Below are 70,726 nucleotides of genomic sequence, written 5' to 3'. Positions count from 1 at the left end.
ATTAACTTTGATAAGCTCTAGTGACCATGAATCAGAGACTTTAGGAACTGCTATGACAACAATTCACTTTGGCGATTATTCCATTGTACATGAATTTCATATAATAGAAGACGTAGAATCCATTTTTTCTGACGGACTGTTAGGAAAAGATTTTATAAAGCACAGATGTATTGTTGATTATGTTAATTGGATGATATACTTCTCATCTGATAACGGATTGATTTCACATCCAATAGAAGACAATGTAAATTAAAATTATATTTTACCAAAACGAAGTGAAGTAGTACGAAAAATAACCATACCAAACTTGACAGAAGATTCAATCATCTTATCACAGGAAATCCAACCAGGAGTATTTTGCGGAAACACAATAGTCTCCAAACGTAATCAGTATATCAAATTCATTAATACCACAGATAAAGATGTTTCTTTTGAGATAAAATCTTACAAACCAGAAATCGAACCTTTAGCAGATTATGAACAGCTACAGAGAAAATCAAACACATCTAGGGAACGAATACAGAAAATTCATAACAAAATTCATGTAGAAAATATTCCACAAATAGCAAGAGAAGAATTAGAAAATCTTATCACAAAATTCTCGGATATATTTTGTTTAGAAGATGAACCGGTCTCTACTAACAATTTTTATACCCAGGAAATCTCATTGAAAGATAACATTCCTTCTTATATACCAAATTACAAGCAAATACATTCACAAACTGAGGAAATGCAATCGCAGGTAGAAAAGATGTTAAAAAATAATATTATTGAACATTCTGTTTCGTCATATAATTCACCGATACTATTAGTACCGAAGAAATCAGTTGAAGACAAGAAGAAATGGCGTTTAGTAGTGGATTTTCGGCAGTTAAACAAGAAAATTTTACCAGACAAATTCCCTTTACCCCTCATAGACACGATACTTGATCAGTTAGGAAGAGCCAAATATTTCAGCACATTGGATTTGATGTCAGGGTTTCATCAAATCGAGCTTGATAAAAATTCCAGAAAATATACAGCTTTTTCCACGCCTACAGGCCACTATCAGTTTACAAGAATGCCATTTGGACTCAACATTAGCCCAGACAGCTTTCAAAGGATGATGGCTATCGCTATGGCTGGTTTAACACCAGAGCTAGCATTTGTATATATAGATGATATTATAGTTACTGGATGCAGTGCACGGCATCATATCAGTAATTTAGGTAAAGTTTTTGATAGGCTAAGAAAGTATAACCTTAAACTAAATGCAGAGAAATGTTGTTTCTTCAAAACAGAAGTAACGTACTTAGGTCATAAAATAACAGATAAAGGAATTTATCCGGACGACGCGAAGTTTGATACGATTAAAAACTTCCCGATTCCTACTAATGCTGATGAAGCAAGACGTTTTGTCGCATTTTGTAACTATTATCGTAAATTTGTACAAAATTTTGCAAAGACAGCTAAACCTATTAATAATTTGATTAAGAAAGACGTTAAGTTTGCATGGACATCAGAATGTCAAGCAGCTTTCGATACCTTGAAACAAAGCTTACTCTCACCCACAATTTTACAATATCCAGATTTTAAAAAGCAGTTTATAATTACGACAGACGCATCGGATATGGCATGTGGTGCAGTGTTATCACAAATATCAGATGGAAACGATTTACCAGTCGCGTTTGCGAGTAAAAGTTTTACACCAGGAGAGAAGAATAAGCCAATTATCGAGAAAGAGCTTACAGCTATACATTGGGCAATCAATTATTTTAAACCTTATGTATATGGTCAAAAATTTATAGTTAGAACAGATCATAGACCATTAGCATACTTATTTGGTATGAAAAATCCTACTTCTAAACTGACTAGAATGAGACTAGATTTAGAAGAATTTGACTTTGAAATAGAATATTTAGCAGGTAAAACTAATGTTGCGGCAGACGCACTATCAAGAATAATCCTTAACTCGGATGACCTGAAGGCATCAATACCAAAATCCAAAACGATTTTAATGGTTAATACGAGAGCCATGGTTAAGAAAAATAACGCACAAACTGATATAAACAAAGGTAAACCAATCGCAACAACAGGGACTGATCACCCCGCGATGTGGAAAACAGATAGACCTTCAGAAGTGAGAAAGGTATTGAAAATAGGTACGCAGAGAAATAAGAACAACGTTGAATTCATTATATACAACCATTCATATGGTAAAGCACTAGGAAAATTTCTTTTGAGAAAAGATGTAAATGGAAGTCAAGCATTAGAGTTTGCTCTTCTAGAAATGTGCAAAATCGCGAAGCAATATGGAAGAAATAAGCTAGCCTGGTCAGAAGAAGACCATTTATTCAAAGAATATTCCCAAAAAACTATTAAGGAAATCGCCAACAGAGCCATTACCAAGTTTGAAATAATCCTGTTTACTCCAACTAGATGCATAACAACAGAGAAAGATAGGCTGAGAATAATTTCAGATTATCATATGACCCCTTCGGGAGGACATATAGGCCAGTACAGACTGTACCAGAAAATAAGGGAAAAATACAAATGGAAAAATATGAAAGATGATATCAAGAAATACGTACGAAATTGTAAGGCATGCATAGTTAATAAGACGACTAGACATACTAAGGAAGACACAGTTGTAACTACAACACCGACAAAACCTTTTAACATAATTTCAATCGACACAGTAGGACCACTAACAAAAACTAACAAAAACAACAGGTATGCAATAACCATACAATGTGACTTAACAAAATATATCGTAGTAATACCTATCCATAACAAAGAAGCAAATACTATAGCAAGAGCATTGGTAGAAAACTTTATTCTTACATTTGGAACATTCATAGAATTAAAATCAGATCAAGGACTAGAATATAACAATGAAATATTACACAAAATCTCAGAAATCTTAAAAATTAAACAGACTTTTAGCACAGCTTACCACCCACAGACAATAGGGTCATTAGAAAGAAATCATAGATGTCTAAACGAATACCTAAGAAGTTATACAAACGAACATCATGACGACTGGGACGATTGGACAAAATTTTACGAATTTGTTTACAATACAACAGAACATACAGACACAAACTACACACCATACGAACTGGTATTTGGTAGAAAAGCGAATTTACCACAAGAAATATTCAAAACAAAAATAGAACCGGTTTATAATATTGACCAATATTATTTTGAAATGAAATATAAACTCCAAAAATCAAACGAAATAGCTAGAGCAAATTTGATAAAAGCAAAGAATAAAAGACAGCAAATCTTAAATAAAGATACAGTACCACTCATTATAAAGATAGGAGATCAGGTTTATTTGGAAAATGAAAACAGAAAAAAATTAGATCCAGTCTACATTGGACCTTTCATAGTAGTAAGTGACCAAGGGCCTAATTGCGTAATACAGAACAATACAACAAAGAAAACCTCTACAGTACACAAAAATAGACTCATTAAGTACACAGGAGAATAACTTCAATCATTGTAATTCATTACGTTATTCTATTAAAGGGGGGAGGTGTAGCATATCTGCTATACAGAACTTATTATAATACACACTATCAGCTATAGACACATTGTAACACACTTCGGAAAGCCAAATCACACCATTGCGACACGTTCATTATAACACATCAGCAAATCAATCCACACCTTAGCAACACACCCAGACCATACCGTTCATAGAAAAAACAATTGAGACACATTTATCGAAAACAACCGAAACGCGCAACATAAGCAATTCAAGCGTTACTGCGGCAAAGTGGACAAACAGAGAACGCATAGCAACTTATTGCTAAAAGCGCAGTGTAGGCAAAGATCGACGAACGCACTCGTTCTTTGGCTAGAACAGTTGAAACTTTCCAGAACCTTCGTAAAATCACTAAAAACGCAGCATAGGCACATAATGATAGACACCTCACTCCAATAAAATGTATTAATTGTACTTCATATCAATAACCTTTAATTAGGACAAAAACACATTCCAAAACCAAATGTACGAAACCCATTGAGTATAAATAAAACCAATTCCGGCCCTGGCAGGCCAGATTCGTTCGGACTGCCAAGATAGGACGTTACACTTCCTAATACTTCGCCTTCCAACTTATTTCAAGAGTTTAGTTATGTCCCCCTACCCAAGGTAAGGCTTCTAAACTCCAACGTTTCCAGTAAGGGAAACCTCCTAAAGGTTTCTATGATCGCCTGGACGATCAAGTGCTGAAAAGTCCGTTCGATCGATGTATTATTCCACCTCGGCTCATGTCAGTAAAAACTGACCTACCGCGACGCTGTTCGATGTACAGTATGTACCGTACAGGCCACTATCACATTTCACGTTCATTTTTCACGTTTCATTTTTCGTTCATCACGTTTTCATTTTTCTACAGCACGGTTGTCAAATTGTTCGGGATAAGCCCACCTGTATAATAAACCCACTTTGATGGATACCTTGTTTACAATTTCTTTGTCAAAATAGATGCCGGCCAGCTGTTGCTTGGCACGAGCAACATAAATAAGTTTACAGAAGACGAAATTACTGCTACAATTTTTCTTCATACTAACTCGTTATATTATTTATAGAATATGACTTTTATGTTGGATTGGTTAATGCTGAGTCAGTTTTGCTTACATGCCCTGGATATCGCCGGATTGTCTCGTCAGTTTCCCAGATCAGATGCTGCCCCTTGTATGAGAAGTGGCCAGATCCCATGTCGCTTCGCGCATAACAGCTCGTCCTTTATTCAGCGAATAATTCAGTGAAAGAGTATCGATGTGATGACACCCTTTTGACGATGTTGGTCAGAGAACCTGTGATGATGTGGTGCAAAAAATGTTACCGGCATCACTTTCGTTCCGCTATCGCACTTGACCCTAGCTAGGACCACGACTGCGCTGACGAACTTGCGGCAGCGGTGATGATGCGTATCCCTCCTTCGAAATTGCGGTGCTGAGATGATGATAAAGTAGAAGCTTGTGTGGCATGACCTCGTCCTTGCTAAAACACTGCTTAAGCTACACCCAAGGTGACATGAATTATTTGTTTATTTGTTTATTTGTAAATGTTAAGTGATTGTCCATAATTTGCCTTATCACTGATCTTATAAACTAAACTTATAATAACATAAAGCATCACGGTACAATGTAACATCAGCACAAAATAAATAACAAAGAGTATCACAACAAGAAAAACAGGTTAACCTAGGGAATTCCAGTCGAAAGAGCCATAGTGCGCATTTAATCGGATAGCCATCGCAGTCAAAGGTCAAATGTTTATTGTATGCGGACGATCTTAGACTTTTTTTCCTGTGAGGTTTTTTGGTTATTGTCTTGTCCTGCAAGGATCGATCGACTCTTTTTCCGACTGGTGTCTGAACAATGACCTACAAATTTCTGTTGATAAATGTTTGTCCATGTCGTTTCACCGTTCTAATTGTCCAATAGTGTTCAACTACTGCATCTCCGGTACACAATTACAACGACACAGTGCAGTAAAAGACTTAGGAGTTACTCTTGACCGTAAACTTGACTTTCATGTGCATCATCACGAAATTATTGATAGAGCGAACAGAATGCTAGGATTTATACGCAGGCAGTCGAGAGAATTCTCCGACCCACATTGTCTTGTCGCTCTCTACAAATCACTAGTCAGATCCATCTTAGAATACTTCTCAGTAGTTTGGTGCCCATCGTCGTAGTTATGGTCGAATAAGATTGAGTCAGTGCAGAAAAAATTCACCCGTTTGGTCTTACGGTTCACACCCTGGCGTAACGTAGCAGCGAGACCTAGTTATCATGCCCGGTGTTTAATTTTTGGACTTGAATCTCTCGCTTCTCGTCGCGAAACGGCGCAAATATTGTTCATGAAAAAAATCATCCTAGGAGAGATAGATTCACCTGACCTTTTAGCTAGAGTTAATTTCCACGTACCTGCTCGTATTTTAAGAAACTTTAGGCTACTAAGAGTTGACCAAACTAGACGTGCATATAGCGATAATGAAATTTGTAGGTCGTTGTTCAGACACCAATCGGAAAAAGAGTCGATCGATGCTTGCAGGACAAGACAATAACCAAAAAACCTCACAGGAAAAAAAAAGTCTAAGATCGTCCGCATACAATAAACATTCAGATTCCCTTACTACAGTAGTAACGTCATTGAAAAATAGAGAAAACAGCAAGGGTCCAAGGTTACTACCCTGTGGCACGCCTGAACAACTCACGAATTCCCTAGATGTCATACAATCAACTTTGACGCGATATCGACGATTGGTGAGGTAAGATTCGAACCACTCCACTAAAGGGGTAGAGAATCCAAGACGAGCAAGCTTCGCCAACAACAAGCGATGATTCACCCGATCAAAGGCAGCCTTAAGGTCGGTATAGATGACATCCATCTGGGCTCCCGAAGCGAATGCAGCATGGCAGTGAGATACAAACTCCACCAAATTGGTGGTCACACTGCGGCGAGGGAAGAACCCGTATTGGCGTGTTGATATCAGCGAGCGGCAACAGTTCAAGAGCGAGTTCTGGACGACGACTTCAAAAACCTTAGCACCTGCAGGCAAAGTAGTAATGCCACGGTAGTTTTCCACTAAGCTCTTATCCCCCTTTTTATGCACACAGAAACATGTAGGACGATTTTCATGCTGCTGGAAACATACGCTGATTGAGCGAGAGTGTGAAGATACGAGCCAGAGGTCCGGCCAAAACTTCGCTACATTTGGCAAGAACTGCGGTTGGAGTACCATCAGGTCCAGGGTTGTAGGATGGTTTGACCTGCTTGAGCGCCTTTAGCACAGAATCTCTGGAGATGTTTATGTCACGCACATTAACATCGACAGCGTCGGAGGGCACGTTGTTGAGAGCAGTATCCAATGAGAAGCCAGGAGCTTCAGTGGCAAACGAACTCATGAAACGATCGGCAAATAAATTGCAGGTTTCCTCTTTGGTACACGAAGTTGTTCCATTAAAGGAAACTATAGCTGTAAGGCAGGGAGCTGTTTTTCCGTTTTGTGTCGACATACCTCCAAATTTTTTTCGGTTTTCTTCTTAAGCTGAACTGTATACGGATCAAAAAACGAGAGTGAAGTTGTCTATTATAGCTTCGATATACATTGTGTGCAGCGATGAACCGCAATCTCGATTGTTGTGTTCCACTGTTTTGATAAAACCGATAGCAGGAAGATTTGTTTCGTTTTAAGCGGCATAATTGAGCATTACTCCACGGTGGACCTTGTCGTGGACGTTTTATAGGGCAACAGGCAGATAAATGTTCCGTAAATTTCCGATTGAACATATCGAGTGCATGGTTTACGTCCGGGTTTCCATCAAGGAATGACCAGTCAGAAGATTGCAGTAGATCATTTAGAATCGAAAAGTTAGTGCGACTGTAGTCGAGCATGCCTGATTCTTGATGTGATGTTTTATGATGTTCTGCTTTGGCTAAGCCGTTCGGCAGGCACAGCTCTATAGGCGGATGATAGCAATCAATAGCAACTATAGGGAAGGGTGTTATTGTCGGTGGAGAGCATTGTTGCAGGATAACGAACGTCGCATACAAAGATCAATTCGAGGTAGTTAATCGACGCATTATGAATTTTGTTAATCTGGTACAGTCCGTTGCTATTCATACAATCAAGAAGAAGGCGACAGTTGTCCGTGATCCTCGAGCTTTCGTAGTAAACTTGGAGCATAATTGGATTTGTTTCATCGGGTATCCAATTCAGGTTTGACACATTGAAGTCCCCGAATAACAAACACATTTCATTAGCTTTACATGCTACGTCGTCAATAGTTGAACAGATTGTATGAATAACCGACGTGTTATTTGCCATGTCAGGAGGAACATACATTACGCCGACAACATACGTTTTCTTAATGCTGTAAATCTTTAACTAAAGTTGCTCGACAGTGTCTGTTGTAGAACATAAGAGTACTATTATCGGAATAAGGCTGCAGCCAGAACGGAATGAACATTTGTTTTCTTTGAACTGGAACGGCAACAGTGGCAGCATAGTCGATCGTCTCGAACATGACGACTGCAACGAACCGACATGGAACCGCGGACAATAACTTAAATAACAATTTAAATAACAATAACTATGCATAAGCACAAATATTTACTTACTTACTTATCCGGCGCTACAACCGCTTTGCGGTCTTGGCCTGCCTCAGGAGTGTTCGAAACCGCTCACGGTCTCGCGCCTTCGTCTGCCAGTCCATTATCCCGGCCTTAATGGCGGACGCCTCCACGCCATCTTGCCACCTCAATTTGGGCCTACCACGCACCAAGCACAAATATACTTAGAGTTTATTTCCTAATTATAATTGTTACAACAGGACCGTTCAACATTTACTCCCCGGCTCAACCACTACTCTTCCTTCACAAGTGCTCTACTCGGTGACCCTCATATTCATCTCTTTCTCCTACTCTTTATCATATAATTTGTATGAAAAGTGAAATAATGTGGATAGGGTTGATCTGCCTCTATCAAAAATGAAAAATATTAGCATACGGAACACCTCGGATCGTAATGCGAGATTTTCCTCGTGAAAAAGGGTATTTGTAGATCATTTGAATCTGCTCGTTATACGAAAAACTCGTTGTAACTGGTTATACTGTAGTGGGCTGAGATGAAATATGACGTGGGCACTTGCATCCAGCCTGCTTGTCAGACCTGTTGGACCCTGGAGTCGCAGTTGCTGGTTATTTATGTTCTGTTATGTTCCTCAATCATCACGAATAGCAGTTGCTTTTAAGAAGGAACGGTAATTTGCTCCGAAGTCGGGGCCGGCTCCGATCGGCTCCAGACAATTTAGGAGCCGGCTCCGCACCCACGGTTCCAAAGCCGGCTCCGCACCAACGGCTCCGGAGCCGGCTCTGCACCAACGGCTCCAGAGCCGGCTCAGCTCCAACGGCTCCGGAGCCGGTTTTATACAAACTTTTTGAATAAAGTTCCAATCGAGGAAAACCGTAAAAAGCGGAGTAGGTCATGTTTAAAATAATTTACAAAAAAATCGATGAGTTTTGAATATAGTTAAGAAAGGCGAGACCAACGACATACATGTCAATACTGCAATCACATCGTGTGTTAGCTTCCACGAGAAGATATATTCGTTTTTTTTATTACGCTATCATACAATGCTGTCTCTATTGAACCGTTATTCCGGAGCCGTTGGTTCAGAGCCGTTGATTCGTCGATGGCTCTGGAACAATGGACCCGAAGCCGCCTCCATAGCAGTTGGAACGGAGCCGTGAGTGCAGAGCTGTTAGTCCGGAACCGGCTGTGGAGCCATTGGTGCGGAGCCGTTGGAGCGGAGCCGGCTCCGGAGCCGTCGGAGCGGAGCTGGCTCCGGACCCGTTAGTCCGGAGCCGTTAGTGCGCTCTGAAACGCCCATCACTAGATCACAGGACTGTTCTTGGACGGAAAGGAAACTCGACGAGGAATTAAAAAATAAAATTATTTCTTTTTCATTTTACTAACCCGAGTCACAGAGCTGAGCGACTTCTGAAGGAAATGAGGGAAAGAGATAGCACATGAGCCTGCTTCGAATGTCATTTTGGCAGACAACAGGCCGAGACGTATGAAACGCCTGGATGCGGGGTGCAAAGCTGGCCCTAGACGCTACATTCATGTATGCGGCTACAAATGAAAGCTACACATTTTCTTTTGTTCTATTTGTCAAATGTAGCTACACGATGTAGCTATCGTTTGGGACCTTTTCAATCCGTGTATGTTCAGCTGTCATATTGTGGTTATCAAACATAGTTGGTTGTGTTTATATTATGCGGAGATCACTCCGGTTGTGTTTTTGCCGTGATACACAAAGTTTCTTTTTATTACAGTGGAAAAATGGAAATAAATCAACTTCTTCCAACTTTAGCGGCTGAAGTGGCTACTCTCATGTTGATACTCATAGAAGAGGAAGACGAAGAACTGCAGCAAGAGGAAAATGCACGGCGCTGCTGGATGACCGATCTATTTCTGGAGAGGGAAAGCGTTTGGACCCGGCAGTTTAGGGCGATAGATGGCGAAGGACCAAACAACCGGCTAAAAAGTTTTCTACGTGTGAATCGCGAAGAATTTTACTATCTTTTAAATCGGATTGGTCCAAAAATTGAGCGTCAAGATACAACGATGCGACCTTCTATCTGCCCGAAGCAACGATTATGCTTCGGGCTTCGCTTTTTAGCTTCGGGAGACTCATATGAATCTCTTGCTTTTTTGTTTAGGGTAAGTTTTATGCAATATTTGAACGATATAAAATGATAATAATATTACCATTTGTTTTAGGTTTCTAGCAGTTCCGTATCCATTATTGTGCGTGATGTTTGTACACACATAATAAGTGAGTTGAAGGAATACGTTAAGGTATTATTTCACTAATTTAATATGGTAACAGTTCCATACTAATACTCTCTTCTTACTTATAAGGTGACCACTTTATCTAAGCTGTTTGTAAATATATATATATATATATATATATATATATATATATATATATATATATATATATATATATATATATATATATATATATATATATATATATATAAATATATATATATATATATATATATATATATATATATATATATATATATATATATATATATATATATATATATATATATATAGTAATTTTAAGTTTGGTTTCGTTTTCTGGTGCTCATGTTATTATAGTCTATTTTTCTAAGACCAATATATTGCCTAAAAACTGCTGTTATACTATTTAACAAAGAAACTTGTTGCAATATACAACTAATCAGGTCATGTGACTAACGCAACCACAGGTACAGAATATTTCTTTTGGTAATAATAATAATAATAACAATAATAATAATAATAATAAATGGGCCTTTTATTGCGTCAGTGCTTGCAAAATAAATAAATAACTAATTTTAAATAAGCCACACAAGAACACCCATTAATTTAATTAATTTTTTTAATATCTGATCAGTTTATCAAATACATCAAATAAGCATTAGCTAGGATAAATCATTCCACAATGGAATAAGAAGCAACACTGCGCAAAACGTAAACATGGAAAGTAGGGGACACAAGAAATCGCACATCACTCCCGCACATCTTTCCACAACGAAAGTTCTGGACAGACTGAGAATGCCTAACACCCGGATGAGTGCGATAGCAGAACAATCATGGTAGAACGAGAGAGATGGGTAGACTCGGTTCAACGCAATCCAACGGTAGATGCATGTGTGTGTGACCAACAAAAGACTTCAGACCCCGCTCCTCGCGTTTTTCATCCATCATTTTTCGTCACACGCACACACCTCTATACGCGCGGCGGTTCGCTGTCCAAAATGTAGAGAGAGAAGACAGGGCATCTCGCTTTGGCACACAGAAAAATCTCTGAAAAACTTCGGCTCTGCTACTTGGGCAGTTTCAACTAGTCATGGGAAAAATGATTCTTTTTAAAGATCAGGTGCGGTCCAGTTCGCTCAGTGGAATGAACTGAACGCGCGCGGTGATTCTTTCGCACGCCTGCGGTACGTTTTTAAATATCGATTATATGCTGCAAAAATATCCATTTTTTATTTTTATAAAGTTACATTTACAAACATAGAAAAAGGAAATCAAAGTTGTTTTAATGCTCATGTAAACTTTAAATTTGTTTTATTTCCTTATATCATTATTCATTTTGTGTTCTACTCGTTTAAAGTATTTTTTTATAAAAATGTAACTTTATCGCCATTCAAAACAACGGATTCATAACACTCATTCAATTAATCGTACAGTTTAATAAACTGTGGTTAACTATAGTTCATGAGGAGAATCTTCTTCATAAATTCAGAGCCGACATCGGGTGCTTCAAACATCTGGAAAATTACCTGCAGTTTCGGTCTGGTGAAAAAAAACTACTAGAGCGAGAGTGTATTGCTGTTTTGCGGAACGGGAAAGAAGACATGGATAACAGAAGCTTTCTCGTTCTAGTTAACACACAATCAGATCGAAAAAGCATGCTGATTTTCTGAGTAGGAGAATGAACTCCGCACCGCGTGCGGTGGTTTGTTGCACTCTTTCATGATCGGTATGGAGAGTTTCCGCACGGAGAACCAATACCGCACCGCTAGCGTGCGGAGATGTATCGCACACATTCATAGTCGGCGCGGAGAACGTCCGCACAAAGAATCAATACCGCACCGCTAGCGTGCGGAGATGTATCGCACACTTTCACAGTCGACAGGGAGAGCGTCCGCACGAAGAATCAATACCGCACCGCTAGCGTGCGGAGATGTATCGCACACTTTCATAGTCGATAGGGAGAGCGTCCGCACGGAGAATCAATACCGCACCGCTAGCGTGCGGAAGAATCATTTCCATTTATCTGGCGGTGCGGTACTCGTTCACTCAGTGTAAAGATTGGAATGAATCATTCAGTTCTGATTCATTTTGCCCATGTCTAGTTTCAACCCCCTCATGTCCACAAACTGCCTTCGCTTACTATTCCTATCCCGTTTCTACATTCCACAACGTTTGTTGCGTTCACTCATCACTCATCACTCATCAGGGTGTTAGTCAATTCTCTCTTGCCACACGAAGAGAATTCTCCTGCACACTTCGTGTGTTTGATTCTACCCATCCCTGTTGAACACACGTTTTCTTCCATCGCACTCAGCAGGGTGTTTGCTCTTTTCCATCCAAGCCAAAGAGCGACTTCAGTGTGCTCTGAACCGTGGACGTGAGAGTGTGTGTTTGTGTGCTGCGTGAACTATTTTTCCTGCGTGAAACACTTTCCATACTGCGCCATCCGCGGTGTTCTTTCTACTTTATCGGAGGACAAATTGTTATCATCTAATTGTTTCGGTAAGTGTCCTTTTCTAAGTGTCTAGTGTTATGTGACATTTATTCTAATTAAAACGTTGCACTTTACATGTTTCAGATGTGTGCTGCTACCGCTAGCTGTTCTCCAAACCTCTTCAAATTGCGACACTGTGTGCACTGTGTGGGTTCAATTGATCCTCGAGCACAAAGGTAAGTTTGTCACATCTTTAAATCAAGTGTAATTTTTTTTAACAAAGTGTGTCTATTAATTGTGTACTTTCATCAACAGCCTTCATACAACACCGCGGTTGAGGCGCGTCAAATCTGATGACATCTTTCCTGAACCAAGCAGGCTGAACACGCGCACCACCACGGGCTCCAGCGCGGTGTGAAGAGGAAGAAGAAAAGACAGAATTGGAAACAGCCGCGCCAGGCTTCCAACCACCGTGTGTGTGTATGTAAGTATGTGAGAACACATGTGTGAATCCTCTTGTGGGAACTGCAAAAAGAAGAGAATAAAGAGTGTGAAGCAGCTAGACTGCCGCAACCAAATCAAGAGAGTGAATTCTCATTTCAATCCGAAAAACTGGGAGAGAGTGATGACATGCGAGAGAGAATAAAACTAGAAACACGAGAGAGGGCCACACGAAGCGCTTTCGGGTTTTTTCGCCTTCGCGCACATTTTGCTTTATGCGCGCGACTAAGTGAGCCTTGATGAGCGCGATGGCTCCCATACAAAGGCCTTCGGCTTTGCTAGCTGGGTAAGCAAAGCTAGCTGGGTAATATATATATATATATATAGTAATTTTAAGTTTGGTTTCGTTTTCTGGTGCTCATGTTATTATAGTCTATTTTTCTAAGACCAATATATTGCCTAAAAACTGCTGTTATACTATTTAACAAAGAAACTTGTTGCAATATACAACTAATCAGGTCATGTGACTAACGCAACCACAGGTACAGAATATTTCTTTTGGTAATAATAATAATAATAATAATAATAATAATAATAATAAATGGGCCTTTTATTGCGTCAGTGCTTGCAAAATAAATAAATAACTAATTTTAAATAAGCCACACAAGAACACCCATTAATTTAATTAATTTTTTTAATATCTGATCAGTTTATCAAATACATCAAATAAATCTGATTGCTACGCTTGTTAAGGCCAACGAACAGGCGACTGTTCATTTTGAAACAAAGTGATATATCACAGTAATTTAGCGTTTACTTTAAGTTTGCCTCTTTCTACAGCATGTAAACTGGACGTCTACTTGGTATCAATATAATAAGCCTTCATAATTGCATTTTCTTATTTCAACATCCCAAATGTGCTTATATATGATTTGTCGCCTACTGAATTTATTATTTTAACTTATTTCTATCCATAATCATCATCAGTTTGTAATTCAAAACAATAGACAGTCAGTTTGTATCAGTTCAATCAGTTTGTAATTGAAAGAACAAAATAATTAAAGACACCAGCGAGAAAACTAGTTTTCAAAAAAAAACTGTATTCCTTACTCTTGGAGTCCTAAACTAGATCTGAACTAATTGCTGACAACTTGGCTAGTCGTCGGCTGGTTGGTTCGGTCGATTATTGCTGACAACTGTGACATTGCTGACTGTTACTGCAGTGTAGGTGCGCACGTGGCGGTGTTGTAAGTTTGGTGTGATTGAGTTCGGGGTGACGATTTTGAATGCCATGGCCAAGTAAAATCTAGATATATATTATAAGGCAGGCACATTATAAGCCGTTTTGGGAAATCATTCAACGCTAACTTTTAGTGTACTTAGGACTGTAGAGTTGCGTACAAGCAGTGTTGTATGCAAGAGAGAGAACAAACATAGAATGAGGGGAAGTGTGAGAACGTTGACTAAAAGAGAGGGAATTGTGGGAGAGAACATTGGTCACTGTTGGAAGTTATATAAAGAGAACGTTGGTGAGAATAGGGAGATGGTTAATAAACGGTGACGAGGAAACATCAACGATACCGTGTTTATCATTTAAAAGAGGAGGATTCTACAAGGACGAGCACGTACTGCATCCGTCTAGGTCGGTGAGTTAATGAAGAGGAACGAAGATAACAATACAGAGCCCTTCGTTTAAGGGCAGCTCTAAAGATAGCCAAAGGCGTACGTCAGGCCCTTGTCACTTATACGTTAAAAACTAGCTTAGCTTACATGTGTCGAAAAGAATGGGGTAAACAAGTGTTAATACTTTAATCTATATAGTCTGCGCGTGGGCTGTGTCAGATTTTTATAGAGCACTAAACTATTTGCCACAACCATGTTGCGTTTTACACAACAGCTTGTTGTTTGCGTTGCCGTAGTTACCAACAAACCCTGTATTATATATTTTTTAAATAATGAATAGTGCTTTTTCTATTGTTAAGTCTATGAATAGTTTGTCCATTAATCCACACAGCCCTGACCATGTTCGATGTAAAACAAATGGCTGCAACATTGAAACCTAGTGAACACGCAAAAAGCTTAATTATTTAATTGTTTTGGCGTAGGATTATGCTAGAAATGACTAAATTCATAGTATTAAAATTATATTGACGGAAATAAATTTATGTCAAAACTTTTTTGAATATTATAACTATTGCACATTGAGATTGTACCCTACTAAAAATAAAAAACTCAGTTAAACGTAAGGTTCACAGGACAATCTTTTTTTTTACTAACTAACCATAAAAATAGGAACGAACTTTGTCTTATAGCACAGTTAATTTTCCCAATGTTCGTTCCAACGTGCTGGGGAACTTTCATTTAAAATTTTATCAATCTGGATTGGATGTTTCTACTATTATTGCTAACATAACTGCATATCCCTTTATGGGCATTAATGTTGTAGGCTAACGTGGACGAGATGGTGATACTGGTAACTCACCATTGACGCGTAAGCGGTCATTGGTCAATGCAGTGGCGGATCTAACGGTAGGCTGACTAGGCGGTCGCCTGGGGCCCCACCGATTTAGGGGCCCCGTAGATCGCCATTCTATAGTATGCCGTATAGACAGAGTACTAGCGACAAGCCCCCCCGGAAGGATGGCCGTTGGGGCCCCAAGGATGGCGAATCATTTACACCCCCCCCCCCCCCCCGGTCAGCAAAATTTTTAGAGCCTGTGACACAGGGGGCCTCAACACTTTCCGCCTAGGGCCCCCGATACCCGTAATCCGCCACTGGGTCAATGTGTTTGTGCAATCCATCCGGGTCATCGTTTGCGCGGTCAACAGGGTTGACCGGCGAATACGCCGACATTTGACAATTGGCAAAAGCAGAAATCACACGTGAAGGGAACGGCGGGAATGTTTTGTTTTTGTATTTTAAAAGTTAGAATAACGTCTAAGTTTTATTGTATAAGTTCATGTGTCGTTTATATAAGAACACGTGTACCTCTCTGTGTGCGAAACAAATGAAAGAAAGGAACTTAACACTATTGTTTTAGGTTTTCATACAAACAGAGCGATTTAATCGTTTTAATACATAGTTTATAACAGTGATAATGGCTAGTATCATTGAATCTGTTCGTAGCGGGAATGTACGGTGCTCACAAGAAATTCTAGGGAAGGCAACACATTTCTCGTACCTGTTTTTCCAATGTCGCTGTATAGCAATAATTTAACGAAAATGAGTGTCGGGACGTAAGCCACCGCTACAAACGTATTCAATAATATCCGCGAATATGTATGTGTTATGTTCTGCACTTTTACTTTTATTAAAACACTTATAAACGAACAATAATAAATAAAAGATACAATGAACAAACACTTTAAAACCGCAAGTGCGGTGGCCGCGCACCAGCCGCACCGAGCGCCCCTGCCGAGAGCTCCAGCTCGATCGGCCTTCGTACACACTCTGATCGTGCGGCGCTCGGCACACACTACCCAAGTAGCAACCGAAGCTTTTTTCTCCCACCCAGTCCGCAAAAAGCCGAAGTTTTGTATGGGATCGTCTCGTACACATATGTACCCACTTACGTACCCACTTGCAGTAGAAGTGGAAATGTGGTTTCACGCACACATAGACACCTTCCACCCGAACGATCGCGTTCACACATACTATCACGCTCTGATTTTTTCTGCACCTCATGCATACCAATGTGTTTGCTCCACCCCCTTTTCGGATTGCTTATAGAAATGATGAGGCACACATGTTTACATTTGGTGTATGCACACATTCGCATGCAGTTTATTCCACACATTTTCTCTCCGTTCCAACACGTGCTTTGGCATACTCACACTTTGTAGACGGCAGAACGGTCTCCCCCTTCCAAATTTACCGTTCTTCCTCCTCTCGATCTTTTTTCTCCTTACCGCGTCCGGGGTACCATCAGAGCTACGCGCTGGCTTTAGATTTTCCTCCTCTCGTTTTTCCTTTCTCCTACCGCGCCCGGGGGCTGCGCGCGTTATGACAGGTTCTAAGCGTAATCCAGTGCGTTGTTTTGTGGCTGAGTTGTGCTGAACGCTGTCAATAAAAATGAACCAATAATTAATGTATGTAGTACGTATTACTTTGGATAGTTTTGCGTATATGATGAGAGCAACACTTACCTTAATATTTTAAAACTGGAAAACAATTTCTTTCCGTCAAAACTTTGAAGATTGTTGATGATGCCAACAGGTAGGCGTTAATGAATGGCGCATGCACCTGTAACTTTGAAGCCGATAAGCATTAGTTGAATTAGTACATTGAAGCACATATGAGATCAAGAAACTTACCTCAACAAGTTAGCTAGGATAAATCATTCCACAATGGAATAAGAAGCAACACTGCGCAAAACGTAAACATGGAAAGTAGGGGACACAAGAAATCGCACATCACTCCCGCACATCTTTCCACAACGAAAGTTCTGGACAGACTGAGAATGCCTAACACCCGGATGAGTGCGATAGCAGAACAATCATGGTAGAACGAGAGAGATGGGTAGACTCGGTTCAACGCAATCCAACGGTAGATGCATGTGTGTGTGACCAACAAAAGACTTCAGACCCCGCTCCTCGCGTTTTTCATCCATCATTTTTCGTCACACGCACACACCTCTATACGCGCGGCGGTTCGCTGTCCAAAATGTAGAGAGAGAAGACAGGGCATCTCGCTTTGGCACACAGAAAAATCTCTGAAAAACTTCGGCTCTGCTACTTGGGCAGTTTCAACTAGTCATGGGAAAAATGATTCTTTTTAAAGATCAGGTGCGGTCCAGTTCGCTCAGTGGAATGAACTGAACGCGCGCGGTGATTCTTTCGCACGCCTGCGGTACGTTTTTAAATATCGATTATATGCTGCAAAAATATCCATTTTTTATTTTTATAAAGTTACATTTACAAACATAGAAAAAGGAAATCAAAGTTGTTTTAATGCTCATGTAAACTTTAAATTTGTTTTATTTCCTTATATCATTATTCATTTTGTGTTCTACTCGTTTAAAGTATTTTTTTATAAAAATGTAACTTTATCGCCATTCAAAACAACGGATTCATAACACTCATTCAATTAATCGTACAGTTTAATAAACTGTGGTTAACTATAGTTCATGAGGAGAATCTTCTTCATAAATTCAGAGCCGACATCGGGTGCTTCAAACATCTGGAAAATTACCTGCAGTTTCGGTCTGGTGAAAAAAACTACTAGAGCGAGAGTGTATTGCTGTTTTGCGGAACGGGAAAGAAGACATGGATAACAGAAGCTTTCTCGTTCTAGTTAACACACAATCAGATCGAAAAAGCATGCTGATTTTCTGAGTAGGAGAATGAACTCCGCACCGCGTGCGGTGGTTTGTTGCACTCTTTCATGATCGGTATGGAGAGTTTCCGCACGGAGAACCAATACCGCACCGCTAGCGTGCGGAGATGTATCGCACACATTCATAGTCGGCGCGGAGAACGTCCGCACAAAGAATCAATACCGCACCGCTAGCGTGCGGAGATGTATCGCACACTTTCACAGTCGACAGGGAGAGCGTCCGCACGAAGAATCAATACCGCACCGCTAGCGTGCGGAGATGTATCGCACACTTTCATAGTCGATAGGGAGAGCGTCCGCACGGAGAATCAATACCGCACCGCTAGCGTGCGGAAGAATCATTTCCATTTATCTGGCGGTGCGGTACTCGTTCACTCAGTGTAAAGATTGGAATGAATCATTCAGTTCTGATTCATTTTGCCCATGTCTAGTTTCAACCCCCTCATGTCCACAAACTGCCTTCGCTTACTATTCCTATCCCGTTTCTACATTCCACAACGTTTGTTGCGTTCACTCATCACTCATCACTCATCAGGGTGTTAGTCAATTCTCTCTTGCCACACGAAGAGAATTCTCCTGCACACTTCGTGTGTTTGATTCTACCCATCCCTGTTGAACACACGTCATTTTCTTCCATCGCACTCAGCAGGGTGTTTGCTCTTTTCCATCCAAGCCAAAGAGCGACTTCAGTGTGCTCTGAACCGTGGACGTGAGAGTGTGTGTTTGTGTGCTGCGTGAACTATTTTTCCTGCGTGAAACACTTTCCATACTGCGCCATCCGCGGTGTTCTTTCTACTTTATCGGAGGACAAATTGTTATCATCTAATTGTTTCGGTAAGTGTCCTTTTCTAAGTGTCTAGTGTTATGTGACATTTATTCTAATTAAAACGTTGCACTTTACATGTTTCAGATGTGTGCTGCTACCGCTAGCTGTTCTCCAAACCTCTTCAAATTGCGACACTGTGTGCACTGTGTGGGTTCAATTGATCCTCGAGCACAAAGGTAAGTTTGTCACATCTTTAAATCAAGTGTAATTTTTTTAACAAAGTGTGTCTATTAATTGTGTACTTTCATCAACAGCCTTCATACAACACCGCGGTTGAGGCGCGTCAAATCTGATGACATCTTTCCTGAACCAAGCAGGCTGAACACGCGCACCACCACGGGCTCCAGCGCGGTGTGAAGAGGAAGAAGAAAAGACAGAATTGGAAACAGCCGCGCCAGGCTTCCAACCACCGTGTGTGTGTATGTAAGTATGTGAGAACACATGTGTGAATCCTCTTGTGGGAACTGCAAAAAGAAGAGAATAAAGAGTGTGAAGCAGCTAGACTGCCGCAACCAAATCAAGAGAGTGAATTCTCATTTCAATCCGAAAAACTGGGAGAGAGTGATGACATGCGAGAGAGAATAAAACTAGAAACACGAGAGAGGGCCACACGAAGCGCTTTCGGGTTTTTTCGCCTTCGCGCACATTTTGCTTTATGCGCGCGACTAAGTGAGCCTTGATGAGCGCGATGGCTCCCATACAAAGGCCTTCGGCTTTGCTAGCTGGGTAAGCAAAGCTAGCTGGGTAATATATATATATATATATATATATATATATATATATATATATATATATATATATATATATATATAGTAATTTTAAGTTTGGTTTCGTTTTCTGGTGCTCATGTTATTATAGTCTATTTTTCTAAGACCAATATATTGCCTAAAAACTGCTGTTATACTATTTAACAAAGAAACTTGTTGCAATATACAACTAATCAGGTCATGTGACTAACGCAACCACAGGTACAGAATATTTCTTTTGGTAATAATAATAATAATAATAATAATAATAATAATAAATGGGCCTTTTATTGCGTCAGTGCTTGCAAAATAAATAAATAACTAATTTTAAATAAGCCACACAAGAACACCCATTAATTTAATTAATTTTTTTAATATCTGATCAGTTTATCAAATACATCAAATAAATCTGATTGCTACGCTTGTTAAGGCCAACGAACAGGCGACTGTTCATTTTGAAACAAAGTGATATATCACAGTAATTTAGCGTTTACTTTAAGTTTGCCTCTTTCTACAGCATGTAAACTGGACGTCTACTTGGTATCAATATAATAAGCCTTCATAATTGCATTTTCTTATTTCAACATCCCAAATGTGCTTATATATGATTTGTCGCCTACTGAATTTATTATTTTAACTTATTTCTATCCATAATCATCATCAGTTTGTAATTCAAAACAATAGACAGTCAGTTTGTATCAGTTCAATCAGTTTGTAATTGAAAGAACAAAATAATTAAAGACACCAGCGAGAAAACTAGTTTTCAAAAAAAAAACTGTATTCCTTACTCTTGGAGTCCTAAACTAGATCTGAACTAATTGCTGACAACTTGGCTAGTCGTCGGCTGGTTGGTTCGGTCGATTATTGCTGACAACTGTGACATTGCTGACTGTTACTGCAGTGTAGGTGCGCACGTGGCGGTGTTGTAAGTTTGGTGTGATTGAGTTCGGGGTGACGATTTTGAATGCCATGGCCAAGTAAAATCTAGATATATATTATAAGGCAGGCACATTATAAGCCGTTTTGGGAAATCATTCAACGCTAACTTTTAGTGTACTTAGGACTGTAGAGTTGCGTACAAGCAGTGTTGTATGCAAGAGAGAGAACAAACATAGAATGAGGGGAAGTGTGAGAACGTTGACTAAAAGAGAGGGAATTGTGGGAGAGAACATTGGTCACTGTTGGAAGTTATATAAAGAGAACGTTGGTGAGAATAGGGAGATGGTTAATAAACGGTGACGAGGAAACATCAACGATACCGTGTTTATCATTTAAAAGAGGAGGATTCTACAAGGACGAGCACGTACTGCATCCGTCTAGGTCGGTGAGTTAATGAAGAGGAACGAAGATAACAATACAGAGCCCTTCGTTTAAGGGCAGCTCTAAAGATAGCCAAAGGCGTACGTCAGGCCCTTGTCACTTATACGTTAAAAACTAGCTTAGCTTACATGTGTCGAAAAGAATGGGGTAAACAAGTGTTAATACTTTAATCTATATAGTCTGCGCGTGGGCTGTGTCAGATTTTTATAGAGCACTAAACTATTTGCCACAACCATGTTGCGTTTTACACAACAGCTTGTTGTTTGCGTTGCCGTAGTTACCAACAAACCCTGTATTATATATTTTTTTAAATAATGAATAGTGCTTTTTCTATTGTTAAGTCTATGAATAGTTTGTCCATTAATCCACACAGCCCTGACCATGTTCGATGTAAAACAAATGGCTGCAACATTGAAACCTAGTGAACACGCAAAAAGCTTAATTATTTAATTGTTTTGGCGTAGGATTATGCTAGAAATGACTAAATTCATAGTATTAAAATTATATTGACGGAAATAAATTTATGTCAAAACTTTTTTGAATATTATAACTATTGCACATTGAGATTGTACCCTACTAAAAATAAAAAACTCAGTTAAACGTAAGGTTCACAGGACAATCTTTTTTTTACTAACTAACCATAAAAATAGGAACGAACTTTGTCTTATAGCACAGTTAATTTTCCCAATGTTCGTTCCAACGTGCTGGGGAACTTTCATTTAAAATTTTATCAATCTGGATTGGATGTTTCTACTATTATTGCTAACATAACTGCATATCCCTTTATGGGCATTAATGTTGTAGGCTAACGTGGACGAGATGGTGATACTGGTAACTCACCATTGACGCGTAAGCGGTCATTGGTCAATGCAGTGGCGGATCTAACGGTAGGCTGACTAGGCGGTCGCCTGGGGCCCCACCGATTTAGGGGCCCCGTAGATCGCCATTCTATAGTATGCCGTATAGACAGAGTACTAGCGACAAGCCCCCCCGGAAGGATGGCCGTTGGGGCCCCAAGGATGGCGAATCATTTACACCCCCCCCCCGGTCAGCAAAATTTTTAGAGCCTGTGACACAGGGGGCCTCAACACTTTCCGCCTAGGGCCCCCGATACCCGTAATCCGCCACTGGGTCAATGTGTTTGTGCAATCCATCCGGGTCATCGTTTGCGCGGTCAACAGGGTTGACCGGCGAATACGCCGACATTTGACAATTGGCAAAAGCAGAAATCACACGTGAAGGGAACGGCGGGAATGTTTTGTTTTTGTATTTTAAAAGTTAGAATAACGTCTAAGTTTTATTGTATAAGTTCATGTGTCGTTTATATAAGAACACGTGTACCTCTCTGTGTGCGAAACAAATGAAAGAAAGGAACTTAACACTATTGTTTTAGGTTTTCATACAAACAGAGCGATTTAATCGTTTTAATACATAGTTTATAATAGTGATAATGGCTAGTATCATTGAATCTGTTCGTAGCGGGAATGTACGGTGCTCACAAGAAATTCTAGGGAAGGCAACACATTTCTCGTACCTGTTTTTCCAATGTCGCTGTATAGCAATAATTTAACGAAAATGAGTGTCGGGACGTAAGCCACCGCTACAAACGTATTCAATAATATCCGCGAATATGTATGTGTTATGTTCTGCACTTTTACTTTTATTAAAACACTTATAAACGAACAATAATAAATAAAAGATACAATGAACAAACACTTTAAAACCGCAAGTGCGGTGGCCGCGCACCAGCCGCACCGAGCGCCCCTGCCGAGAGCTCCAGCTCGATCGGCCTTCGTACACACTCTGATCGTGCGGCGCTCGGCACACACTACCCAAGTAGCAACCGAAGCTTTTTTCTCCCACCCAGTCCGCAAAAAGCCGAAGTTTTGTATGGGATCGTCTCGTACACATATGTACCCACTTACGTACCCACTTGCAGTAGAAGTGGAAATGTGGTTTCACGCACACATAGACACCTTCCACCCGAACGATCGCGTTCACACATACTATCACGCTCTGATTTTTTCTGCACCTCATGCATACCAATGTGTTTGCTCCACCCCCTTTTCGGATTGCTTATAGAAATGATGAGGCACACATGTTTACATTTGGTGTATGCACACATTCGCATGCAGTTTATTCCACACATTTTCTCTCCGTTCCAACACGTGCTTTGGCATACTCACACTTTGTAGACGGCAGAACGGTCTCCCCCTTCCAAATTTACCGTTCTTCCTCCTCTCGATCTTTTTTCTCCTTACCGCGTCCGGGGTACCATCAGAGCTACGCGCTGGCTTTAGATTTTCCTCCTCTCGTTTTTCCTTTCTCCTACCGCGCCCGGGGGCTGCGCGCGTTATGACAGGTTCTAAGCGTAATCCAGTGCGTTGTTTTGTGGCTGAGTTGTGCTGAACGCTGTCAATAAAAATGAACCAATAATTAATGTATGTAGTACGTATTACTTGGGATAGTTTTGCGTATATGATGAGAGCAACACTTACCTTAATATTTTAAAACTGGAAAACAATTTCTTTCCGTCAAAACTTTGAAGATTGTTGATGATGCCAACAGGTAGGCGTTAATGAATGGCGCATGCACCTGTAACTTTGAAGCCGATAAGCATTAGTTGAATTAGTACATTGAAGCACATATGAGATCAAGAAACTTACCTCAACAAGTTAGCTAGGATAAATCATTCCACAATGGAATAAGAAGCAACACTGCGCAAAACGTAAACATGGAAAGTAGGGGACACAAGAAATCGCACATCACTCCCGCACATCTTTCCACAACGAAAGTTCTGGACAGACTGAGAATGCCTAACACCCGGATGAGTGCGATAGCAGAACAATCATGGTAGAACGAGAGAGATGGGTAGACTCGGTTCAACGCAATCCAACGGTAGATGCATGTGTGTGTGACCAACAAAAGACTTCAGACCCCGCTCCTCGCGTTTTTCATCCATCATTTTTCGTCACACGCACACACCTCTATACGCGCGGCGGTTCGCTGTCCAAAATGTAGAGAGAGAAGACAGGGCATCTCGCTTTGGCACACAGAAAAATCTCTGAAAAACTTCGGCTCTGCTACTTGGGCAGTTTCAACTAGTCATGGGAAAAATGATTCTTTTTAAAGATCAGGTGCGGTCCAGTTCGCTCAGTGGAATGAACTGAACGCGCGCGGTGATTCTTTCGCACGCCTGCGGTACGTTTTTAAATATCGATTATATGCTGCAAAAATATCCATTTTTTATTTTTATAAAGTTACATTTACAAACATAGAAAAAGGAAATCAAAGTTGTTTTAATGCTCATGTAAACTTTAAATTTGTTTTATTTCCTTATATCATTATTCATTTTGTGTTCTACTCGTTTAAAGTATTTTTTTATAAAAATGTAACTTTATCGCCATTCAAAACAACGGATTCATAACACTCATTCAATTAATCGTACAGTTTAATAAACTGTGGTTAACTATAGTTCATGAGGAGAATCTTCTTCATAAATTCAGAGCCGACATCGGGTGCTTCAAACATCTGGAAAATTACCTGCAGTTTCGGTCTGGTGAAAAAAAACTACTAGAGCGAGAGTGTATTGCTGTTTTGCGGAACGGGAAAGAAGACATGGATAACAGAAGCTTTCTCGTTCTAGTTAACACACAATCAGATCGAAAAAGCATGCTGATTTTCTGAGTAGGAGAATGAACTCCGCACCGCGTGCGGTGGTTTGTTGCACTCTTTCATGATCGGTATGGAGAGTTTCCGCACGGAGAACCAATACCGCACCGCTAGCGTGCGGAGATGTATCGCACACATTCATAGTCGGCGCGGAGAACGTCCGCACAAAGAATCAATACCGCACCGCTAGCGTGCGGAGATGTATCGCACACTTTCACAGTCGACAGGGAGAGCGTCCGCACGAAGAATCAATACCGCACCGCTAGCGTGCGGAGATGTATCGCACACTTTCATAGTCGATAGGGAGAGCGTCCGCACGGAGAATCAATACCGCACCGCTAGCGTGCGGAAGAATCATTTCCATTTATCTGGCGGTGCGGTACTCGTTCACTCAGTGTAAAGATTGGAATGAATCATTCAGTTCTGATTCATTTTGCCCATGTCTAGTTTCAACCCCCTCATGTCCACAAACTGCCTTCGCTTACTATTCCTATCCCGTTTCTACATTCCACAACGTTTGTTGCGTTCACTCATCACTCATCACTCATCAGGGTGTTAGTCAATTCTCTCTTGCCACACGAAGAGAATTCTCCTGCACACTTCGTGTGTTTGATTCTACCCATCCCTGTTGAACACACGTCATTTTCTTCCATCGCACTCAGCAGGGTGTTTGCTCTTTTCCATCCAAGCCAAAGAGCGACTTCAGTGTGCTCTGAACTGTGGACGTGAGAGTGTGTGTTTGTGTGCTGCGTGAACTATTTTTCCTGCGTGAAACACTTTCCATACTGCGCCATCCGCGGTGTTCTTTCTACTTTATCGGAGGACAAATTGTTATCATCTAATTGTTTCGGTAAGTGTCCTTTTCTAAGTGTCTAGTGTTATGTGACATTTATTCTAATTAAAACGTTGCACTTTACATGTTTCAGATGTGTGCTGCTACCGCTAGCTGTTCTCCAAACCTCTTCAAATTGCGACACTGTGTGCACTGTGTGGGTTCAATTGATCCTCGAGCACAAAGGTAAGTTTGTCACATCTTTAAATCAAGTGTAATTTTTTTTAACAAAGTGTGTCTATTAATTGTGTACTTTCATCAACAGCCTTCATACAACACCGCGGTTGAGGCGCGTCAAATCTGATGACATCTTTCCTGAACCAAGCAGGCTGAACACGCGCACCACCACGGGCTCCAGCGCGGTGTGAAGAGGAAGAAGAAAAGACAGAATTGGAAACAGCCGCGCCAGGCTTCCAACCACCGTGTGTGTGTATGTAAGTATGTGAGAACACATGTGTGAATCCTCTTGTGGGAACTGCAAAAAGAAGAGAATAAAGAGTGTGAAGCAGCTAGACTGCCGCAACCAAATCAAGAGAGTGAATTCTCATTTCAATCCGAAAAACTGGGAGAGAGTGATGACATGCGAGAGAGAATAAAACTAGAAACACGAGAGAGGGCCACACGAAGCGCTTTCGGGTTTTTTCGCCTTCGCGCACATTTTGCTTTATGCGCGGGACTAAGTGAGCCTTGATGAGCGCGATGGCTCCCATACAAAGGCCTTCGGCTTTGCTAGCTGGGTAAGCCTTGCGCTGCTTACCCACCGGTCACCAGCACTCAGAGATCCGCTGAGATTGAAGCTGACTTTGAAGCTGAGTTGGCGAAACGTCTCAGCCTCCGAAGTAACCCGAAGCCGAAGCAAAACCGATCGAGGGGGGGGGGGTTGTTCGTATTTTTCTCGCAGTAGATTTTTTTCTCTCCCTAGGGAACAACCAACACACTCTCTCGTTCCGCAAACGTTGTATAGAGAGCTCGCTCTATCAGGTTGGCAGAACGAGAAAGCGTGTTGGTTTTGTCCCCTAGGTATTCTCTCAATCTGTTTTAAGAGAGCAGATCACAAAAAATTCTCTCAATAAGAGTTTTTGGTGATCTCGCGCTCTTTCGATCTTAAATAAAATCACACACATACAAGTATACCTTACACGTGCTTTTATTGTTAACAGCACAAGCGGGATTAGTATTGATGAGCAGTAATGAGCTGTTATTAGTATTGAAAGCTAAACTGTATTACTACATGAATATTAGTGAGTTAGTATTGGTACATGCAAGCAGCATTTGTATCCAAGCAGTTCAATTGTAAACTTATTTTGTGTGATGCAGTTGAAAAGTCAAAATGCAAAGTAGCTTGAAAGAAAATCCACCACCGTTAATATTTTTTAATACGGTTTTATCAAAACGGCAAGCCAGTGATAAACCGTCTAAAGTTCTAACGCTGTACAACACGTCCCGGCCACCCTCGACGTCTTTCAACGTATTGGAAGCTGGATCGAAAAAGCCGCGAACGAAAAAGGAGGCCAGTGTTGCTACTGAGCCGCCTCCCTTGGCCTATTTTGGCGATGTTTCACAGAAATCTGTTGTGCAAAAGCGTAACATGCATGACGTGCCCAGCGTTGTCGCCCGTGAGCCATCTGTGTTGGCCTTTATTGACAGTGGAACAACACAATCTGTTAATCATTGCACGGTACCGGTGTCCAACATTAACGTCCGTGAACCATCTCCGTTGACAATTGACGTAGCTGAAAATCGGCAGAGAGCTGTGGAAAAACATCCCACGGAGACAGTTTCTAGCGTTGACGTCCGTGAGGCTCCTCCGCTAGCCTTTTTCGATGGCGTTTCTATAAAAGCTGCTGTGGAAAGCAACCGCACGGCGATTGCACCCAGCGTTGCTGAACGTCAACCATCTCCATTGGCCACTGTCGAAATATCCTCGATTGATCCGTGTATTGAGGCCATACAGGATTCTCATCCGGTTGAAGCACCGCTCCAGCTACCGTCAGCAACATCCTCAATAGAGTTGCACCACAGAACCGGTGCTCCTAGTGGATGTGCGGAAGAAAGGGTAATTTGTAGTACATGCTGCACACAGCTGGACACATTGTTAAATCTATTACAAGAACAAAACAAGCATTTGTTTAAGTTAACGAAAGCTATTATCCAGAAGAATGTTTTGAATAGCTCTTTTACCTGTCCAAATTGCCCCGCGAGTAATTCAAATTGTTTTACAATAGATGAAGTTGATGAAACACCTAGACCGGCTGAAATAGAAAACATAGAAGCTTTAGACAATTTTGAAAGTATGTTGAGCGACAAAAATGTATTTATCGCTACAGCTAGAAGAATATCGAATTCTCTTACTTCGAATACTCCAGACAATCGAATGCACGAAGCAGTGTTGAAGCTGTTTAGCGCCCCCTTCCTTTGCAAGTGCAGTTGGCTGGGCGGAGGAGCAAATGGTCCGAAGATTCCAATGTACCGGTACAAACATGTCCATCACCTTCTAATGGCCGTTGGTCGAACTTCAAATGAAACTGTAACGTTGAAAAGGGCGCAATTATTTTTAAAATCAAAATTGCGTAATTCCAAGAGCCGCCTTGCTTGCAAGAACATGCGCAAGAGTGTTGTTTGTAAACGAAATAAAAAGAATAATTAAATTACCTTTATAGTTATTCACTGCACTTCCTTCAGTCCACCTGAGTGATAATCGATGTTCAATATTGTCTTTCTTTGCTTTTTTCCTTCGCTTTGTCTTCTTTGCGGCATCATCGCTTTTGAGCAGCTCTTGAATTAAAAAGAAAATAAACATTAATTAAAAAAATGGGAATTTAACTAACATTGTGTCCATCATTGACTATGCACTAGACTAAAGGATGAAAAACAATTACCATAAAACGGTGCACTAATGCAGTGCGTAAAACTAATGCATATAATGTTTTCTTACCTTGATGAGTTCGCGTGTCGCAAGTATTAACGATGCGAAGGTCCTTCTTGTGTGGTTCCACCAAACAGTATACCATCTTGTTGTAGAATTGATGTACATAGGTTAGTGTGTCTGACGGTAGCATTGTGCCTGTGCATTTTGTGTTCTGTAAATTTCAAATAATAACGTTAGAAATGGTAACAATCATATCTTACCAATAAACTTACCTTTTTGTGAAGTGTTTGCCGTGCCTGTTTGCTAACGTCGTTTGCGGATGTGATGCTCAAAAAAGTTTTTATAATCTGCATTGCTATTTTTACTATTGTTATGTCGATTACACGGTTTAACGCAAAAGTTGATGTTGGGTATACAGTAATATAACTGAGGCTTTGTCATGTTACATATCCTGGCATCAGGGCAATTAGCCATTTAGGTTATATGCACATTATATAAAATGCAATTGTTTTTTTTTTTGCTCAAATTGCACAACATATACTTCCTATGAAAAGCTTTATCATCAGCCATCCGTGTGTAGTAATCAACTTTACATAACTAAATGCTCTCTAGTGTGATCTACGCAAGAGAATTCCTAAGTTTTGTGTGTATTATTTTATATTTTATGTTATATATGTTATATATGTTATACATATATGTTATATATGTTACTCAATTGTAAGGTTAAAACCTTACTTCGACTAAACTATGGTTCTTTGTCATGGCTAAGCAAAAATGAACGAATTTAGATGACGTGGAAAGGTATGTTTACCAAAAAAAATTGATGCTGAAGTAAATAGCAAAACGAATTCACTGGCTATATTTTACAACACATCATTCTATGGTTCAAGCCCCGTATGGACTGACCTACTCGTAGCAAAGACTTTATAAGCCTCGTAAGCCGTAGCTATGCCATATACAATAAACGGAACGTGCTGATCGTTCCGCCAAATAGAAGAAAAATTCCTTTTCACTGGCAACCAACTATGGTCCTACAGGTATACAAATAGTTCAATCAATCTAATCTAAATTCACACTACAGATACTATTGTAAGATTAAGACTACTACTACTACTAAAAAGATCGAAGTAAGCTTAAATGTAAACGCAAAATTACATCTTAAACCTACTTACTCAACCTAAAGAAAAGAAAATTCAACCTAAACTTAAACTAACCTATAAAAAATCAATACAGTTAAAAAAAAGGAAAATAAAAACTAGGTGCCATGTCAGCCGCATGAGCCATTGCCTGCCTTTCATATAACAGGCCAACAGAAAAAAAGCACAATTTATATTTGATTGTGCAAAAAAACAAACACACAAAACAAAACCCCAACCCGCTTTGTTCCATTAACCACGGGGAAAAGGCAGCTCGCCTGGAGGAGGCCTGATACGGATACGCAGTGTCCAGCACGGCAAACATGTCCTAACATTGCCCGTAGTGCTGTTAAAAAGGTCGTCGTCCCCCCCCCCGCCCCCTTAATGTAAGCTTTGTCCACCTTCCCGTCCATATCACAGATGGATGGGCACGAATTATCCGGAGTTTCGGTGGAAGTTTACCTGTAACAAGAGGAAAAATTAGACCAGCTACTTTATGCAATTTCATGAATTTTTTACTTACCATGTGCAACCACACGTCGTCTTCGAGGGTGTCGAGGAGGCAAATGTTTTCGACTGAAGGGAGGAAATTAATCAGGAATAAAGGTGTGGAGAAGAGGAAAAAAGGCTATGGCGGAAGGAATTGTTGAGTTTGGTGAAGGATCAATGGGAGGGAGATTAAGAGGACGCGTGGGTTGCTTCACTGCAACCATTTTGCATCTGATTGCAGTCCATGGAACCTCCACCACCACAGCCGGCGCGTTTTCCATCGTTTGGTAAACGTGGATCTCAGCAGAAGACATTGGTGCAATAACACCGCCTTCTGCTGAGATCTCGTAAAGCGCGGCCATGGTTAAAAACCGGATCCCAACTACGGTGATATCGTGCGAGCCTGATGTTTTCGCACTCAAAAATTTAACTATGCCATTGTCCTTGGTCAAAAACCATTGGTCTTGAAATTTTGGCAGTAAGACAAAATCGGCGGTCACATGTAGACCGACACCATTTGCCTTCAACATCGGATACTGTGGAGCTGGCGGGGTAGCAACCAGATCAAGGCTCATTAGATCGCTTGATCTGTTTGCAATTTGCTCCACACATTTCGTGCCCGCTCGGACCCAGCGTGGAAAATTTTGCAAAAAATTTTCTGTTGCGTAGGCCGAAAAATCGTCGAGCGCTCCAAATTTTTCAACATCTTTATAAATGTGAACGAGAAGGTGGATGTTGCTTGTTAAATATTTTCGACCGTAGACTTGGCCGAAATTCTTCACAAATATGCGAAGATAATCTCGTGCACGGAGCCACAAGTGCTGTTGAAATTTGGTCGAAAAAATTGTCACAGCACTAAAGTAGAGCAGGAAGTGACCATAGGCGATTGGATCAACCAGGTCCTTCAGAACCACAACTGATGCATAATGTAGATAGCTACGCCACTCGGTAGCTTTCCAAAAGGCGTGATATCTGAGAAGCCGAAATGATCGATGGATCTCAGTAGGAAGCTTTGTCTGCATTAAAAATTTAGACGCAGCTTCCATTTGGAGAGGTGTCCACTTTTTATTACGGGGAAATTTGCCGAACATAAATCCCCGTTGCATAAAACGTGTACACCCCTCGTCACACAGGTGTTCACGCTCCGAAGTGGGAGCGTTGTCGACTAAATCAAAATTATCTAATTCTTCTAAAGGTGTACGCCACTCCTGATGATGGTTCAATATGACTCTACCACGAAACCCTTCGTCCGTACGAAGGGGAGCATCGACGGAATCAAAAATAATTTTTTTTCCCTCTTCACACCACTCGCCATGGCAAGTGCACTTTAAACAACTGTCGTATCCGTTGTGGTTCGTCGTTGCTAAAAATAAAATATATATTGTATTTAGCTAAATTATTTACGATAATGTTATTTATTTCGTTACCTAATATGAACGCTCGAGCCGGTGTATCAGCGATAAAATTGCGTACCCGAAACTGCAACGTTTTATCGCCGATGGTCAAGCCTCCTCGCTGAATGATATTAAAATCATTCACTAGCGGCCGCAAAAATTCTTCCACACTTGACGGCTTTGTATGGCCACTATATGCGGCCACCAACATGAGTGGAAGCTTAGGCAAGTCTACCGCTTTCACCAGAATAGGCCAAACCTGGGTCGGCCCACCCTTATGTAGCGGTAGCCCGTCGACCGATACGTCTAACTTGAAAGGATCGTCTCGGGGTTCGATGTTTCTATAAATAATAATATAAAGGATTTTTTGTAGCAATTGAAACATAACTCAAAACATAACATACTTACTGAAAATACTTGGTCAGGACTGGCGATAATCCTCCGTACCAAAAGTCACCTCCCCCGATTTTATAAATGCTGTCAGCAGCACGGGGAGGTGTTCGCACCAAAGTCCGGCTATCTTTTGGAAGAGTGGCATCTACCTTCTTCCGTAGGATCGCCAGTAGCATATTGACCACCGAACGGGGGAGCTGACTCTTAATTGCAAAGAATCTAAGACAATCCAACAAACTTAGATGGTCAAAGATCTCATAAGAGTCATTCTCATCGGAAGCGCCGTGATAAAAATCGTCGCTGTCCTCCCCGTTCGGATAATGTTCCCCGTGGTCGAAATCATCAGCATCATCCGCGACGTTTTCAGCACTTGTTCCGGCAGTGCTTGATGTCGTAGCTTGGCCTTGCGGCACTTCCGGAACCGTTTCGTCATCCGAAAAGTCTTTATTGGGAAGATAATTTATAATCAACAGTATAATTAAATAAAAGACATGTAAAACAATTACAACGTTTCTTTCGAACTTGTTAAATTCGGATTTGGTTAATAAGGAAACAAATCACTTGCTGTGTGTACATATTTTTTAAAAATTTATTTATTCGAATTATAGTACGAATATAGTTTATATGATGAACGCTGTATTATCGAATATTTGTTTTCTGCTTTCCGATCCGACATTTGAATTGTTGATTCGGTGTTTTCCCGTCGCCACACTACAATGGCTACCTGCAATAATAGGAACGGACCAATTTTTGCCCGATTGACCAGTGCAACAAATAATGTATTTGATCATGATCGCACGGTTTTTAATTTACACTTGGATGGTTGTCAACCGCAATTATATGTTAAAGGCTTTTTAGAATTTATGGTATGAGAAGCAGGATAGTCAGTTCTGGTTTCGTACGGATAGTCAAGAATCGATTCACGTCCGGTCTAGTGGCATTTGCCATGGTGAACCTGTGGAAACCTTATCCGTTTTGCCAGTCTGAACCACTTTTCTTACCCTGCGCTACTGCTCTTAGCCACTTATCTAAGCCTTTTTTTATTTATTTTTTTTTGTCCAACACAATTAGCCCTGCCCTGCTTATAGGATGCTCGGCTCATGCGGTCCTTAAACCCATGACGGGCATGTTCATAGGTCGTGCTCTTGACGACTAGCGGCAACATTAAATGAATAATGTTTTTTCAAAACTAATTTTTGTTTTGTTTTGAAACACTTCTTCATATTTTACTTGACGTCCGCGACCTGCGCGGTCATGATGGACTATTTAAGTTTTTGATATATAATTAGTACCACGCAGCCGGATAGTCAGTCCGGCTACGGAAGGACGGTCCATACGTGGCTTGAACCCATGACGGGCATGTTGTTAAGTCGAGCGAATTGACGACTGTACCACAGGACCGCCCTTTTGAAACACATTTTTACACATTCACTGAACACTTAACACATTTACCACACTGAACACCGAATTGACGGAAATTGTAGGACGATTATAAATACAAAATATAATGCAATTGATTCGCACATTTTTTGTCTCATTCCGTTTTTCACGCCGCGGCTTTTTGACACACGCACATATATCCCGGGTATGATAATATGTTTTTTTTTCTTGCACCGATTCGCACATAGAAATTTTTATTTTGGTGCCCTTAAATCAATGCACCGAATTCTTCTTCTTTTGACACTACAACCGCTGCCGATCAAGGCCTGGCTGTATCCACTAGTGAAGTGGCATTGGCTTTCAGAGACTTTTTTTTTGCTACCGTAGCGGGATAGTCAGTCCTACGTATGGGGGCACGGTCTATTCGAGACTTGAACCCATGACGGGCATGTTGTGAAGTTGTATAAGTTGACGAATGTACCACTAGACCGGTCCGACCGCTTTTACACAGAATTATTTTACACTGAATTATACTGCACATTTTATATAATATTAAATAATATAACATGGTATGCACTGACAAATAACCACTCACTTTTTTACTTACCCATGTTTGGCAGCGGGACAAACCCATCGTTTGCCTCTTGCAGAGCCTCCTGGTACGAGAGCTAAATCTCGTCCATGAGCTTACGACACTTTGCATAAAAATGCCCATTTTGGCTGCAGTTTTGCGACATTTTTGCACTTTTCTAACTCACTTTTCTAACACACTTGACGAACACTTGCACTTGGCACTTGGTAAACCACACAGAATGACAAAAAGTTTGACAGCAGAAACGTAGCACCACTACAATCCAAAATATGCCTACCTCACACATACACTCTCATGGCTAAAACGTTGGCGCGTGCTCGTTAGGATGAGATTTTTTCATAGCACACTTTTTTCATCATCGCTGTTTCTCTCGTTCGCTTCAGCCAAGCAAAAAAAACTCGGTTTTGCTCTTCGTCTGATTTGGAGAGCGCACGAAGGGGTTTCGGGTTCCATCTCCAACAACAACAACCACACGAGGAGGCTCGGGGACACTCATCAGGGGAAAATCGCTCAAATTAGAGCGAGAGACAGATAGAAAAAGTGAAAGGTCAATATAAAATCTTCGGCTTTTGACCGTTGGGTAGTGTGTGCGACAGTGTGCGTGTACACTGTCGTCCTCCTGGACGTTGACCGGTGGCAGCGCAACTGCCACGGCAAGTCCAGGGGTCGGCACGGCTGCCCACAACATCTCCCCCTTTTAGTACCGAAGGGCTCGAACCGACGCAGGGGTATTCCACTAAGGGAATACTGGCGTGGTGACACCCTTCCGGCTGATGCTGCTGAGATTTGGGGACCACGATGTTGTCGCGCTGAGCAGCGCTTGCTGCTGCTCTCGGCCCTCTCCGCGATGGCGATAACGCAGCGGTGATGATGATGCTGATGATTCTGCTGTGCCGCTCCCTGGGACGGCGGCGATAGTGTGACGGCGATGATGATGACGATGATGATGATGCCGCGATGATGATGACGATGATGATGATGCCGCGATGATGGTGACGATGATGATGGTGCCGCGATGATGATGACGATGATGATGATGCCGCGATGATGATGACGATGATGATGGTGCCGCGATGATGATGGCGATGATGATGATGCCGTGATTATGCTTGCCCCAGGGCAGCAGCGATTTATCTTCGATGACGGCGGCAAAGATGAAAATACTCGGGCGGCATTGTTCCTCGCCCTCCTACGATGCGTAGGCTGCAGCCGGGGGAGAAATGTGTATCCCGTTGGAACGGGGCTGCAGCCAGGGCGGCATGGCTCATCGCCCTTCTTTTATGCTGTGGCTGCAGTCGGGGCGCAATTGGCGACGCCCGTTCGACTGCAGCCGGGACGGCATGCTACTTCGTCTCCTCTGGACACTGTGGCTGTAGCCGAGGCGCAATTGGCGACGCCTGCTCAACTACAGCCAGGGCGAAAGCGTTCGCGCCGATGTGTGCTGCTGTGTTGCAGCCGATGCAACTTGTGCGTTGCCGATCCTGTTGTGCTGCCGAGCCGGAATGGTACGTCGCCGTGGTTAGAGGCAGGACTCGAGCCGCGTCGAAATTGCTGCCTCGCCGATGATGCGCTGAGCTCGAGCCGGGGCGGTATTGCTCGTCGCCGATGGATCGTTGTTGTGCTGCTGCTGCAGCTGGGCGGAATGCGTCCTCGCCCGATGAAACTGGGGGCTGCAGCATGGGTGGAATGACCCCCATTCGATGTTCCAGCAGCAAGGCGGAAAGCTGCCTCGCCTATGGTGCTGCTGGCGTTGCTGGGGCTGCAGCCCGACGACCTTCCTTGTCGCCGAGAGTGTGTGATCGGCTGCCCTTATGTTATTGTTATGTGTTATGTTCTGCACTTTTACTTTTATTAAAACACTTATAAACGAACAATAATAAATAAAAGACACAATGAACAAACAATTAACACTTTAAAACCGCAAGTGCGGTGGCCGCGCACCAGCCGCACCGAGCGCCCCTGCCGAGAGCTCCAGCTCGATTGGCCTTCGTACACACTCTGATCGTGCGGCGCTCAGCACACACTAAGCCTTGCGCTGCTTAGTGTGTGCGATAGTGTGCGTGTACACTGGCGTCCTCCTGGACGTTGACCGGTGGCAGCGCAACTGCCACGGCAAGTCCAGGGGTCGGCACGGCTGCCCACAACAGTATGAGTTATTGTAATGATTATAACAAAACGGGGCGGTCCTGGTACAGTCGTCAACTCGAAGGACTCAATAACATATCCGCCATGGGTTCAAACCTAGAACGGACCGTCCCCCCGAAGCTAGGATTGATTATCCGACTACGTGGTAATGAATTAAGTCCCGAAAGCCTGTATATAGGCCGGCATGTCCGCGTAGGACGTTACGCCAAATAGAAGAAGAAGAACAAAACGTTGTTTAATAATATTTTTTTCAAATAACTTTTTTTTTACAATTGCCGTCTACTGCTACAGAATGGTTGAAGATTTCAAAAGGATTCGAGGAACAATGGAATTTTTCTCATGTAATTGGTGCCATTGATGGAAAACATGTCACCTTAAAACAACCAGCTAATAGCGGAAGCCAGTTTTTCAACTATAAGAGCACTTTCAGCATTGTTTTACTAGGCATAGTGGATTCTAATTAAAATTTTATATTTGCTGACGTCGGTTGCCAGGGTCAAATTTCTGATGGTGGAGTGTTAGCAAACAGTGCTATATACCAGAAACTGGAGCGCCGGGAGCTAAATATACCCGTTCCTTAAATTTTACAAGTTCCTTACGAGATCGAGGTTCCCTATTTTTTTTGTCTCCGGCCTTTTGCTGGAATGCACACCGCAAACTCAATAGAACGCCACTTTAACAACAGAAATTCGCGAGCTCGTCGAACGGTAGAAAACGGTTTTGGCATTGATGTAAAGGTCTGGCGAGTTTTAGCGAAACCAATGGAATTAGAACCACAAGTAGCTGAAAAAATCGTTCTGGCAACAATTCATCTACACAACTTTAGACGTCGGCACTTGCTTTGGAATTATAATACAACTCTTCTTGCACCCACAAGGAATACGGCATCTAGATCATCTTCCTCTCAAGAGTCTAACGTTGACACTACTACAATGTTACCTCTTCGACACGTTCCGTTGAGGCCGTCTAGAGTGTTGCAAAACATGCGATTACACTTAGCAAGACATTTAAAGTTTAATGATCCATTACCATTTGATTTACCGCAACCTCGTAGAGTTATGTAATTTTCGGAAGCATATAAACCACCACGTACTAATTAGAATTATGGTATTAAGCGAAAGCAAATTTGTATTTGATTTTTGTGTGCATTGCGAAATCTTTATGAATGCTTCCTATTTTTTCTAACACGTTTTATATTTTCCTTTCGTCGAAATAAAAAACATTTATTTGTGATTTGTAGCATTCTTTATAAATAAAGGCACCGTTTATTTGAACAAACCTCGCAAGTTAAAAGCTAACTGTGGTGAACTATATACTAATATTATTTTTTAAAGAATAGTAGAATTCTTTACATGGCAATTAACTCAATGTGTGCATACAATCTGAAAAACCAACGAAGAATAACTGAAACTAATAAAGTTCCTATCGTTATGCTAAACCGATGCAAACATTAAATTTAAGGCATACATACAAAATAAATGTCATTATTACTATGAACGATACGAATAAGTTTTTTTATAAACAGGAATTATCTTAAGCAATACGGCTTTTTTGGACCGTTACTCCTGGACAGTAAAAACAGAAATTTCGGATTTTCACAGTTCATGGAAAATAATTACAATGCTCAATTCAGTAATTCATAAAATTCATTAATTCCTAAAACACTTAAACTATCTTAACAATACATAATACATAACAATACATAATTCACTTATTTATAAAATTCTTAAATTCCAACAAACACTTAAACTATATTAACACTTAAATTTTAAACCTACAGATATGCATGATCATGTCCGCATAAAATTGATCAATTTGATCATTCATGACCGTCGTTATGGACCTGATCAGTTTAGCACAGAGCTCTGGATGTTTGTCTTCGAAGGTGGCAACTTGTGCCTCTACAAAGTTGCCCAGAGCCCTGGCTTTTGTGCAAGGTGCAGCAGCAGTAGCAGTATTAGCAATGCTTTGAATGGCTGTCAAGCATTCGCTAATCTGACTTGATCGAGTCGTTTCACTAAACTTTTATTTTGCGTCCTTTGGATGCTGTGCGACCCTCTAGCATGCCACTAGAGGAGCCAGTGGAGGATGTTGTGGCAGTTGTCGTGGCTGTTGTTGAGGCAGTTGAACTGCATGAAGCGGCGGTTGCAGGAGCGGTCGAGATAACAACAGGTTCCCGAGAAGTTCCTTCAAGAGTTGCCTGGCATGAGAACAGAAACGCTATATTAATTTATTCCTCCACAATACGATACGTAAACACTGTCTACTTACAGTATTGATTGTACGACGTGGAGCTGTCGTTTCATGTAGAAACGACATATGCTCGTAGGCATACCAAACCTCCTTCAATAGCTCGCTGGAACCTGAATATTTATACAAAAGAAACGATCTTAACAAATATGAAGTAATAAAATAGCAAAATTTACTCACCGGAACCTGTTGTCTGACTCAAAGCGATCTCCTTTTTTATCCGCCGGTAGGAATTCATTAAATTCCTCCATTTGGCATGAACGCACTGTGGATCCTCCTCCAGCACGGATGCTATCTGTTGCCAGGCTTGATGCCTTATTTCATTATTTTTATACTGGCGATCAGTATCTAACCAGATGCACGGATAAGTTTTCACCAAATTGATCAATTCAATGACTTTTTCCTCATCTTGAATAGGCTAAAATAATAAAACAACCAATAATCTAGTGTGTCATTCTATGAGAAAAGGTGTAACTTACATTTTTATTCGATTTTTGGGCGGTTTTAGCTCCTTCCATTGTTATGTGCTGGCGTGGTTGACTGCTAATCGAAAATGTCCGCCTGAAAACTTCCAAGGAATCTCCAAACACAATACCAACACATCCCCACATAATGTATCCAACATTTTTGTTTTCGTATACGTTTATTTAAGCCTCATTTTATTCTCAATATTATTATTGCCCTCAAATAAAACATTACATAAAAATATTGTTAATAATTTGTATTTATTTTATCAGTAGCTTAAATAAGCACGTAATTTTGAATTTTATTTCACTCAAATTTAAAAATTGAATTCGATGATCATCCCTCTCTTCAGCACTTGAAACAGTAATGTAAACATAGCAGGTGGAAGATACGTCTCTTGTCGCCGCTCGTAACCCGCATACATCGGCGCATCTGACAGATCGAGAACGATGGAAATTTGTAGCTATCATTTGTAGCCACATACATGTATGCAGCGTCTAGGGCCTGCTGAATAATGGTTGCCAAATTCGTATGTGACGTGAGAAAAAGTAAACAAAATAGAAAAGCGTTAAACAAACCGGTTTTTTTTATCACAATACATTGAAACCCCTTGTCTATTTAACCGATAATATTAATTTTCTTTACGTTGCAAGTACGTTTTGTGATTTTGCAGCAAATATTTTGTTGTATTTGTTTATTTTTAGGATATTTACGTCGTAAATAAGGTCTAACGATCACAGGCGAGACAGAAATACAAATCCGGAAAAGCGATATGTACACGTTTGGAAAATGAAGAATGAGAAGTAGAGAATGATTCAAACTAGCAAGTTCATGGTGAGTATATTTGGTGCTATAGATTTTAATATAGCAATGAGGGTAATGAATTGTGCTCCAATGTGCAGTTTTTGTGTGCACACGTTTAACGGTCCAATCCTCCAACCAATCTGCTCTCTTAGGACCAGACGCAACAATATTATATTTTAACATTTCTATTAATCGCTTCTTTCCAATGGGATTGGGGCGCGGGGGGAGGGGAGTCAGGGCCCACAGGGACGGTCGTCAACTTGAAAGACTTAATAACATACCCGTCGTGGGTTTAAGCTTAATTTGGACCGTCCCCGCGTAGGACTGACTATCCGATTGCGAGGGAGTGAATAAGTCTCGGCCTGTATGGGCAGGCATGACCATGTAGGACGTTACGCCAAATTGAACACGGAGGCAGGAGTGTCAGGAAGTGTCCGAAACCGCTCACGGTCTCGAGCCTTCTTCTGCCAGTCCGTTATCCCAGCCTTAATGGAGGACGCCTCCACGCCTCCTCTGTCCTTGTGGACGGCCTAAAAAGACTGTCTTGTATATAAACTTTTATTACATTTAATTTATTTCTTGTACCTTACCCAGGTTAACCGGATACATCTAACATCATTTATCATCTATGCACCTGCACATACCGACTAGACGAATCCAGCTTACACTGCGGAGCATCGGATGACACCGTACTGCAGCCCGCAGACAACACGGCGTAGGGAACGAGACACCAGTGCATGCGTGGTACCAACGTGACCGAGCTTCCATCAGAACCAGAAAGATCTTACGATCGCACTTGCATTTTGACATCTAAATAGCTTAGCAAATAGACAGAAATAAGCACTAGCTTAGCAAATATACATAAAAAGGCATTAGTTAGACACAAAACAGTCAGTACATGTAATGTAATGTAAGTTTTAAGCAATATCATTAGATGGAGAAGTCTATTTTTATTTAGGACCTTTAACGCACACATTTAAAGAGGAGCTAGCTAGTAAGAGAGTGCAATAGAAATAGACAGAGAGTAGCTTTATTTCAATATTAATTTTTTTGTTTATATTACTTTTCGTTATCAGTTGGCTAGCAAATGCTAAGATACTTCATACGTATCTTTAACTCCTATCCCAACCTCCTCGTGATACTAGCAAGAATGTAATTGAAGCATGCAGATACATTGCTTCACAATTATGAACTAATACGAATGGAGGAACTTTTTATGTTAATAGATGTCGTACATAAATAAATGTTGAACTTGATTCTTGAACTTGATTCCATAGTTATTTTTTTTTAATATTGTTTTATTTCCGTAACAATTATTTCAAACTTCTTCTCTTCTTCTTTGGCACAACAACCGCTGTCGGTCAAGGCCAGCCTGTACTCACAAGTGAAGTGAGGTTGGCTTTCAGTGACTTATTGTTACCATAGCAGGATAGTCAGTCCTACAGTATCGGACAGAATGATAGGACCCTAGTGTTTCAACGCAGCATGCACCCGTTTGGACAGGTTTATGTGTGTGTGTGTGTGTGTGTGTGTGTGTGTGTGTGTGTGTGTGTGTGTGTGTGTGTGTGTGTGTGTGTGTGTGTGTGTGTGTGTGTGTGGTGTGTGTGTGTGTGTGTGGTGTGTGTGTGTGTGTGTGTGTGTGTGTGTGGTGTGTGTGTGTGGTGTGTGTGTGTGTGTGTGTGTGTGTGTGGTGTGTGTGTGTGTGTGTGTGTGTGTTGTGTGTGTGTGTGTGGTGTGTGTGTGTGTGTGTGTGTGTGTGTGTGTGTGTGTGTGTGTGTGTGTGTGTGTGTGTGTGGTGTGTGTGTGTGTGTGTGTGGTGTGTGTGTGTGTGTGTGTGTGTGTGTGTGTGTGTGTGTGTGTGTGTGTGTGTGTGTGTGTGTGTGTGTGTGTGTGTGTGGTGTGTGTGTGTGTGTGTGTGTGTGTGTGTGTGGTGTGTGTGTGTGTGTGTGTGTGTGTGTGTGTGTGTGTGTGTGTGTGTTGTGTGTGTGGTGTGTGGTGTGTGTGTGTGTGTGTGTGGTGTGTGTGTGTGTGTGGTGTGTGTGTGTGGTGTGTGTGTGTGTGGTGTGTGTGTGTGTGTGGTGTGTGTGTGTGTGTGTGTGTGTGTGTGTGTGTGTGTGTGTGTGTGTGTGTGTGGTGTGTGTGTGTGTGTGTGTGTGTGTGTGTGTGTGTGTGTGTGTGTGTGTTGTGTGTGGTGTGTGTGTGTGTGTGTGTGTGTGTGTGTGTGTGTGTGTGTGTGTGTGTGTGTGGTGTGTGTGTGTGTGTGTGTGTGTGGTGTGTGTGTGTGTGTGTGTGTGTGTGTGTGTGTGTGTGTGTGTGTGTGTGGTGTGTGTGTGTGTGTGTGTGTGTGTGTGTGTGTGTGTGTGTGTGTGTGTGTGTGTGTGTGTGTGTGTGTGTGTGGTGTGTGTGTGTGTGTGTGGTGTGTGTGTGTGGTGTGTGTGTGTGTGTGTGTGTGTGTGTGTGTGTGTGTGTGTGTGTGTGTGTGTGTGTGTGAGTGCGCGGGTTTTTGTCTGAAGAAACGTAGCTGGACTTGGTTTCATATTGCGATGAAAACATTCTGATTATGTGTGTTATCATGTGAAACAGCGTGCAGTCACACTTGGATAAAAGCTAAAGTTTGCATCGATAGCAGCGAATGTTCTTCGGACGAGAACGCAGGTGTGCTGTTTCATGAATGTGATTGCGACAGCGGTGCGAAATGGAAACGCGCACAATAGCAATGAACTCGGCATTCCCTCACAGGTGTTTCGCCAGTGCACGCCATTGAAAGGCCTGCGTGCATCTCTGCGTTGAACGTTGTGTGCGCATGGGAAAATTTGTGTGTGCATTGAGCAAGCGCGCAGGTGTTCTTTTGAATGGGCGTTTTGTTTCATGAGCGCGGCAGTATTCTGTTCGGTTTTGAATGGGTAGATGCTCACTCGCTTACTCATTGATAGTTTGTATCCATACGCTTGTTTGCTGCTCGACAACGATGTGATGCATCGCGTATAAAAGCAGAACGCAAGCAGTTCACGGCATCAGTCGTGTCCAAGTTTTTAACCAGTGTGTTCTTGACGGTCTAAGCAAGCAATTTTTATTACAATGGGTCGCGGTAAACATTGTACCGATTATCAGCGCCATATCATTAAGCGAATGGCGGCTGCTGGCATTAAGCGCAGAACGATCGAGTTCGTGATGGAACGATCGCGCACCTTTGTGGCAAACGCGCTTCGGACAACCGAAACGCGCAAGTCACCCGGACGTCCTCGGAAGACCACGGCGGAGGAAGACCGTAAGATCGTGAACATATCGAAGAAATATCCGTTTAGCTCAGCACCAGAGATCCGAGGCAGACTGAAATTGGCGGTGACGCCGAGAACAGTTCAGCAAAGATTGGCCTGTGCCGGGCTACTCGCGCGAGTGCCACGCAAAGTGCCCAATTTAACACCTGCGCATAAAAACGCACGGGTGTTATTTGCAATTGAGCACATGTTCTTCGATGAGGAGGATTGGCGCAGGGTTTTGTGGTCAGACGAGTCGAAATTCAATCAACAGGGGTCGGACGGACGCAGGTTGGTTCGGCGCCCTGTTAATTGTGCTCTTGATCCGAAGTACTGCTTCAAAACTTTCAAGCATGGCGGTGGTAGTCTCATGGTGTGGGGATGCTTCTCCTACTATGGGATGGGTCCGTTGGTTCGAATCCATGGTAATTTAAATCGGTTTGGGTATCGAGACATTCTCGATACTCATTTGCTATCACATGCTAGGAAAAACCTTCCTCGGTCTTGGATGTTTATGCAAGACAACGATTCTAAGCATACTTCCGGGACTGTCCAAACTTGGCTTGCTGACAACAATGTCAAAACAATGAAGTGGCCTGCCCTTAGCCCGAATCTCAATCCCATTGAGAACCTCTGGGCAATATTCAAGAAGAGGCTGGGTAAAAAAATACCGGAAGATCTGGATCAACTCTTCGATCACATGCAAGAGGTGTGGAGAAAGATTCCACCTAAAACGATCCAGAAACTGGTGATGTCGATGCGTCAACGCATGATAAATGTCATCGTGGGCGACGGCAATAAGATCAAGAACTGAGCTTATTGCATTTTTGAATAGGGATCACTGCTCGCGAGGGCGGTGGTCCTGCTAATTACAACAAAAACCTAACCCAAAACACAAAAAAACTACTAACAAATCTATCCGAAACGACATAATTGTGAAACAGACACACACACCAATACACATTCAAACATACATACACACACATGCACACACACACACACACACACACACACACACACACCCACACATGCACACACAAACACATACAAACCACACATAAACCTGGCCCAACGGGTGCATGCTGCGTTGAAAAAACAAGGGTCCTATCTTTCTGTCCGATACTGTACGTATGGGGACGCGGTCTATTCGGGACTTGAACCCATGATTTCAAACTTACGTTGGACTAATAATTATCTTAGATGCTTAAATTATGCAACTTTACGTAAAGTTTTCAAGATAAAAAAAATGCGATTTTTGGATTACTAATCCCTGACCAACATTTAGAAAAACATCTTTAGTAATCAATAGATCTATTATTTGGTCTTCTTTTAACATATTTTATATAACCTATTGTATTCAAAAGTGAGCTGAGCATCTCAGTCACATACGTGTTAGCTTCTAAGTTAGCATTAAATGCTTCTAATGCCTTTTCTGTATCAATGGCAGTAATGGCTGCATTGCGTGATGTTGTCCCTGCTATAGTATCCATTGCGTAAAACATAATTTCGAGCCGTAGTCTGCTTCGATTGCTTAATAAGATTGTCCACTTGTTTTCGAGTTATAACACACTCATGTACACCGGATGATGAAAAAGTATCAGGTAAAGACGGCAGACTGGTTGAGGATGACGATCCGGAAGAGAATCGCTGTCCCGGCATAGCTGACGAACCGGAAGAGAATCGCTGTCCCGGCATAGCTGACGAACCGGGCAAATATCCATCGAAAAGGAACGTACCGGAAACATCAGGGATGGTTGATGGTGACGATGAAGCGGTCAACAATGACGTTCCGGCAGAGGATTGCTGTCCCGGCTTGGCTGACGAACTGGGCAAAGATCCTTTGAACAGAAACGAACCGGAAACATTAGTGATGGGACGGTCAACAATGACGGTCCGGCAGAGGATCGCTGTCCCGGTATGATTGACGAACCGGGCATAGATCCACCCAACAGAAACTTACCGGAAATATCACAGATGGGTGGTGATGGCGATAAAGCGGTCAACAATGACGTTCCGGAAGAGGATCGCTGATCCCGGCTTGGCAGACGAACTGGGCATTGATCCTTTGAACAGAAACGAACCGGAAACATTAGTGATGGGTGATGGTGACGATGGGACGGTCAACAATGACGGTCCGGAAGAGGATCGCTGTCCCGGCTTGGCTGACGAACCGGACATAGATCCACCCAAAAGAAATGTACCGCAAACATCACGGATGGGTGGCGGTGACGATGGAACGGTCAACATATCTGACGAAACAAATATAGGTGGTGGTGACGATGAGACAGCCAACAATGTCGAAGCAAGAATAATAAGAGTAGCGGGCACGACCAATGAAACTGACGTCAGAGCAGAAAAAAACCATTAGATAGGACGTAGTTCCATCATTTCGGTACTCGGTTGCAATGCAAATGATGCATATCCGTGATCATGATCCATGTTTTGCATTTTCCTAAAAAGATAATTGTTTCAATAACCTTTGATTCATATTAGATTCAAACATGATTCAAAGCACCTCATCAACTTACCTGGGTGTATAAGGTTCTGGACAGCCACAAAGCCGATATGGAGTGAAGTTTTCGTAAGTATGCCTCTTGATAAAAGATTTTCCTAAATAAGCTTTCTTCTATTCACAGCATTGAAATGCGGCTAACAGTCGGCACATATAGACACGGTCATGCTTGATGGAGTGAATATGACGATGACGTCACGGTGGGGCCTATGTGTGCCTACTTGTGTGAAAGAGATAAAGCACACCTCAAACATACAGAAACCAAAGTGTTCAAAAAGATGGGGGGTACGACTATGTTTTTTGCACTAGAGCATTTTTTTATACCAACTGTCGTTTTTTTTGAACTAGCGGCAGCCATGATGGAAATTGAGTGCCCAAGATGGCTTCAACTTGAGTACCACTGAGTTCCCCCGCGAAATAGCATTTCGGGGGATGTCACCGTAAAGCTGTCAAAAATCACCCATCATTGCGGCTCGGGAAAATATGAATCAAATTACCACGTGCTGTTAGAGACTGGTTTGATGTTAATCTATGGTTAGAAACGTGTCGTTCGATATGATTTTTTTAATGTCCAACCGCTGCATACATTTTCCGTCCAGCATATGCTCACTATCTGGCTACTTCATTCGCTTCTTTATCGGCTCTCCCTTGTTGCTTATACACACATGATTTTGCAGCAAACTTAAGTTAATGCCCTGCGATTTTTCAACTCGTACATGTTGGGTCTTATTACGATAACACACGAATGTTTACAGCGGAATCCCTTCTCCACTTTCGACACAAGTCCAGTAGAAAGTACATAATTAAAATTAGATTTACAATAATTCAACAATTCAACCTAAAACATCGTACTATTGCCCGATTGCAATCCAGTTGCAATCAGTCGAATTGTAAACAAACCAGTCCAATTGTAAACAAACCATTCCAATTTGTCTGTCAAAATTTTTTCATTCATTTTTTATTGGAAATCAGCCAAAACAGGATTTTGTCATAACCTGTATAGAGTCTAATAACCTTGGTAGATATAATTCAATGCAGAATTTTCACGTTTGTTTACGTAGTTTGTTTCGTTTTCTTCACATATAGCGGACATACGGTACATACTGTACATCGAACAACGTCGCGGTAGGTCAGTTTTTACTGACATGAGCCGAGGTGGAATAATACATCGATCGAACGGATTTTTCAGCACTTGATCGTCCAGGCGATCATAGAAACCTTTAGGAGGTTTCCCTTACTGGAAACGTTGTTTTCGATAAATGTGTCTCGATGGTTTGTTCTATGGACGGTATGGTCTGGGTATGTTGCTATGGTGTGTATTGATTTGCTGATGTAATATAATGAATGTGTTGCAATAGTGTGATTTGGCTTTCCGAAGTGTGTTACAATGAGTCTATAATTGATAGTGTGGTTTACAATAAGTTTTGTTTAGCAGATATGCTACACTGGTCCACAATCTACTATTGTAAGATATTTACTTGATTCAAAGTGGGTTACATCTACAGCTAATCGTTGCCATATTCTTTTTACTTCGAGATCACCTTGCTCGTGTGTGGTCGGTGCTGGGTCGATAGATTGACACTGTATGCATTCGGGTACGCACTGCGATATTTCATTTCTATTTACTGTTGGATCTACCAGTCTTGCCAGATAGAGTGAACGATCTACGCCAAAATGATGCTGTTCATGCAACCTCTTCACGTTTGCTGCGCACGCCACGTGTAACTCACGTGTGATCAGTTTAGTGAGTCATGATTTTTTCACTCGCGTCAAGGCATCCGCTTTGTTCTTTTCAGACTGAACAAAAATCACGTTTAACTCCAGTGCATATTCGTTCATGAGTTCTCGTATTGTGCCCAAACGTCTTCTGATCAACATCTCTGCAGCACCAGAAACCTTGGGACCAAGAGCCCAAATCACAGCCCGATCGAAGCAAGCTAACCACAGTAGCCGAATCACACATCACTTTCAGCTTACTCAAGCCCCATTTCAGTGCAAGGTTGATTCCTCTCATCACCGCGTCTAGCTCCGCAATGTTAATATGGCCAGCATCTGCTTCTTTTCGCAACCACGCTGCGTCTTCTACTATCTCGCCACCTATTTCCAAGACTACACCGTATGCTACAGAGCTAGCGTCACACCAAACAATGCCTTCCACAGCATCTGGTGGCACCATCCAACAACCTCTAATCGGATCATCGCGTTGCACTCTTTCTAATATTTCCCGTAGGATCATCATTGCCTTTTCTCCAACACCATCATCCCATCGCTGCCCCTGACAATGCCTTTTCGAGTAGCTGCAAGCGACGCCACTGGGGACGCCACAATTAGCCACTGGGTAGTGTCCCACCAGGCGTCCACACACAGAGAAGAATTCCCTCCTCGTCAACTCGTGATCAGGGAAAGTCGGCAAGTCATTCCCTCGACGAAACAACACTTGCCTTTCGTTCTCGCTAAGTTCTAGCCCAAGAACTCGCCCTCCATGCAAATGTACTGGTGGCTTTGCTTCTAGCCCATATCGCTTCAGGTGGTTGACAACTTCGCCTGCTGAGACCACACTTTCATCCACAATAATATCGTCAATGATTTTTGGTGCGCTATTCAACCCAAAACCCAAGCGTGTTAAGCAATAAGATCGGTTTTTGAAACATACCTGTTGAAAGTCCCAGAGGCTAGGATCGATCCGTACCTGAAGATAGGCAGATCGCAGGTCCACCAACTTTAAGGGTCCCTTCATTCTCCGCCACCTTCGAATCGTTTCATCGCAGGCAGGAGTACCCAATCCAGGGTTCGATTGAACAAAGCTGTTAAGCTCACGATAGTAAAGAACCGGTCTAATCTTGTTCTTATTCGGTTGTTCTACCGCCATGAGTGGCAGCCTACCGTATACCTGTGACTTCCATGGTCGCAGCCAACCATTCTCAATCCATGTTTGAACCTCTTCATCGAAACGATCTTTCTTTACAGAATCATCAACGCTGCCGTAACTAGCGGTAGTGTTTCTCAGCACCGCAGGGTCTTTTTTCCATTTCCACCGTGCAGTCCACTTTTTCCCATCAAAGCTTGCCTCGAAATCTCTATCGTCTATTGTCACTGCTGTTGGCACCGCTCCACATGCTGCACCACACGATGGCTTCGAGGCTAGCGCACGATTTTGTCTCCGAATCGCAGTAGTGGTTCCCAGAAAAATTTCGGTGCTCGTAATCATTACGCCACCGAACAATTCTATCGCGTCCATTCCAAGCACTACATCAACGCCATCGACCAGCTTGTCCAAAACAAGACACTCGATGCGGGCTGACATTCCAGAACATTCAACCAGTACACGTTCATAACCTTGGCAAGAAACCCTGTCTCCATTAATTGTTACTATCGTTGCAAGCAGTCCAAACGCCATAGATGTGGAGAACCGGAGCGAGATGATCGATTTTCCACAGCTAGTGTCGATAAGGGCCCGCGCTTGTACACCGTTTACAGCAACTCGAACAATAGGCAGCGCCTCTAAGCATGTCGTGGGAGATCCGCTGGCGCCGTAGAACTCCCTTGTCCGTTTCCCGCAGGGCAATTACGCTGAAAATGCCCTACCTGCCCACACGTCCAGCATAGAGGTGGTTGCTTTGGAGTGTTACACTTTTTTGCCGAATGCTGTCCCCCACATCGGGAGCATACCTGCATTGTTTCTCTTTGTTGTTGCTCTGTATACCGCCGGTTAACAATAGCTGCTGCCGCCATGTTGTCGTTCACGCGCACTCTTTCATCTGCTTGCCGCTTCCCGTACTCGCGGAGAAGAGATCGCGTCGCATCTAGAAGCTTCTCGGTGTTGGTCAAATTTTCTGTCATCGTATGCAGCGCGCTTCTAACCGACAAGGGCAACCCGTGGCAGTATTGTGCACGTAACACCTCGTCGCCTTTGATGCCTGCGTCTTTCATTAAACGGCATAACTTTTGGTGGTACTGTTCGGGTGGTTCGCCAGCCCACTGTGCGCCAATGAACGATGCGTAAGATTCAGCCGGATCCGGACCAAAGGCTTTCCTAAGCGCCACCTTTATTGCCTCTGAATCTTTCTTCTTCTCATCGCTCAAGCGATCGTACACTAGGGCTGCTCCGCCATCTAAAAACAGCGGCAACAGTTCTGCAACATTTTTCACTTTGCGCAATTCTGCAGCTTTGACAGCTAGGTGGAAGAAGAATCGACGAAGAAAACTGACAGTTAGTTTTCCGCGTTTGGCGAACGCTTCAAGTTCTCGAAGGAAAATTTCCATTTTAAATCACGGGCTGTGTTCTAATAAACTAAAATTTTCACCCAAATTGATCTCCACCAAATATTGACCATGCAAAACGTAAACAATCCATCAATACATATACAAGAGGAAAACCATCTGTCAAAATCGGAGCCCTGGGGGGATCGCCAAAAGCGCTATAACTACACCTCATTTTACATTCCACCTTGCCCGAGCCGCAATGATGGGTGATTTTTGACAGCTTTACGGTGACATCCCCCGAAATGCTATTTCGCGGGGGAACTCAGTGGTACTCAAGTTGAAGCCATCTTGGGCACTCAATTTCCATCATGGCTGCCGCTAGTTCAAAAAAACGACAGTTGGTATAAAAAAATGCTCTAGTGCAAAAAACATAGTCGTACCCCCCATCTTTTTGAACACTTTGGTTTCTGTATGTTTGAGGTGTGCTTTATCTCTTTCACACAAGTAGGCACACATAGGCCCCACCGTGACGTCATCGTCATATTCACTCCATCAAGCATGACCGTGTCTATATGTGCCGACTGTTAGCCGCATTTCAATGCTGTGAATAGAAGAAAGCTTATTTAGGAAAATCTTTTATCAAGAGGCATACTTACGAAAACTTCACTCCATATCGGCTTTGTGGCTGTCCAGAACCTTATACACCCAGGTAAGTTGATGAGGTGCTTTGAATCATGTTTGAATCTAATATGAATCAAAGGTTATTGAAACAATTATCTTTTTAGGAAAATGCAAAACATGGATCATGATCACGGATATGCATCATTTGCATTGCAACCGAGTACCGAAATGATGGAACTACGTCCTATCTAATGGTTTTTTTCTGCTCTGACGTCAGTTTCATTGGTCGTGCCCGCTACTCTTATTATTCTTGCTTCGACATTGTTGGCTGTCTCATCGTCACCACCACCTATATTTGTTTCGTCAGATATGTTGACCGTTCCATCGTCACCGCCACCCATCCGTGATGTTTGCGGTACATTTCTTTTGGGTGGATCTATGTCCGGTTCGTCAGCCAAGCCGGGACAGCGATCCTCTTCCGGACCGTCATTGTTGACCGTCCCATCGTCACCATCACCCATCACTAATGTTTCCGGTTCGTTTCTGTTCAAAGGATCAATGCCCAGTTCGTCTGCCAAGCCGGGATCAGCGATCCTCTTCCGGAACGTCATTGTTGACCGCTTTATCGCCATCACCACCCATCTGTGATATTTCCGGTAAGTTTCTGTTGGGTGGATCTATGCCCGGTTCGTCAATCATACCGGGACAGCGATCCTCTGCCGGACCGTCATTGTTGACCGTCCCATCACTAATGTTTCCGGTTCGTTTCTGTTCAAAGGATCTTTGCCCAGTTCGTCAGCCAAGCCGGGACAGCAATCCTCTGCCGGAACGTCATTGTTGACCGCTTCATCGTCACCATCAACCATCCCTGATGTTTCCGGTACGTTCCTTTTCGATGGATCTTTGCCCGGTTCGTCAGCTATGCCGGGACAGCGATTCTCTTCCGGATCGTCATCCTCAACCAGTCTGCCGTCTTTACCTGATACTTTTTCATCATCCGGTGTACATGAGTGTGTTATAACTCGAAAACAAGTGGACAATCTTATTAAGCAATCGAAGCAGACTACGGCTCGAAATTATGTTTTACGCAATGGATACTATAGCAGGGACAACATCACGCAATGCAGCCATTACTGCCATTGATACAGAAAAGGCATTAGAAGCATTTAATGCTAACTTAGAAGCTAACACGTATGTGACTGAGATGCTCAGCTCACTTTTGAATACAATAGGTTATATAAAATATGTTAAAAGAAGACCAAATAATAGATCTATTGATTACTAAAGATGTTTTTCTAAATGTTGGTCAGGGATTAGTAATAAAAATCCAAAAATCGCATTTTTTTTATCTTGAAAACTTTACGTAAAGTTGCATAATTTAAGCATCTAAGATAATTATTAGTCCAACGTAAGTTTGAAATCATGGGTTCAAGTCCCGAATAGACCGCGTCCCCATACGTAAGACTGACTATCCTGCTATGGTAACAATAAGTCACTGAAAGCCAACCTCACTTCACTTGTGAGTACAGGCAGGCCTTGACCTACAGCGGTTGTTGTGCCAAAGAAGAAGAGAAGAAGTTTGAAATAATTGTTACGGAAATAAAACAATATTAAAAAAAAAAATAACTATGGAATCAAGTTCAAGAATCAAGTTCAACATTTATTTATGTACGATATCTATTAACATAAAAAGTTCCTCCATTCGTATTAGTTCATAATTGTGAAGCAATGCATCTGCATGCTTCAATTACATTCTTGCAAGTATCACGAGGAGGTTGGGATAGGAGTTAAAGATACGTATGAAGTATCTTAGCATTTGCTAGCCAACTGATAACGAAAAGTAATATAAACAAAAAAATTAATATTGAAATAAAGCTACTCTCTGTCTATTTCTATTGCACTCTCTTACTAGCTAGCTCCTCTTTAAATGTGTGCGTTAAAGGTCCTAAATAAAAATAGACTTCTCCATCTAATGATATTGCTTAAAACTTACATTACATTACATGTACTGACTGTTTTGTGTCTAACTAATGCCTTTTTATGTATATTTGCTAAGCTAGTGCTTATTTCTGTCTATTTGCTAAGCTATTTAGATGTCAAAATGCAAGTGCGATCGTAAGATCTTTCTGGTTCTGATGGAAGCTCGGTCACGTTGGTACCACGCATGCACTGGTGTCTCGTTCCCTACGCCGTGTTGTCTGCGGGCTGCAGTACGGTGTCATCCGATGCTCCGCAGTGTAAGCTGGATTCGTCTAGTCGGTATGTGCAGGTGCATAGATGATAAATGATGTTAGATGTATCCGGTTAACCTGGGTAAGGTACAAGAAATAAATTAAATGTAATAAAAGTTTATATACAAGACAGTCTTTTTAGGCCGTCCACAAGGACAGAGGAGGCGTGGAGGCGTCCTCCATTAAGGCTGGGATAACGGACTGGCAGAAGAAGGCTCGAGACCGTGAGCGGTTTCGGACACTTCCTGACACTCCTGCCTCCGTGTTCAATTTGGCGTAACGTCCTACATCGACATGCCGGCCCATACAGGCCGAGACTTATTCACTCCCTCGCAATCGGATAGTCAGTCCTACGCGGGGACGGTCCAAATGAAGCTTAAACCCACGACGGGTATTGTTCTCTCACGAAGTCGCAAAAAAAGGATAAAAAAACACTAGGACGTAGAATGTCTTTAAAACGTTATAATAATACCATTTATTCCACTCAACTACATGTATACGAATGCTCGATCGATCCGCTGATCGATCGCACGAAGCCCACGATAGCCGATTCCCCAGGATGCTGAGAGAGAATTTACGCACAAAATTCTCTCTCACGCACGCTCCCACATGACGTATCGATAACCTGACGTGGGGACACGAGGTTATCGGGTCAAAGTGCGTTTCGGAACGCAAGCGCAATCTTTCGAAACGCATTCGAAAGATGCTGTTCAAAACCGGTGACCGTTTCGCCGTTGACGGCTTCGAACCTCATCGATTTACATGACCATTTCTCCCCCCTTTGGGACGCAGTCGGCCGTCCCAAACGCTGCACGAAGGTGGTTGATCATCCTCAAGTTCAGAGATCGTATTATGCATCGTATGCTGGGATCCACGCTGGCCAATTTCATCATTTGCACTTCCATCTCGTCTTGACACCGTCCGTATCATCGTTTTGGATGGTAGCAAGAATAGAGAATGAGGCCCGCGCGATCAAAAAGTGTGCTGGAGTGAGCGCTTCGACGGAGCCAGGATTGGCATGGACAGCAGTAAGTGGCCTGGAATTGAGAATTGATGAATTTTGATAGAGTAACGTTTGCAACTCAACCAATTTGAGATGGGCGCCCCTCGCTGCAGCCTTGAAAAGGCGTTTGGCCACTTTAATGTTGGCCTCCCAAAGGCCGCCGAAATTCGGGCTCCGCGGCGGAATGAAGGAGAACCGTATCCCCTTTTCGGCAGCTAGATTCACTATCTCGTCCTGGAAGGCGCGGTTGTTGTAGGCTTCACGTAGCAGGCGCAACTCTTTGGCTGCTCCAACGAAGTTTCGGCCGTTATCTGAATATATCGTGTCTGGTCTGCCACGAAGGGATACGAAACGAATCAGTGCTGAGATGAAGGCAGACGTTGAAAGGTTTTCCACCACTTCCAGATGAATTGCCTTGGTAACAAAGCAGACGAATATGCACACGTAGACTTCTATCCGCCGTGTCGATCTGGTGTGAGGGATGACGTAGAAAGGTCCACATAAGTCCACCCACGTGTGGGTGAAAGCGGGTGACATATTTACCCGGGCAGCAGGCAATTGTCCCATTTGCTGCACGAATTGTTTAGGTCTGGCTCGTACACGTACGATACATCGCGATGTCACACCGATAACTGTGCGTCGAAGATCTCGCATCCGATCTCGAAATTCTGCCATAACTAGGTCCGTACCGGCGTGGTGATTGTATTCATGAAAGTACCGTACAATAGTGCGAGAAAAGGGATGTGATTTCGGCACTAAGATCGGCACTCTCGCATCATCCGTCATTTCTGCGTTCTCCAATCGTCCCTTCACGCGTATCAGGTTGTCTCGAACGATCGGGTTAAGGTGCTGAAGAGGACCTTTTGAGCTTTGTCCAGATTCGTGCATTTCTCGTACCTCATTGGGGAATGCTGTGGCCTGCATTACCCGTAGCAACAATTGAAGTCCGGATTCCAATTCGTCCAGCAGCAAGGGACCAGTTTTTCTCTCCACCGTAGAAGAGGTCACACGGAGCCTGGCAGAATTAACTTTGAAGTTGTGGATGATTCTGCTAAGCCATGCGAAATGTCGCCTCGTCTTAATGAAGGAATTGTGGTACTTATATTGAGCTATCAAATCTTCACAAGCGGGGCCTACGGTTGCCGCTAAAGCTTGTGGTGGGGCTGCAACCTCTTCTGATATGGTCTCGTAACCATCATTGGTTTGTGGGCAGGAATCTGTAATGATAAAATTCGGACCGTTTAACCAGAATTTCATATTTTCCCCTCTCACCAATTTGCTAGCTGGAAGTCCCCTGGATACGATGTCTGCCGGGTTTAGCTTTGTTGGCCCATAGTTCCAATCACATGCATTGGTCGCAGCGCATATCTTGGATACTCGATTTTTTACGAAGACGTCCAATTTCGAATTATCGAAACGTATCCAGGCTAATACGACTTGCGAGTCAGTCCACCATCTAGTTTGTTGGACTCGGGTGCCGAATACGTCCTTTATTTTCACGTAGAGTTCAGCTAGCAAGAGTGCTGCTTGGAGTTCTAGTCTGGGGAAAGTCAGTTCCTTCAGCGGTGCAACTCTTGACTTGGCACATAGGAGTCGCGATCGTCTTTCTCCATTACCATCCAAGTAGCGAACGTATATTGCACACCCATATGCTTTTGTTGAGGCATCAAAAAACCATAGATGGTACTATTTTCTGCTTCACTTGGCAGCGCCATTCTTGGGATGTGTAGCTGCCGAAGGACTGGTAGTTGAGCCGCAAACTCGTTCCACTTAGGGCATGAGGTGGTACAGTTTCGTCCCATGTAAGATTGTCGCGCCATAGATTTTGCATGAGGATTTTTGCGGTGATGATCACGGGTTGCAGGATTCCAACTGGATTGTAAAGTTTGGCAATTCTTGCCACTAAGCATCGTTTGGTCATGGAGTTTACGGGCAGGTGGCAATCATTGTCAATGATAAGCTGGATAAGTGTTTTGACAGCCTGTCTGTCGCCGATTTGCCCCGGAGAGTCAAGGTGTTCTTCTGGCACATCATGTACTACTGCAGGGACATTGGATGCCCATTTCCGTAAGGGCATTCCTCTATTCATAAGTGCCCGTTCAATCCCGCAGCTAAGCACACGTAATTCGTCCGGTGTCGCAGCACCCAAGGACAGGTTATCCACGTAGAATGAGCGCTGAATGGCGTCAGCGATTTCCGGATTGGATGAACGCACTTCCTCGCCCGCCTCATATAACGCTCTACACGCAAGATACGACGAGGAGGCCTGTACGGAGTGACGGTATGGAGCCGATACATTGGAGCGGTATCTCTTGCATCTTCGCGCCATAATATGCACTGCATCCAGGTGTCCGAGTCAGCTACCCAGATTTGGCGATACAGCTTCGCAATGTCCGCTGTAACCACCACTGTCTGCGTCCGAAAATGCAACCATAAGTGAAGGAGATCCGGTTGTATTACTGGCCCGATGGCTTGTAGGTCGTTAAGCGAAATTCCAGTGGTGGACTTCGCAATCGCGTCGAAGACTACTCGCAGCTTCGTGGTTGTAGAATCTGGTTTTATCACACACGAATGTGGGATTACGTATCGAACCTTATGTAGTTCGTCTGCCGGTACAGGAGTCATGTGTCTTAGCTCAAGATATTCGCGCATGAACTTTCGGTACTCCTCGTAAGTATCTTCATGCCGAGACAGCTTCCGCTCGAGTGATAATAGTTGAGCCTGTTCGATGGAGTCTCCCAGTTGTGTCAACTCCCCCCGTAGGGGAATTCGGACGACGTATCGACCATCCTCAGCAATCTTCGTGTGAGCTCTGAAATGTTCCTCGAGCTCATGGTCTTGTAAAGCTAACCGGTCTGGGACGTCAGGTGGCAGTTCTTCCACCTTCCAAAATCGCTCAAGGCTCACTTCCAGGTCGTCAATATAGGTCGCCTTATGACAACTCCGCGCGTTGAGATTAGTGGAGGTCATATTGCATAGCAACCCTCCAACTATCCAACCGAATTTGGTGTTTTGTAAAGTGAGTCCATTGGGCAAGCGATGAAGTCCTGCACCGAGCGAGTCATAGCATATTCCAGCCCCTAATATCGCATCAACTGGCCCTGTATGACTGAAGTTTTCATCGACGAGTCGCTTGCCAGGTGGGAGGCTCAGTTCGTCCTGCTTGATTGTGCGATGGGGTTGCGCACTGAGTTCCGGTATGACGTAGAAATTGGAGCTAAAACGGTAGGATCCATTAATTGGTATGACTTTTGTACGAATTTTATTCGATACAGGGAGTTTACCACTTATCCCCATTAGCGTAATTTTCTCAGACAGTAACGGTAACCTCAACCGTTTCACAGCGGACGCCGTGATGGCTTGGATTTGGCACCCAGAATCTAGCAGGCAACGGATTCGTTGCCACACCCCCAGGCCGTCTTGAATAAGCACCGCAACAGTTGCTAGCAAAACGTGGTTGGCAAGGTTAGAGACGTCACGAGATGACACACCAGACAGATGCATTGAACCACACGTAGCGGAACGCTGGGCAGCTGGAGCCATCCTCACTGCTAGGGGATGGCTTAGATTGGAACAGGGGGATACGATACCACCATCATCCATTGCAGGGGAAGATGCGCGCACACTTAGCAATGGCTGAGCAGAGCGGGAATGCAATACACCACGCGGCGACGAAACGGACCGAGCGCGTGGATCGGCCATCGCTGAAAGCACGGCACCAGTGCTTGGGGATGGCGGCACGGAGCGGGAACGCGGGGACGGCAGCACGGAGCAGGAACGCAGGACACCACGCGGCAGCGAAACGGACCGAGCGCGTGGATCGGTCATCGCTGAAAGCACGGCACTAGTGGTTTTGGATGGCGGCACGGAGCGGGAACCCGGTAACGGAAGCACGGAGCAGGAACGCCGGACACCACGTGGATCGACCATCGCTGAAAGCACGACACTAATGCTTGTGGATGGCGGCACGGAGCGGGAACGCGGCGACGGAGGCACGGAGCAGGAACGCCGGACACCACGTATCTCGGCCATCACTGAAAGCACGGCACTAATGCTTGTGGATGGCGGCACGGAGCGGGAACGCGGCGACGGAGGCACGGAGCAGGAACGCTGGACACCACGTGGATCGGTCATCGCTGAAAGCACGGCACTAGTGCTTGTGGATGGCGGCACGGAGCGGGAACGCGGCAACGGAGGCACGGAGCAGGAACGCCGGACACCACGTGGATCGGCCATCGCTGAAAGCACGGCACTAGTGCTTGTGGATGGCGGCACGGAGCGGAAACGCGGCGACGGAAGCACGGAGCAGGGACGCCGGACACCACGTGGTGGCGAAACGGAATGTGGTTGTCACTTCGCAGCTTCGGAAGATTTCACGTGCAGAAGAGTATGATGCTTTTGTCTACACACTTGGCATCTTTTGTTGCTGGGGCACTGCGAAGCGGGGTGCTGGCTGGAAAGGCAATTCACGCACTTGCCTTTGCTCATCACGTAGTTGATGCGTTCACATTCCGACCGAACCTGCAGCTCTGGACACAGCGTGCCCGTGTGGCCCGGCTTGTCGCACGCATAGCAGCGTCGCGTGCCTGGCTGGTGATCCACCGAGCTGTATCTAGTTCGCTCGGTTTGCGGGGTTGGCGTCTGACTGGTACTTACTGTATCCACCGTGGCTACGAATGCCGCACGTATCGGGCGCTTGCTACTAGTAGAAGCGCGGTCAGGACGGGACGCGGCGCTTTTCCGCGGCTCATAGTAGAGCGAACTCGACAACCTATCGAGCTCGTCGCGCAGTTCCTTCCACGTCGAAATTGTGTGAACGTCCAGCCTATGGGATATTCTGGTTATGGTTTCATCGTCTAGCTTGGACATAACCAGGCTCACCAGCATTCCATCCTCCACCACGCTAGGCCGTTGTCCGCTTGCGCCTGCAATTTGCTTCGCTGCGGAGGTTGATGTTTCGACCACATCTATTATCCGCATAAGCCCGTTGGAAGACGTCACAGTCATTTTTGGAAGGTCTCTGAGATAGTTAAAGTGGCTGAGGAAAGCTACCCGTTTCTTGTAGAACCTTTCCTCCAACTTACTCCATGCCCTTTCGAAGGGCATGCCAGCGTTCAACTCACTATTATTTCACCTTTTTCACGTAGCAAAATCATGTCGGGGTCACCAAATGTTCTCTCACGAAGTCGCAAAAAAGGATAAAAAACACTAGGACGTAGAATGTCTTTAAAACGTTATAATAATACCATTTATTCCACTCAACTACACGTATACGAATGCTCGATCGATCCGCTGATCGATCGCACGAAGCCCACGATAGCCGATTCCCCAGGATGCTGAGAGAGAATTTACGCACAAAATTCTCTCTCACGCACGCTCCCACATGACGTATCGATAACCTGACGTGGGGACACGAGGTTATCGGGTCAAAGTGCGTTTCAGAACGCAAGCGCAATCTTTCGAAACGCATTCGAAAGATGCTGTTCAAAACCGGTGACCGTTTCGCCGTTGACGGTTTCGAACCTCATCGATTTACATGACCAGGTATGTTGTTAAGTCTTTCAAGTTGACGACCGTCCCTGTGGGCCCTGACTCCCCTCGCCCCGCGCCCCAATCCCATTGGAAAGCAGCGATTAATAGAAATGCTAAAATATAATATTGTTGCGTCTGGTCCTAAGAGAGCAGATTGGTTGGAGGATTGGACTGTTAAACCTGTGCACACAAAAACTGCACATTGGAGCACAATTCATTACCCTCATTGCTATATTAAAATCTATAGCACCAAATATACTCACCATGAACTTGCTAGTTTGAATCATTCTCTACTTCTCATTCTTCATTTTCCAAACGTGTACATATCGCTTTTCCGGATTTGTATTTCTGTCTCGCCTGTGATCGTTAGACCTTATTTACGACGTAAATATCCTAAAAATAAACAAATACAACAAAATATTTGCTGCAAAATCACAAAACGTGCTTGCTACGTAAAGAAAATTAATATTATCGGTTAAATAGACAAGGGGTTTCAATCTATTGTGATAAAAAAACCGGTTTGTTTTGTTGGGAAGGAATGACTAGCTACCTTGAAACATGTATGCACCTTGTTGAGATGTCAAAAGAAAAAGGAATAATAATAAAACAACTCTCTCTTGAACTTCGACCAGCAAAGAAGGTAGTTGTGCGTCGCTTCTCGTCTGGCATCCGAAATACATGAAAAATTCCAAATAATCATCAGGTTATGGGCCCAGTGCATCCCACCGTATCCCAGGTATCCCAGTAATCCGATAGTTGCTTTAATTTCACAAGGAATTCACCAAGGTAAAAGGCGTGTATGTAGCTGTGAAATTGTTCACGGTGTGTCGCTGGCATTGTGCGTTGTTCCGTGATCGTGAAACGCTACAAGATGGCTGCCGAAGGCTTGAAAGCTTGCTTTACAAAGCTAAATGCTACAAATTATGTGGCATGGAAATTTCGGATGCAAACGCTGTTAGAACGAGAAGAAGTATGGGACGTTATCGAAAAAGAATGTCCGGTTCAAGAAAGTGCAGAGTTCGTATCTTGGAAAAAGATGGATCGAAAGGCTCGAAATACGATCGCTATGCTCGTGGAGGATAATCAGTTGCGTTTTATCAAAAAGGCTGAAACTGCTTTCGAAATGTGGGAGAACCAACGTGCCTATCATGAAAAGGCAACGATAAGCAACCAAGCGATGCTTCTTCAGCAGCTGTGTTCGACAAATCTGGCTGAAGATGGTGATATGGAGCAACATATTGAGCATGTAGAGGATTTGTATGAGCGATTAGACAATAGCGGTGTCGAGATCAGTGAACTGCTGCGAATAATAATGTTGTTACGATCTTTGCCACCATCGTACAGCAGTTTTGTTACGTCGTTGGAAAACCGGCCACAGGAGGATTTAACTATGGACATAGTTTTGGGCCGTTTGCGGGATGAAAGCTTGAAACGACAAAATCAGGATGGAGTTGGCAATAACGCAGTAAAGGCGTTGAAAGCAGAAGTAAAGAATAAAAGTGAAAAGATGAAGTGCTTCTTTTGCAACCAGTCGGGTCATTTTCGCAGAAACTGGCGAAAGTTTCTAGAGTCGAAGAAGAAGAACGCAAGTTCTGCACAGCAAGCGAGACAAACAGATGCTAGGCAAATCCCCGATCACGCTCATGCTAACGTATGCGATACGGTTTGTTTCATGGCAGGTGAAGTAATTCCTGAAGCTTGGACTGTGGATACAGGCTGTACTTATCACATGAAGAATGACCGTGATTTCTTTACTGAATTTAAAATTGATATTTTCACTGATGTGATGTTAGCCGATGGAAAGAAAACAAAATCGACAGGCCGAGGTAGCGGAGTGATTTTTGGTCTGAATGACGCAGGAAAGCGGGTCGCGATTAAAATCGACAATGTACTGTATGTTCCTGGCTTGGAAGGTGGTTTAATTTCAGTCAGAAGATTAGTCATGAAAGGTTTCAATGTATTTGAAGGGAACGCATGTAAGATCGCTTCCGACAAGGGCGATGTTGTCGCTGTTGGTGAAATACAAGGCAATTTGTACAAATTGAAAATGGCTGAGCAGTGCAAGGTAGCTATCGCAAATCATACCGATAAGTGTCAACACACTTGGCATCGCAGATTAGGACACCGAGCGATGGATGTCGTTGAAATATTGCAAACAAAGGGATTAGTCGATGGTGTGAACATCCAAGACTGTGGAGAAAGAGAGGTGTGCGAGTGTTGCCTAAAAGGGAAATTATCCCGATTGCCTTTTCCAATGGTGACTGAACGAAAGTCGAGGAAACCACTTGACCTTGTACACACTGATCTTTGTGGGCCGATGGAGAACCCTACTCCTAGCGGTTGTAAATATTTCATGGCGATGACGGATGATTACAGTCGGTTCTGCGTAGTGTATCTGTTGCGATCGAAAGACGAAACAACTGGCAAGATCAAAGAGTATGTCCGCTCGTGTGAGAATGTTTTTGGACGGAAGCCCTGCATCATTCGATCTGACGGCGGAGGTGAGTTTACGGGAAATGTATTACAAGAGTTTTATAAGAATGAAGGCATAAAAGCACAGTTTTCTACGCCGTACTCACCACAATCGAATGGAATTGCTGAGCGCAAAAACAGATCTCTGCAAGAAATGGCAAATTCCATGATTTTAGATGCTGGACTGCCGAAACGCTATTGGGGTGAAGCAGTTTTAACTGCTGCTCATTTGCAAAATCGCCTTCCGTCGAGATCAATTGATCGTACACCCTACGAGTTGTGGACCGTGTACAAACCGAACTTATCAAAGCTTCGAGTGTTTGGATGTGAAGCTTATGTGCACATTCCAGAAGAGAAGAGAAAGAAGTTCGAACCAAAAGGAAAGAAAATGGTTTTTCTTGGGTACTCCGATAACCACAAAGGGTACCGTTTTGTTGACATTACCACTGACCGTGTAACTATCAGTCGAGATGCACGATTTCTCGAACAAAGTGTTGGGTCAGGGCAACAGGAGGAGCATGGGCAAGTAAATGGTTTGCAACCCACAATATATGAAGAAGAAGCCACCGTGGAGCTAGATAGCGAGGAAGAAACGAATGGCGAGCTCGAGGAGGCTGAATCTGTTTATGAAGATAAACAAGAAGATACCCCGACTGCAGATCGTACGGGAGGAACATATCGTAGTACACGAGGTAAATTGCCATCTCATTTGGAAAACTTCATTGTAGGAAAGGTTACGCATGATGAAGAACCCAATAATTATCGCGAAGCGATATGTGTTCCTGAATGGAAGAACGCAATGCAAGAGGAGATGGAAGCACATTATGTAAACCAAACATGGGAGTTCATGAACCTGCTAGAAAACAGAAAAACAATTGGAGCCAAGTGGGTTTTTAAACTCAAACGAGATGAGAATGGAAATGTTATAAGACATAAGGCTCGCATTGTGGCGCAGGGTTATTCGCAAAAATATAGAGATGATTTTACTGATGTGTTCGCTCCTGTAACTCGTCAAACTACCCTTCGAATCATGATAGCTGTTGCAGCTCAGAAAAGTCTAATTTTGAAGCAATTTGACGTGAAAACAGCGTATCTGAACGGCCTGATTGAAGAAGATTTGTACATGAGACAACCACCTGGATTCATAGCTCATGGTCAAGAAGGATTAGTTTGCAAGCTGCGTAAAAGCATATATGGTTTAAAGCAGTCGGCAAGAAGCTGGAACAAAGCATTACATGCAATCTTGTTGAAGCTTGGCTTTATGCAGTGCGAATCAGATGCTTGCTTGTACATAGGAAGCAATGGTGGCATTGAGGTATATATACTGGTGTACGTAGATGATTTGCTCATCGGTAGCGTATCAGAGGCAGAAATCGATCGGATTTTTCAGAGTCTTAAGAAGAGTTCGACATTACTTCTCTTGGTGCAGTGAAACATTTCCTTGGGTACAAGGTGAAAAAGAAAGATAATGGTTACGCAATGGGACTCACTTCTTACATAGAACAGCTGATAGTGAAGTTTGGAATGGAGGAGGCATACCCAGCGAAGACACCTATGGACACTGGGTACACTCTATTGAACGAATGCAGCAAGTCTCTTACAGAGAAAACTCGTTACCGTAGCCTGATAGGTGCACTAATGTACCTGGCCGTAAACGCAAGACCCGATATCTCATTAAGCGTTGGCTTATTAGGGAGAAAGGTGGAAAACCGTAATGAGAGCGATTGGGCTGCCGCTAAGAGAGTAATACGTTACTTGAAAGGCACCAAGGACTACAAGTTGTTTTATGGTCCTCGAAACGGATGGATACTTGAAGGCTATTCCGATGCAGACTGGGCAAGTGATAAGCAGACCCGAAAGTCTACAAGCGGTTTTGTGTTCTTCTACGGAGGAGGGCCAGTATGCTGGGCTAGTAAAGTCCAGGCTAGTGTTGCATTATCTTCCCTTGAAGCAGAATATAATGCGCTTACCCTTGTCACCCTTGGCTTGTCAGGAAGCAGTGTGGTTGAGACGACTATTGGCGGACTTTGGCGAAACACAAACTGCACCAACTACGTTGATCGAGGACAACCAAGGGTGTATTAGTTTCGCAACGGCGGAACGATCGAGTGGTCGTGTCAAACACATTGACACATAAAGAAACTTTATCCGTGAACTGAGTGACCAGAAGGTTGTTAGAGTGATCTACTGTCCATCGAACGAAATGGTAGCTGATGCTTTAACGAAGCCCTTACCTTCATCACAGTTTGACAAGTTTGTGAAGCGAATTTATTACGAATCCGTATAACGTTTTTGTTTTGTCTTGAATTCGTTAGTCATTCAGGAGGAGTGTTGGGAAGGAATGACTAGCTACCTTGAAACATGTATGCACCTTGTTGAGATGTCAAAAGAAAAAGGAATAATAATAAAACAACTCTCTCTTGAACTTCGACCAGCAAAGAACCCGCTGCGCAAAGCGACGGAAGAAATCAAGGCGTTCGGAGAATTTTAACATGCCTTCCTTTTCTCTCCAACGGCAAATTTGTCGAGCAGCTCGTCGAGCTGCCCGTCCCTGGCTCCGCCTCATTCCCCTCGCCTGAACACGCTGTCGAAGGTTTAGATGTGTTGGTGCGTCAGACGGCCAATCGCTATCAGCCGTCGTCCGTGCTCTTTCCCTCCATAGCGCTATCTCTTTCTCGCGTGTGGTCAATGCTCGCGAGCTGTTGTGGCGCCTAAAAATGCCGTTAACAAACATTGCGGCGATGAAGTTGCATTTTCACAAATCAAACCAAAAAAGCGCAATGAGTTTAATCGATGCAATGTAAAAATGGCTACGGAATCACTAGCGCACGATGGAGGGTTTGCTGTGCAACGCGCAGAACCCTTATTCGCATTAACACGTTCAGCCCGGCGCTGATTTTCATCAACTTTCCTTTCCGCCGGCATCTAGAACGCAAGCTGATCGTGCAACCGGCATACTGGAAAGTCTGTGTTGTCTTCTGGAATGTTATGATTCATTGGTCAAAGAAAGGAAGGTGTTCATGACAGTGGCGGATTAGGGGAATCGGGGGAAAGATGAGATGAGGCTCCTGTACATGGTAACTGATGACCGGGAGGAGGGGGTACTGGCACACAGCTGTTGGGAGATTGAACAGCATACTTAAATTGACGGCGGGCGCGGGCTTCGACCATGGGACCCCTACGCTCATCGGTCACAGGCCCTAAAATTGTTGTCGCCATGGGGGGAGGGGAGGTGCAAATGGTTCTCCCGCCACGGAGCCCTAACGACCATCTTTCCGGGGACCCTTGTCGCTAATAATCTGTCCACTTGTAGACATACGGCATACTACAGACTAAAAATCTTCGGCGACCGCCTAGTCCGCCAACCGTTAGATCCGCCGCTGGTTCATGACGGTGTTTTTTCTATCGTGGAGGTGCATCCTTCCCCCTGCCTGCAGCGTATGCATCGAGCAGGAGACAGTGTGGCAGTATGCAAGTTGCACGCTGGATAGGAGCGGGCCCGCAACACCGCCATCATTCCGCACATCTGCATGCCCGTCGTGGGTTCTAACCGCGTATGAACCGTCCGCCGTAGCAAGGGCTGACTATCCGGCTACGTGGTACTCAAGTCCTGAAAAGGCCGGCATGATCGCGTAGACTATTACGCCAAATAATAATAATAATAATAATAATAATAATAAGAACTTAGCAAAGCAGTCCACACTCGGGGAAGGTTTTTGTTTTGACTTTGGTGCTGCCGGGTCTACCGCTGTGGCGCGACAAATGCACGGAATTCACTCGACTAAAACATGAACCTACCGATCCGAACCCATTCCAAGGCAATGCCGGTCAATCGGCGTCATGATAACTTTTCCAAACCAACAAGCCGCCAGATTCTGGACGGGCAGGTGCAGCACCATATGCGCGAAAGAAATTTGCTACATATCACACGCACGTTTGCTTCGATCGTGTGCCTTTTTAACACCCCCAACAGCAGAACCGATCGCAAAGATCGTGGTGCCAATCCGATAGTTGTGTTGTCTCTCAGGTAGCGAAATCGAAAATGCATGGACTTTGTAGCCGCAGCGGATGAAAATGTACGCATCAGAATCAAATAGTTTTGGGGTTTCCACACGCACACACACACACACACACACACACACACACACACACACACACACACACACACACACACACACACACACACACACACACACACACACGCGAGCACGCACGCACGCACACATGCACGTACGCGTGTACGCGGGCAGGCACCCGCGAAAGCGCAAACGCAAGCACGCACCCACGATAGCGCGAACGCAAGCACGCACTTCCCCCCTTCCCACATGATCGATTACGGCTACCGTATAGGTAGAACGGCTGGTTCAGCTTTCTTGTATCGCATCCTCATCCAAAGCGCCGGGCGGGGTGGGGGATCGCGACATGATAGAGTGAACGGTCACTTTCCCCGCGCTGTGTGTGTGTGTGTCGCGACCCGAAAACTCGAGACAGATTTCTGCACATTTCAAAAAAGTTATTTTATTTCCATTATAAACTGTGCTACATGATGCATAGAAGGTCGTTGAAGCATCCAACATGTTCAAATCAAAAAAAATTAGATTAGTGTTAGACGTTCTCCTACGCTTGTTTTAAATAGGCTTCTTCACCCTCAATTGGCAGGGGCATCGAATGGTCTCATCAGCAGCGGCACGAAATAAAATAAACCATCAATACACCGATAACACTTTAAATCCCAAAATGAACCAGCTTCTCCTCCCGCATCGTCAAGGTCACACACGAATAAATAAATGCTAACACCCACCAATTACAATACACAACCGCAATGTACATATACACCAACGCATACACACTGATTAGCTGACGGCGAAAGGCACGGGCTGAAGCGCAAGTATAAGGCAAGGCAGGGAGGGGAAGGGAGTTAGAGGAAGAAGGAGGAGGAAGGAATGGGCGCCAATATTTTTGAATTTTTCGGCCGTTTTTTTTTTGCTCCACCGTCTGAAATAGTTCATCCATTCCTTCAACAGATGGCGCTCGTTCCGCACCTAAAAACTGCAATAAATACGCTGGCTATCGTAGTTTTGGCTGAAGTTTAGCGTATTTTTTTGCGTATTTTTTGACACAAAACGACGCAAAAAACTACGCAGAAAACTGCTCGAATTTGCGCAGCGGGAAGGTAGTTGTGCGTCGCTTCTCGTCTGGCATCCGAAATACATGAAAAATACCAAATAATCATCATGTTTAACACTTTTCTATTTTGTTTACTTTTTCTCACGTCACATACGAATTTGGCAACCATTCTTCCACCCCGCATCCAGGCGCTTCATACGTCTCGGCCTGTTGTCTGCCAAAATGACATTCGAAGCAGGCTCATGTGCTATCTCTTTCCCTCATTTCCTTCAGAAATCGCTCAGCTCTGCGGCTCGGGTATACAAGCGGAAAACCATCTGTCAAAATCGGAGCCCAGGGGGGGGGGGGGGATCGCCAAAAGCGCTATAACTACACCTCATTATACATTCCACCTTGCTCCGAGAGCTGAAATCTCATCCGAAATCTTTTTGACAGCAACCCGAAAACTCAAAATGAGCATTGTAGGTGTCAACAGGAAAAGGAAGAGCATTATCACAACAAAACAAAATAAAACAAAACAAGCATAAAGCCGGCATTGTAAAAGTCTTTTTCTTCTTCTTTGGCTCAACAACCGATGCCGGTCAAGGCCTGCCAACCCACTTGTGGGGTTGGCTTTCAGTGACTTATTGATTTCCCCCCATAGCAGGATAGTCAGTCCTACGTATGGCGGCACGGTCTATTTGGGGCTTGAACCCATGACGGGCATGTTGTTAAGTCGTACGAGTTGACGACTGTACCATGAGACCGGCTTAATTGTAAAAGTATGGTATTAATTATCACTTATTGTCCGAGTTAATATTAAACAAACATTCATTTGTATATTATTTTAGCAGAACCAAACAAAACATTAAAAAAAATGAATGTAAATCAGAACGGATCAGGACCGGGAACGGCGTCAGGACAGCGAACGAAATCGGTACAGCAAACGGGACCTGGACTAGCAACGATATCAGTACTGGCCCCGATATCAGGACGGGTACCGGTATCTGTACTGTCACCGGTATCAGGACGGGCACTGGCATCAGGACAGGCACCGGTATCAGGACGGGCTTCGGGAATAGGGCTGGCATTGGGATCAGGTCTGGAATCGGGAGCAGGACTGGCACCGGTATCATGACTGGCACCGATTTCAGGACGGGCATCGGGATCAGGACGGGCACCAGTATCAGGACGCGCTTCGGGATCAGGACTGGCATCGGGATCAGGACTGGCTTCGGGATCAGGCCTGGCATCGGGATCAGGACTGGCTTCGGGAGCAGGACTGGCACCAATATCGGGACTGGCACAGATTTCAGGACGGGCATCGGGAGCAGGACGGGCTTCGGGATCAGGCCTGGCATCGGGAGCAGGACTGGCTTCGGGATCAGGACGGGAACCTCGTAAATATATGCGAGAGGTGAGTATGGGTGTACTTAATTAACAACGGCTGAGTGACTATGTTGGATGAGGTTAAAACTAGATCGCTGCGACTGCCGTTGCTCGTAGTAGTGGTGCTTACATGGTTTAAGAATTTACCCCAGGGTATCGCCACACTTATCTTGCCTCTTGCCTCTTGCCAACTTGCCTCTCGTAAACTCATTACTAACCCGGGTTTTTTTTTAATTTTCCTTTGTTCCTGCACCTGTGTCTATTGGATCGTGTTCCTCCAAAAATCCTATCATCTCATTTTCTATGCCGGTTTTCTTTAGTTATTATCCTTATTATGTTTTACAATTAAAACACCGTACGTCTTATTAATTTTTTTAACTACTATTCCAGGACGTGGAGCTCTGCTTGCGGATGGCTAATGCGGTAGAAAACAGAACATCATCTACAATAAAAAATCTCCACATTACAAAAACCGAGACCGTCAAAATGACGCATGGATGTGTGTCGCAGAAGAGGTCGGGTTGACCATGGCAGAGGCCAAAAAAATGTGGCACAACATGCTGGCCAAATATCGGTCATACCGATCCAAAGTGCGCCAGAGCATGCAGACCGGGTCAGGTAAATTGTTTTTTTTTTTTATTCAAGCTAAAAGGCTACAACTAACCTGTTGACTATTTTACCCTACGCCGAAGTTTATCGCCCGCGATGGCCAGCCTGGGAGGCTTTGTCGTTTATGAACGATGCGTCGGAGGACGCTGAACATGGTAAGAATAATCTGTTTTTTTGTTGATGTTAATCGATCTACCGCACACTTTGTTATTAAATGTATTAGTTGCACACTTTAAGATATGAAATGTATTAGCTCTTTCTGTTTTTGAAAAGTGGTTTTATTATGTTACATTATCGATAATAATGTTAAAAAACATTTAGCCATTGGCTTAATATTGTAAATTATAAATTATTTTCCTAACTACCACGTAGTGCGCAAATAATGCGCAAAACCGTCACAGCCTTGAAATTCTATAGTTTCATATTTCGAAATCGAAGGAAATTAGTCGGTAGCTTGATACCATTTCCATTAAATATTATCAAACCGGCATAGTTTTTGCTGTGGTGCAATAATGAGCAATAATTTGGTCGTCTGCAACAATTGGTGAATGACCCTGCCTATGGTTTCAAGGTGACCATACAAAATAATAACTACAATGCAAACAGGGGTGCAATAAGTTCATCCGTTGATTTAATGGTAAAAGTAAGGCTCAGTCCTCTACGTTACGCTAGCGGTACGCGTAACGCCTGTTTATCTCAAACCCAAGCAGCATTTTTTGAACGCCTGTTTTAACCGTCGTGGATGAGCAAATTGATAGATATTAATGTCTAATAATCTAAACCTTCAGCAATCATTCATAAGGTTTAGATTCATTGATAATTCATTAGAATAAAAAAGGAATTATATGACTTGTACCTGACTACTTTTGATATCCATTAGTGTTATAGCAACTTTAAAAATATTGCTTAGCCACCTATTGGTAAAATTATGATATTGAAATCATAATCAATGTGTAAATGTTTATGTTAACCTAAAAAATGTAAATGCATTTATTAACCTGTATCATTGTCCTAATAAGAGTGTTTTTCAACTAAATGCTTTTATGATTTAGATGGCCACAAACATTGATTTATTTAAAAAAATATTTTTCAAAAATTTTACTTAATTAAAAATATTTTGAACGCCTGTTTTAACCGTCGTGGATGAGCAAATTGATAGATATTAATGTCTAATAATCTAAACCTTCAGCAATCATTCATAAGGTTTAGATTCATTGATAATTCATTAGAATAAAAAAGGAATTATATGACTTGTACCTGACTACTTTTGATATCCATTAGTGTTATAGCAACTTTAAAAATATTGCTTAGCCACCTATTGGTAAAATTATGATATTGAAATCATAATCAATGTGTAAATGTTTATGTTAACCTAAAAAATGTAAATGCATTTATTAACCTGTATCATTGTCCTAATAAGAGTGTTTTTCAACTAAATGCTTTTATGATTTAGATGGCCACAAACATTGATTTATTTAAAAAAATATTTTTCAAAAATTTTACTTAATTAAAAATATTTTACATATTTTTTATGTTCTACTTATTAAAAATATTACTCCAATTTAAAGTTTCAAGGGTTTTTAGATTTTTTCTTGAATATTTCTCATAAACTATATATATATATATTACTTGTGTTTTTGAATTTAATATCCTAGATATTGATTAATCTTAAAGCAATTTTTTTTTATTTGCATAGCAGTTGAAAATATTCTTTTTTAAAATAATGCACTCTGGTCGGTCGTGTGGATGACAAAACTACAATAAAAATATTGCTTGGGAATATTTCAAGGCATGTAACGCTTCTCCTGTGTAACGTAGAGGGCTGAGCCTTACTTTTACCCATGTTTTGAAAGTCCAACAATCACAATGAGTTTCATCGTAAAAGTAGCTGTTTCAGCGTGTTGGTCAATTTGTATGGTTAATGTTAAATATATAGATAATAT

At 43.0% G+C, this 70,726-nt stretch overlaps 6 protein-coding genes and 3 long non-coding RNA genes across 13 annotated transcripts; 5 read left to right on the top strand and 4 right to left on the bottom strand.

The window, feature by feature from the left end:
- The first annotated feature begins 9,817 nt into the window (after positions 1–9,817).
- On the top strand, positions 9,818–10,445 carry LOC121592031. The gene is made up of 2 exons (XM_041913243.1): positions 9,818–10,232; positions 10,293–10,445. The coding sequence occupies exons 1-2, from the start codon at positions 9,852–9,854 to the stop codon at positions 10,383–10,385; spliced, it is 474 nt and encodes a 157-aa protein (XP_041769177.1). The 5' UTR covers positions 9,818–9,851; the 3' UTR covers positions 10,386–10,445.
- A 2,188-nt stretch (positions 10,446–12,633) lies between these two features.
- On the top strand, positions 12,634–13,302 carry LOC121592035. Its single transcript, XR_006004628.1, has 3 exons — positions 12,634–12,827; positions 12,904–12,995; positions 13,075–13,302. It is a non-coding gene; the product is annotated as an uncharacterized LOC121592035 (long non-coding RNA).
- A 5,481-nt stretch (positions 13,303–18,783) lies between these two features.
- On the top strand, positions 18,784–19,843 carry LOC121592034. The gene is made up of 3 exons (XR_006004627.1): positions 18,784–19,369; positions 19,446–19,537; positions 19,616–19,843. It is a non-coding gene; the product is annotated as an uncharacterized LOC121592034 (long non-coding RNA).
- A 5,520-nt stretch (positions 19,844–25,363) lies between these two features.
- Positions 25,364–26,424, top strand: LOC121592036. The gene is made up of 3 exons (XR_006004629.1): positions 25,364–25,949; positions 26,026–26,117; positions 26,197–26,424. It is a non-coding gene; the product is annotated as an uncharacterized LOC121592036 (long non-coding RNA).
- Positions 26,425–27,580: 1,156 nt separating this feature from the next.
- On the bottom strand, positions 27,581–28,468 carry LOC121592032. 2 transcript variants are annotated; one of them, XR_006004625.1, is made up of 3 exons: positions 28,284–28,468; positions 28,113–28,204; positions 27,581–28,032 (listed from the first exon to the last, which is right to left on the bottom strand). XR_006004625.1 is itself a non-coding variant. In XM_041913244.1 (3 exons), exons 1-3 carry the CDS (start codon positions 28,417–28,419, stop codon positions 27,764–27,766), a joined length of 408 nt encoding a protein of 135 aa, XP_041769178.1. In that variant the 5' UTR covers positions 28,420–28,468; the 3' UTR covers positions 27,581–27,763. The 2 variants fall into 2 exon arrangements, 1 of the variants encoding a protein (XP_041769178.1); XM_041913244.1 differs by having other exon boundaries at positions 27,581–27,964; positions 28,113–28,183.
- A 23-nt stretch (positions 28,469–28,491) lies between these two features.
- Positions 28,492–29,502, bottom strand: LOC121594786. Its single transcript, XM_041918429.1, has 3 exons — positions 29,073–29,502; positions 28,867–29,011; positions 28,492–28,706 (listed from the first exon to the last, which is right to left on the bottom strand). Exons 1-3 carry the CDS (start codon positions 29,151–29,153, stop codon positions 28,492–28,494), a joined length of 441 nt encoding a protein of 146 aa, XP_041774363.1. The 5' UTR covers positions 29,154–29,502.
- Positions 29,503–44,422: 14,920 nt separating this feature from the next.
- LOC121592029 lies at positions 44,423–48,663 on the bottom strand. 3 transcript variants are annotated; one of them, XM_041913239.1, is made up of 5 exons: positions 48,271–48,663; positions 45,634–45,834; positions 45,307–45,582; positions 45,066–45,168; positions 44,423–44,943 (listed from the first exon to the last, which is right to left on the bottom strand). In XM_041913239.1, exons 3-5 carry the CDS (start codon positions 45,313–45,315, stop codon positions 44,543–44,545), a joined length of 513 nt encoding a protein of 170 aa, XP_041769173.1. In that variant the 5' UTR covers positions 45,316–45,582; positions 45,634–45,834; positions 48,271–48,663; the 3' UTR covers positions 44,423–44,542. The 3 variants fall into 3 exon arrangements, with proteins under 3 accessions (XP_041769173.1, XP_041769171.1, XP_041769172.1); XM_041913237.1 differs by having other exon boundaries at positions 45,307–45,557; XM_041913238.1 differs by lacking the exon at positions 48,271–48,663 and having other exon boundaries at positions 45,307–45,557; positions 45,634–45,930.
- Positions 48,664–50,232: 1,569 nt separating this feature from the next.
- On the top strand, positions 50,233–51,827 carry LOC121592030 (putative protein TPRXL). Of its 2 annotated transcripts, none has more exons than XM_041913241.1 (4): positions 50,233–50,529; positions 50,606–50,856; positions 50,995–51,097; positions 51,220–51,827. In XM_041913241.1, exons 2-4 carry the CDS (start codon positions 50,848–50,850, stop codon positions 51,582–51,584), a joined length of 477 nt encoding a protein of 158 aa, XP_041769175.1. In that variant the 5' UTR covers positions 50,233–50,529; positions 50,606–50,847; the 3' UTR covers positions 51,585–51,827. The 2 variants fall into 2 exon arrangements, with proteins under 2 accessions (XP_041769175.1, XP_041769176.1); XM_041913242.1 differs by having other exon boundaries at positions 50,581–50,856.
- A 904-nt stretch (positions 51,828–52,731) lies between these two features.
- LOC121594780 lies at positions 52,732–56,645 on the bottom strand. Its single transcript, XM_041918421.1, has 3 exons — positions 56,136–56,645; positions 55,972–56,087; positions 52,732–52,750 (listed from the first exon to the last, which is right to left on the bottom strand). Exons 1-3 carry the CDS (start codon positions 56,643–56,645, stop codon positions 52,732–52,734), a joined length of 645 nt encoding a protein of 214 aa, XP_041774355.1.
- Positions 56,646–70,726: the final 14,081 nt, after the last annotated feature.

This window comes from Anopheles merus, chromosome 2L, assembly GCF_017562075.2.
Source record: "Anopheles merus strain MAF chromosome 2L, AmerM5.1, whole genome shotgun sequence".
In the NCBI taxonomy this organism is placed as follows: domain Eukaryota; kingdom Metazoa; phylum Arthropoda; class Insecta; order Diptera; family Culicidae; genus Anopheles; species Anopheles merus.
This window is presented reverse-complemented; position numbering and strand designations above follow the sequence as displayed.

What these genes read in the sequence shown, in the direction of transcription:
- LOC121592031 (XM_041913243.1), top strand. Translation starts at nt 9,852, where the DNA reads ATGGAAATAAATCAACTTCTTCCAACTTTAGCGGCTGAAGTGGCTACT. An exon ending in CTCTTGCTTTTTTGTTTAGG is followed by an intron (nt 10,233 to 10,292) that starts GTAAGTTTTATG and finishes CATTTGTTTTAG; the next exon opens with GTTTCTAGCAGTTCCGTATC.
- LOC121592032 (XM_041913244.1), bottom strand. Translation starts at nt 28,419, where the DNA reads ATGGACATGTTTGTACCGGTACATTGGAATCTTCGGACCATTTGCTCC. An exon ending in GATTGTCTGGAGTATTCGAA is followed by an intron (nt 28,184 to 28,283) that starts GTAAGAGAATTC and finishes TTTCTATTTCAG; the next exon opens with CCGGTCTAGGTGTTTCATCA. An exon ending in TCGCGGGGCAATTTGGACAG is followed by an intron (nt 27,965 to 28,112) that starts GTAAAAGAGCTA and finishes CACATCCACTAG; the next exon opens with GAGCACCGGTTCTGTGGTGC.
- LOC121594786 (XM_041918429.1), bottom strand. Translation starts at nt 29,153, where the DNA reads ATGCAGATTATAAAAACTTTTTTGAGCATCACATCCGCAAACGACGTT. An exon ending in GGCAAACACTTCACAAAAAG is followed by an intron (nt 29,012 to 29,072) that starts GTAAGTTTATTG and finishes TGAAATTTACAG; the next exon opens with AACACAAAATGCACAGGCAC. An exon ending in CGACACGCGAACTCATCAAG is followed by an intron (nt 28,707 to 28,866) that starts GTAAGAAAACAT and finishes TTTTAATTCAAG; the next exon opens with AGCTGCTCAAAAGCGATGAT.
- LOC121592029 (XM_041913239.1), bottom strand. An exon ending in ACCCATCTGTGATATTTCCG is followed by an intron (nt 44,944 to 45,065) that starts GTAAGTTTCTGT and finishes TTCTGTTCAAAG; the next exon opens with GATCTTTGCCCAGTTCGTCA.
- LOC121592030 (XM_041913241.1), top strand. An exon ending in ACCCATCTGTGATATTTCCG is followed by an intron (nt 51,098 to 51,219) that starts GTAAGTTTCTGT and finishes TTCTGTTCAAAG; the next exon opens with GATCTTTGCCCAGTTCGTCA.
- LOC121594780 (XM_041918421.1), bottom strand. Translation starts at nt 56,645, where the DNA reads ATGACCTCCACTAATCTCAACGCGCGGAGTTGTCATAAGGCGACCTAT. An exon ending in ACCTACAAGCCATCGGGCCA is followed by an intron (nt 56,088 to 56,135) that starts GTAATACAACCG and finishes TTTCGGACGCAG; the next exon opens with ACAGTGGTGGTTACAGCGGA.